Source organism: Procambarus clarkii, chromosome 11 (genome assembly GCF_040958095.1).
Source record: "Procambarus clarkii isolate CNS0578487 chromosome 11, FALCON_Pclarkii_2.0, whole genome shotgun sequence".
In the NCBI taxonomy this organism is placed as follows: domain Eukaryota; kingdom Metazoa; phylum Arthropoda; class Malacostraca; order Decapoda; family Cambaridae; genus Procambarus; species Procambarus clarkii.
This window is the reverse complement of record NC_091160.1, coordinates 32,977,798-33,049,886: the sequence shown is the minus strand read 5'-3', so window position 1 is coordinate 33,049,886 and position 72,089 is coordinate 32,977,798. Positions and strand designations below refer to the sequence as shown.

The following is a 72,089-nucleotide window of genomic DNA, read 5'->3' as shown; positions in this document are numbered from 1 at the left end:
CATACACCCCCATACTTTGACCGCTTGTCATACACCCCCATACTTTGACCGCACCTGTGATGAGGTCAAAAGGTGTCTGCTGGAGCTAGATGTGACAAAGGCTGTTGGGCCTGACAGAATCTCACCATGGATACTAAAGAAAGGTGTAGAAGCACTAAGCGTGCCACTCTCTATGGTGTATAACAGGTCACTGGAAACAGGAGATTTACCAGAAAGTTGGAAGACAGCTAACGTGGTCCCAATATACAAGATGGGTGACAGGCAAGAGGCACTGAACTACAGGCCAGTTTCCCTAACTTGTATACCATGCAAGGTGATGAAGATCGTGAGGAAAAGGCTCATAGAGCATCTGGAGGGAAATAACTTTGTAACGCGCCACCAACATGGGTTCAGAGATGGTAAATCGTGCCTCACAGGCCTAGTTGAGAGTTCTATGACCAAGCAATAAAAATTAGGCAAGAAAGAGAAGGGTGGGCAGACTGCATTTTCTTGGACTGTCAGAAAGCCTTTGAAACAGTACCCCATAAAAGGCTGTTACAAAAGTTGGAGCAACAGGCAGGAGTAAAAGGGAAGGTGCTCCAGTGGATAAGGGAGTATCTAAGCAACAGGAAACAGCGAGTAACTGTGAGGAGAGACTCTGACACTGAAAAAAAAAAAATTCTAATCGCTCTGTGGCTCATTTGGGTACTCAGTTTCCACCTGTGTCCCCTTGTTCGTGTCCCACCCGTGCTGAAGAGTTTGTCTTTGTTCACCCTGTCAATTCCCCTGAGAATTTTGTAGGTGGTTATCATGTCTCCCCTTACTCTTCTGTCTTCCAGGGACGTGAGGTTCAGGGGACGTGACGTGTACTCACCTAGTTGTGTTTGCGGGGGGTGAGCTCTGGCTCTTTGGTCCCGCCTCTCAACCGTCAATCAACAGGATTGACGTGTGTGCGTGTGTGTGAGAGTGTGTGTGTACTCACGTAATTGTGCTTGCGGGGGTTGAGCTCTGGCTCTTTGGTGTGTGTGTGTGTGTGTACATATGCGAGGATGCACACGCGCGTGTGAATGGTGAAGACTCCCCCCCCTTCCCCCTCAACTCGAGTCGAGGGTTAGAGAATACAAGAAGGCCCTTGAAGGTGGTCCTCCAGCCCTCGGTGTTAAGGACACAACACACTCACTATCTCATCCCCTCAGACCACCACAACAACGTAGTTCTCTCTCTCTCCACCTCACGCACCCTCTATGTCTCTCTCTCTCTCTCTCTCTCTCTCTCTCTCTCTCTCTCTCTCTCTCTCTCTCTCTCTCTCTCTCTCTTTATTTATATAAACTAAGTCAACGGTCCATTAGGACTGGTGGTGATGCGCAAGCTGCAAGCTACGAGATCTAAACCTACATTAACTCATCTGAATCCCTTTCCTAGAAACATTTCATGAACTTATTATTGCTTCATAGGAATAAATTTAACCGATATTGTTGCTATCAATTTAGCTACTGGATGAACTTGGACGCAACTCAGTGCTAGAGTTGTCGTATGGTCGATGTGTCTGTCTCATGTCTGTCTCTGTGTCTGTCTCTGTCTCTGCCTGTCACTCTCTCTCTCTCTCTCTCTCTCTCTCTCCCCTCCTCACGCCAGACTTATCAAAACAATACCGTCTCTGTGATCTGTCTGGCTTCTGTGAATTTCCATATTTCACCCCCACACCAAGTAGTGGTCACCCCACTTAAAATATCTTCCTTGAATTTCACAATTAATATAGTTCTTGTATTATACAGCATATTGTATTATACAGCATATTGTATTGTATAGCATAGTGCATTCTAGGGCACATTTATTTTAAACCATGTTGCATTGTACAGATAACTGTATTATACAGCATATTGTAGTTTACGACATTTTGTATTATACTATACAGCTGTTGTATTTTACAAGTTGTGGTTTATTGTATTTTTTTTAATGTACGACATGTTTATTGTGCAGCATATTATGTTTGCATCATAATACATTGTGCAGCATGCTCTATTATGAAGAATGGTGTATTATACAGCATGTTTTATTATACAGCAAGAAATAAAAATCTGTATTGTGGTGAATGTAGAATTGTACAGTAATTTTACTGTACAGCATTCTGTATTATGATGTACAGCATGCTGTACTGTAGAGAATGGTGTATTGTATAATATGCTGTATTGTAGAATATACTGTATTGTAGAATATGATATTGTAGACTGCTGAAATAGAGGGAATACAGAGAACATATACGGCAAGCATAGACGCGATGAAGCACCTAAATTATTGGGATCGTCTCAAAGCCCTCCAAATGTACTCACTAGAAAGGAGACGAGAGAGATATCAAATAATATACACGTGGCTAATACTTGAGGGCCAGGCCCCAAATCTACACAGTAAAATAACAACATACTGGAGTGAACGATATAATTTGCAGTGAGAGTGATGGACACCGCCTTGACCACTACCTGAGAGAATATGAACATGTAAGAGTCATTAGAAATATGTGTAGAATAATAAACCCCACATTATTTAAGTTCGGTAAATACTATTCTCAAATATAGAAACTGTGCTTAAAAGATTCCTCCATTTTGCACCCGCAAGATAACGTAAGATTTAAAGGGTTGACAAATCTTCTTGTTTGATAAGCTGTTCACTTGAGACAGTTAAGCAAAGTCCCAGCTGTGTCTGGGTCAAGTGACAGGATGAACAACCCAGCGGGTTTTCTTCCTATTGGGGAGTGTTGTACATGCTGCTATGGCGGTGTGTCCACTCACAGAATGAGTGACGCATGCCCAATAAACTCACCCATCGGGGACAAAATTACAAAAAAAAAAAAATAAGTGCCGGACCGGGCTGTGGTGAATATGTGGGCCTGCGGACCTCTCCAAGCGACAGCCGATAGAAGGTCAGGTTACGATCAGTTGGTTCATATCTTCTTGAGGGGAGAAGCTGGTATGACATGGGAGGGAATGGATGGGCGTGCCAAGGGAATGAGAACGAGGGTGAATCAACTGAGAAAGGGGAGATAGACCCGGGCAATGCTGGGTAGCCCTCCTACTATATATTCAAATGTCAGCTTGTCTGTCTGTATATCTGGACGAGGTTGAAGGCCTCGGGGCCTGCCTCACCCATTTGCTGACGTTGCTTACCTGCCCAATATGGGCGAGTCGAGGGTGACATAAATTAAGCGAGTTCCACTTGACAGGGTGCTAAAGAGACCCCCACGATGGCTCGTGATATATCAAATTAACACGACTCTGATTTATTTCTGGTTTCCTTATTAAATTGTAAAACGTTTTGCACTGACAGACACAGAAAGAGACAAACAGACGAATACAGGGAGACAGAAATGGATCAAGACAAAGAGAGACAGACATTCCTAATAAACCATTAGCGCCTAAGTTAAAAAAATAAGTCTAACAGAGAGAGAGAGAGAGAGAGAGATTCTTTCTCTATCCACCCTCCCCACTTCTCTTTTTTCTATCTTTCTCCCCTCCCTCCCTCTCCCTTTCCCCCTCTCTTCCCTCCCCCTCCTCTCTCTCTCTCTCTCTCTCTCTCTCTCTCTCTCCCCCTCTCTATCTCCCCTCCCCGCCCTCTCTCTCTCACTATATTCATTCACTCTCTCTGTCAATCACTGTTCGCAATCATTACTATCTCAGTGCGGACTCTGGGGGTCAAGGCAGGTCAAGGAGCTCTTGTGACTGCCCTTCTTCTAGTAGCTTTTCCAGCCGTGTTCCTTAAGTAGCAGTTACACATCCATGAGAGACTGGTATCAGCAATAACTCCGTGTTTTAAGTAGCAGATCAAGTGGAGGGGGAAGTGAGGAGGGGGAGTGTGTGTTAAGTGGTACTTGAGAGCGAAATTCGGAAAAAATGTAACACTTACAAATATCCGTTAAGTAATGATAGTACCAGATACAAGAACATAGTGACGATTTGTTGTAAGTAGCTTTAAGTAACACTCGACACTTTACATTTAGAACAGCACCCTAAAGTGGATTAATTGACTTGTATAACAATAATGATTAAATGCTATGATAATTATGATAGTTAAATTAAGATAATTATAAAGGAATATATATATATATATATATATATATATATATATATATATATATATATATATATATATATATATATATATATATATATTAATGACTTACAAATTTATGATATCAATTCCAACAAAAATAACATGATTATATATGACACAGATTTGTCACTGGATAAACTTAACAAAAAAAAAACCGAGGCTAACGACTCAACAAGGCAATTGTATGATCCAATCTCCCTTGAAACATGGACATTAACTCCTCTTAAACGACCCGAAACCACATGAAAAACTTTAAAGGTTTAGTTATGTACATATTTTTCCCACTGTTTGTTTTCGTCTTCTCGTTGACTAACTGTATCTGTCTGTCTGTCTGTCTCTCTCAGTATTCCCAGTCAATGTTTTCACAAGCCTCTCGCGCCAGCATCAATGATGGTATTGCAAACACAATCGTGCTTTATTAACCACCTGTTTTGGTAGTTAACGCAACGTTAATAGGTCCAGGAATAAAGAGGGGAAGTCAAGAGGAGGATTGAGGGGGTGTGGGGCTGGGGGTTGATTGTGGGGGACTGGGCTCAAATATGTGGCCAGGGGGGGGGGGATATTTCATCGTCACCCCTATTTCGCTAATTCAGTCACACCTTGAGCCCAGTTCACTTTAATTTGTCTTTGTAATCTTGAGATGATTTCGGGGCTTTAGTGTCCCTGCGGCCCGGTCCACGACCAGGCCTCCACCCCCAGGAAGCAGCCCGTGACAGCTGACTAACACCCAGGTACCTATTTTACTGCTAGGTAACAGGGGGCATAGGGTGAAAGAAACTGTGCCCATTGTTTCTCGCCTGCGCCTAGGGATCGAACCCAGGACCACAGCATCACAAATACAGCGTGCTGTCTGCTCGGCCGACCGGCTTCCTTGGTGACCGGCTTGTGGTGAGTCTGGTCATTTTAAAAGTACCTGGGATCGTGTCCATTTTAAAGGATATGCGTTTGCAATAACAAATTCAAATATTATTGTTTACTAGTTGATGAGTTACATACACAATTTACCTGAGGTTATGTAAGGCTCAACTGTGCGCTTCACACCTTGGTTATGATAAGTATGTTAGAACTGCCAAGTGTCAAAGTGCAACGTTACTGAAAACTAAGATCAATATGAGGTTTTATTGATAATATTAATCTTTAATAAGTGCTCCAGTCTTGCTCCCCTGGAGAGAGCAGGTTGTCCTGGTCAGCAGCACGTGCAATCTTATGAAATTTGGCCGGGAACATATTTATCGCGTTTGATACTTGTGGTCTGGCTCCACCCTAACGCGACTGGTGTGGCCAGGCACCCACCCACCTACACAACCACTTCCACTAACCACTTTCATACAACAACTTATTTATACAAAGCGTTTCTTACTAATGGCATTTCCTCTTCAATTTCCGTTCTGCTGTTGCTACTCTCTTCTGGTTAATTTTATACTCATATTTTTTGGTTTTACTAAAAATGTATATTGTATTATTGTGTCTTTATAATTTTAATTTTATACTAAAAATATAAATTAATTGTTATTTTTTCGCTTTTTATATCAGTTTCCAGCCAAGTGTTTATTATGTTAATTAACATAAAAGCTTGTGACGTAAACTTTTGCATTTGCTTCAGAGTATAAGTAATGGAAGCAGGCGTGAATAAAGGCTACGGGTTCACCATAGCCCGTGCTGCTTGGAACTTTATGTTCTAGGTAGCGAATTTTTAACAAAACTTAAAAAGAGCAGTATGTTGTAAAGCTATTTTGTAGCTTCGTAGATGTGCTTTACAAGTTGTTAAAGGTGTTAATTGTTATTATATGTAAAGATGTTGTAGTTGTAATAATTATGGCTGAGTAACTAAGTAATTTTGATACTAGCATGTGTGGTATTCGAAGGACTACTAATATCAACAACATTGGAACGAAGCAGGTGTTTATTTGCATATTGTTTCTGATGTTATCTGATTACTTACGTTTTTACCCCAGTTATCACCTGAACCCTTTTGTCTACTTCTACTAATCTACCGTCTTGTAGTTAACACACCAGACAAATTAATAAACCTATGAACGAACTCGCCTTAACAGGATTCCTAAAATTTCTCTTCTTATCCTAAAAATATCCCAAGTGAACCTCACCTGAGCCTTCTCATATACATGTATGTATATATGTATTTATATATATATATAGGCGTGTGTATACGCATGTATGATGGGTTCGGGAAGGTCCCGCAGCTCCTCTCTGCCCTCAGCTCACCTCATAATTACAGGGCGGAATGGGTCTAATCCTTAAGGGTGAAGGGGCTGTGTTTGGGGGGCAGTGTGTGGTCCCTCGCCTCGCGGGACTCCAACCCTTGACCTCCGTATAGCTGTGTCGAGACCCCCTACAGGCTCAGCCACCCTTACTCTGGATATTAAAAAAAGTGTTTTCAAATTTAAGATGCCATTTCGTCTCTCTCTCTCTCTCTCTCTCTCTCTCTCTCTCTCTCTCTCTCTCTCTCTCTCTCTCTCTCTCTCTCTCTCTCTCTCTCTCTCTCTCTCTCTCTCTCTCTCACCATTCTCTCCTTCCTCAGTTTATCACTGATTGTATTCCTCTCTGCTTCTCCGCGCGCTCATCACGACCATATAAGGAACATGCGCAGAGACAACAGGAACGCCTCCCAAGGCCAGGCGTTCGCACAAAAATATTGATGAAGTCGCATGCCACAAACATTACAGGGGGGCGTTCGTGAGCAGACTCGGAGTTATCAACGACTCCTTTGTCTCTCCTCTTATTCTCCTCGTCACGAACGCTCCCGTTGCTCCGTTTATTGTTTCGACCAAACAGGAATTATCATTGCCACACTCAAGGATGCCTGACAATATTCTTAGCCCGTGATTTACGGCAGGAATAATACAGGAGAATGTGCAACTGTTGGGTATGAAGAGCTTCTTTGATTCGTCCCTAAGGAGCAGTGATGGTCTCTGATTGGCTGGCGATGCGTGACGTCAACCACACAAAGGGGTCCCTTATTGGTCGAGGATTGTGAATCACTGGGTCTTATACGGGGTTTGATTTGAACGCATCTTTTGGAGTCTACGGTCAAAATAAGACTGTTTAAATGCGATATTATGGACATGTCTAAACCAAAATAGCATCAGACTTAGCATAAATATAATATATTTGAATCTGAAGTCTGCGTAAAGGTGAAAAATATTATAAAAAAGGGCTTGTGAAGAGCACAAAAGTCTGATATATTTTCAATGTATAATTTCAGACCTATACTGCCTGATTTAGCCTTTACCGGCCTTTTAATTTGTGGCTAAACAGTTTTATCTCTTCAACGGCACACCTCTGTCTGCCCTCAAGTGGTACCTCAGCCTGCCCTCAAGGGCCACCTCTGCCTGCCCTCAAGGGCCACCTCTGCCTGCCCTCAAGTGCCACCTCTGCCTCCCCTCAAATGCCACCTCAGCCTGCCCTCAAGTGCCACCTCAGCCTGCCCTCAAGGGCCACCTCAGCCTGCCCTCAAGTGCTACCTCAGCCTGCCCTCAAGGGCCACCTCTGCCTGCCCTCAAGGGCCACCTTTGCCTGCCCTCAAGGGCCACCTCTGCCTGCCCTCAAGTGCCACCTCTGCCTGCCCTCAAGGGCCACCTCTGCCAGCCCTCAAGGTCCACCTCTGCCTGCCCTCAAGGGCCACCTCTATTTGTTTATGTCCGTAATATTAGGTATAATCCCCGATATTATGAATATTTATGTATGTTTGTGTATATTTGTCTTAGCTTAAGATGGCACTCAACACGCTTCTTATAATATTATGATTAATCTGTCACTTATCCCGTGGAGGGGGGGGGGGAGGGAGGGATAGGAGCAAGTGGTCGGGACGGAGTACTGGAAGTACTGTGTCTAATACAGGGCTGGTACTGGCAGAAATGAGAGACCCAAGACCCACTCCCACAGCTGGTGGTGGACCCCAAGACCCACTCCCACAGCTGGTGGTGGACCCCAAGACCCACTCCCACAGCTGGTGGTGGACCCCAAGACCCACTCCCACAGCTGGTGGTGGACCCCAAGACCCACTCCCACAGCTGGTGGTGGCTCCCAAGACCCACTCCCACAGCTGGTGGTGGTCCAAGACCCACTCCCACAGCTGGTGGTGGTCCCCAAGACCCACTCCCACAGCTGGTGGTGGTCCAAGACCCACTCCCACAGCTGGTGGTGGTCCCCAAGACCCACTCCCACAGCTGGTGGTGGTCCAAGACCCACTCCCACAGCTGGTGGTGGACCCCAAGACCCACTCCCACAGCTGGTGGTGGACCCCAAGACCCACTCCCACAGCTGGTGGTGGCCCAAGACCCACTCCCACAGATGGTGGTGGCCCAAGACCCACTCCCACAGCTGGTGGTGGCCCAAGACCCACTCCCACAGCTGGTGGTGGACCCCAAGACCCACTCCCACAGCTGGTGGTGGCCCAAGACCCACTCCCACAGCTGGTGGTGGCCCAAGACCCACTCCCACAGCTGGTGGTGGCCCAAGACCCACTCCCACAGCTGGTGGTGGACCCCAAGACCCACTCCCACAGCTGGTGGTGGACCCCAAGACCCACTCCCACAGCTGGTGGTGGCCCAAGACCCACTCCCACAGCTGGTGGTGGTCCAAGACCCACTCTCACAGCTGGTGGTGGATCCCAAGACCCACTCCCACAGCTGGTGGTGGCCACCAAGACCCACTCCCACAGCTGGTGGGAGTGGCACTAGAGATTCCTATCCCTTGACCTGCACCTCTTTTCAGTCTTCTCCCTTCGCTAGACCAATCAGGACCCTACAAAAGTTGTTTTTCCTAATTAACTAATTGGACTTTTCCCTCGTCCTCCCTCCCTCTTAAAGTCCAACAAAGACACCGCCAGATGGGGAAACAAGAAAAACGTAACTACGCGAGACAAACAAGCACAAACAAATACAATACAGGCAGCCGTTATCACTCCCGTGAACAATAACGAGCCAATTCAGACGTAACGAATTATAACTACCTATACCATACGGGCTTCGAGAACCTTTCATGCGGGTCACTCACTCATTTAAGACTTTCTTAAAAAAGGCCAATTAATTATATCTGCTCATCGTTGGCCTTAAAGCCCGGCTTCCCCCCCCCTCCCCCTTCCCCCTGGTAACGATGGTTCGTATTGCAATTATTGGACTTGGATAGAAATTATCTTACTGTTGGACTTGGATAGCAACTATCGGACTGTTGGACTTGTATAGCAACCATCGGACTGCTGGACTTGTATTGCAACTATCGGACTGTTGGACTTGTATAGCAACTATCGGACTGTTGGACTTGTATAGCAATTATCGGACTGTTGGACTTGTATAGAAAATATCGGACTGTTGGCCTTGTATAGCATTTATCGGACTGTTGGACTTGGATAGTAACTATCGGACTGTTGGACTTGTATAGCAACTATCGGACTGTTGGACTTAAATAAATGTTCACCTTTTGTATTAATGAATTACCCCAAATACCATACTAGATGATGTGTGGCTACAGAACCTAACTTAACCTTTCCAAGCAATCCTAGATCTAATATACACTCTATTAGGCCTAATATAGTACATATACGTGCTGGACTAGGCCCAGGAATGCTTAAATTGTTCATTCCTATACAAAACAAACCGTGTCGTAGCTCAGTCGTCGTACTAACCATGTCGTACTAACCTTCTTAGTATGTTAAGGTAAGCATCTTATTGCTTCGTAATTACAATTATTACTTAACCTATACCTATAATAGGTTAAGTAATAATTGTAATTACGAAGCAATAAGATGCTTATCTTAACATACTAAGAAGGTTAGGTAAGGTCAGGTGTTTTCTATGAAGCTTTTCAAGGTAAACTAAAATATTCACAATAAATTAGTATGTCACATATGCACTTATTTAATAAGTCAATATTGACTTAAAGAACAAATATTTATGACTACGAAAGTCTAGTGTGTTTACGCTTGCCATTGTCCTCTCGTCTGCCTGTGCTTCAAGGTTGAACTATAAAGGTTCAACTACAGCTCCTGGGCACTGCCTCTTGGTCGACGGTCGCCTGTGGACAATGACTTCCGATGTACTCACCTAGTTGTACTCACCTATTTGTGCTAGCGGGGGTTGAGGTCTCGCTCTATGGTCCCGCCTTCTCAACTGTCAATCAACTGGTGTACAGGTTCCTGAGCCTATTGGGCTCTATCATATCTACACTTGAAACTGTGTATGGAGTCAGCCTCCACCACATTACTTCCTAATGCATTCCACCTGTTAACTACTCTGACACTGAAAAAGTTCTTTCTAATGTCTCTGTGGCTCATGTAGGTACTCAGTTTCCACCTGTGTCCCCTTGTTCGCGTACCACCCGTTTTAGCAAGTTTATCATTATCTACCCTGTCAGTTTCTCTGAGAATTTTGTAGGTAGTGATCATGCCTTCCCTTACTCTTCTGTCTTCCAGTGTCGTAAGGTGCATTTCCCACAGCCTTTCCTCGTAACTCATGCCTCTTAGTTCTGGGACTAGTCTAGTAGCATACCTCTGAACTTTTTCCAGCTTCGTCGTGTGCTTGACAAGGTACGGGCGCTGGGGCCGCATACTCCAGGATTGGTCTTACATACGTGGTATACAAGATTCTGAATGATTCCTTACACAGGTTCCTGAAGGCTGTTCTGATGTTAGCCAGCCTCGCGTATGCCGCCGATGTTATTCTTTTTATGTTGGCTTCAGGAGACAGGTTTGGTGTGATATCAACTCCTAGATCTTTCTCTCTGTCCGTTTCATGAAGTATTTTATTTCCCATTCGGTATCCTGTGTCTGGCCTCCTGTTTCCACTGCGTAGTTTCATTACTTTTCATGTACTCGGGTTGAACTTTAGTAGCCATTTGTTGGACCATTCATTGGTGGAGGTAGACTCCAGACACAGCTTCACATGTAATGAGAGAGCCCAAAAGCTCAGGAACCTGTACATCAGTTTATGCAAAATAAAGAGTTATCTTAGACATAATTATTAAGTTCCCACCAAGAGGTTATCTTGATAGAAAAATCACATTGAAGCAATACCGCCAAAAATGTCTGAAAACTATATTATCCTTGAGGCCTGAAATGTGTCACTTACACATCCAGTGATGAATAAAGGATTTAAGAATTAGTTGGAGTAAATAACAGGTAATAATGAGTAACTCTAGACAATAATGAGTGGAAAGAATAATACTTGAGAGAGTGAGTGATGGGGTTTGTTTGTCAACAAAGCCACGTGGTGTGAGTGATGGGGGTTTGTTTGTCAACAAAGCCACGTGGTGTAAGTGATGCAGTTGTTTGTCAACAAAGCCACGTGGTGTGAGTGATGGAGTTGTTTGTCAACAAAGCCACGTGGTGTGATGCAATTGTTTGTCAACAAAGCCACGTGACTTGGCTCTGTTGACATATCAGTGTGGGTGCTGGAGACACCAGGGGGCAGCAAACTTAAGAAAGTTGTTCATCTTGCCTTAATCAAGATGGCGTTGTTTACAGTGATCAAGCAATTACGAGCTCCTAAGCACAACGAAGCTGTTTGTAACAATAATAACCTTGACTTGTGAAGTTTGCAACCTTATAAACTGTTAAATGCAAAGAAAGCCGTCTTGATTATGGAAAGATGTACATGTTTTGTAAATGGTTATGTATATGCTCTACGAGTCCTGGCCCTGACCATCCTGTCTACCTCACACTTAACCTAATCTACTCACCCTTAACCTTGTCTACTTTAATTTGACCTCCCTCCCCCCTGTATATCTCACACTGCCTTTCTCTAGACCTCAGAATGACCTCATATGTATCGAAATCATTTCGACCTACATAACTGTAGAGATAACATATATATATATATATATATATATATATATATATATATATATATATATATATATATATATATATATATATATATATATATATATATACATATGTATATATATATATATACATTAGCAGCTTGAAACATTGACAAATATCAACACGAAATAGGTTAATTTAAATTACTCGAGTGCTAAGTATTGTGGACATATAAATCAACATTTGTTGACCTTTCAACGTTGGGTTTATTTTGATGAGCGAAGGTAATGTTTATGTCTGTGAGAGGGACACTTACACACACTTAAACTGGAATTTATAAGGCACTTAAATCTCTCTCATTCCTCACCCCTTACATTCTTTTCTGATTATATATATATATATATATATATATATATATATATATATATATATATATATATATATATATATATATATATATATATATATATTATCAGTAGAGCTAACCTACAGATTCCTCTGAATGTAGAGTTAGTTCACGTGTTTCCCTGCTAGTTGAGCTGCTAAGTGCGTACAGAAACGTAATATCAGTTAACGTGTCCTACTTTCTACAGACACTAGATGAAGAGAAGCCTTGTTGAGCGGGAGAATGGTGCAAGGAACAGAGAGAGAGAGACAGACAGACAGTGAGAGAAAATCACTCTAATAACTGTGGTTTAATCTGTCGACACAACGTTCATGCTATTTAGATATAATCGTTATTTTATACACACACACACACATACACACACACACACACACACACTAACATGTGTGTGTGTTTCAAGTGTAGATATGATAGAGCTCAGTAGGCTCAGGAACCTGTACACCTGTTGATTGACGGTTGAGAGGCGGGACCAAAGAGCCAGAGCTCAACCCCCGCAAACACAACTAGGTGAGTACACACACACACATACACACACACACACACACACACACACACACACACACACACACACACACACACACACACACGAGAACAGAGACCAGTACAGCAGTATAAGATGAAGTCAGACCAATTCTTCAGTCAGTAAAGGAGAAAAAGAGCTGGGGATCACCCTAGACGTGATGCCAGGAGCCCCACATTACCGGAACACCAGCAGCTGCACATGGCAGGCTGGCCAATACCCGCGCTGCCTTCACAAACTTAGACAATGGAGCTTTTCTGGCAGTATATTCAACGAAGGTCAGACCCACTCTTGCATATGCATCCCCAGCATGGAACCCTCACTTTCAAAAAGGACAAAAAAAAGTTAGAAAAAAGTCCGAAAATATCCAACGAGCCTCGTACTAGAGCTGAATGGACTGAGCTATGAGGAAAGACTGAAAGAACTGGACTTTACCTCGCTGGAGAAGAGGAGAGATAGGCGCGGGGACATGATAATAATATCTAAGATTCTAAGGGAACTTGGTAAATAACTCAATGCTGTATTCTTCAAAGCTAAGAACAACTCAAGGAGTCATAGATGGACACTAGAGACACGCATGTGTCAAAGAGATATCAGAAATGTTACAACCTAAGAGCTGTCAATATCTGGTTATCTTGAGGTTATCTTGAGATAATTTCGGGGCTTTAGTGTCCCCGCGGCCCGGTCCTCGACCAGGCCTCCACCCCCAGGAAGCAGCCCGTGACAGCTGACTAACACCCAGGTACCTATTTTACTTCTAGGTAACAGGCGGCATAGGGTGAAAGAAACTCTGCCCATTGTTTCTCGCCGGCGCCTGGGATCGAACCCGGGACCACAGGATCACAAGTCCAGTGTGCTGTCCACTCGGCCGACCGTCCACCGTGGACTACGGCGGACGTAGAAGTCTTCGAGGATAACTAAATTCAAAATTCTAAATGTAGATATCTAAAAGCGGAAGAATGAGTCACTACATTAATCTACGAACGCTCGAAGGCGGGGCCCAGGAGCCTAGCTCGATCTTGCAAGTATATCTCGGGTGAGTACACGCACTATCTATCTCCCCTTAATTAAAAACGATTATCTACTCTAGTTTGCTATTCTAAGGAGCCTAGAAATATCTGCTTATCTCCCCCAAACACACTCCCACCACCCCCAACATTCCTCCCCACCACCACCCCCTCTCCCTTCCCTTCACCACCACCACCATCACCCCTCCCTCCCCTAAACCCCCACCACCCCCCCTTTTTTTTAATCGGGTGGAGTAAAGAGGATGGAGAGAACAAATCCACAAGGGCCGTGACGAGGATTCGAACCTGCAGGTTCGAATCCTCGTCACGGCCCTTGTGGATTTGTTCATTTGATGCATCACGTTATTGTAATCTCTGTGTGTGAGGAAGGAGAGACATTGGTGAAGGGAAGTATAGAAGACGGAAATACAGTTATTTTTATCATTAACATCTTTATTGACAAAATTAATTACAATTTTGCCTAATCTGAGGATTTCAATTAAGTCTTATATAAAGTGAGGATAATGCTGGTATTCTACTGTCACGCAGGACAGAGGGTCATACACAAGACAATAGGTCTAAACTGTAGGCTGAAGCACATATATATCATGGTTACAATCAATGTTTTAATGTATGGATATGTGAGAACAACTTTCTATTGTGCACTGCTACACAAGGGCAGGGATGGGTTCATAAGTACAGTGAGAGGTATGAAAGCAGGCGGGCTGTCCGCCTTGCTGACACAATGTGTAGGGTGTTGGCAGCTAAGCTAAGCTGGCTCCCTCTTGTCAGGAAGCTGTGAGTGTGTGAGAGGTTCTTCACATGTGTTTCACCGTATATGGATGTCTATAGATGAATACTGTGTGGCATTTATATATACACACTCTGGTGCTTCCACAGCATGCTTAGTAGACAAGGATGAACTATTCAACACGGGTGGGACACGAACAAGGGGACACAGGTGGAGACTGAGTACCCACATGAGCCACAGGGACGTTAGAAAGAACTTTTTCAGTGTCAGAGTGGTTGACAGATGGAATGCATTAGGAAGTGATGTGGTGGAGGCTGACTCCATACACAGTTTCAAGTGTAGATATGATAGAGCCCAGTAGGCTCAGGAACCTGTACACCAGTTGATTGACGGTTGAGAGGCCGGGACCAAAGAGCCAAAGCTCAACCCCCGCAAGCATCAAATTAGGTGCTGCTTGCAGTTTAGTTCATTTATTATGCACCCCATACCCATCTTGTGGGAGGTAGTGGAGAGGTTTACAGAGACACATAATGGGCTCAGGGACTGAATCCAACAATTCATTTACCTAAGCAAGTTACAATCTTGATGAGCTAGTTACAAAATTCATTGTAAGTCGTCACATCACCAACCAGCATCAGTAGTACGGGATTTTTAAATTTTTAAATTTTGCCCCGAGGGGCGAGTTTATTGGGCAGCGTCACTCATCCTGTGAGTGGACACACCGCCATAGTGACAGTATTGGGCAGCGTCACTCATCTTGTGAGTGGACACACCGCCATAGTGACAGTATTGGGCAGCGCCACTCATCCTGTGAGTGGACACACCGCCATAGTGACAGTATTGGGCAGCGTCACTCATCTTGTGAGTGGACACACCGCCATAGTGACAGTATTGGGCAGCGCCACTCATCCTGTGAGTGGACACACCGCCATAGTGACAGTATTGGGCAGCGCCACTCATCTTGTGAGTGGACACACCACCATAGCAGCATATACAACACTCCCCAATAGGAAGAAAACCCGCTGGGTTGTTCATCCTGTCACTTGTACCCAGACACAGGTGCCGGATGTTGCTTAACCTTTTAGTTCAGACTTCCATTTGATATCTGACCTCTTCCCACTTCCCGTTCTCCTCCTTCTTATCCATTCTTCTCCATTCTTTCAAGCGTTTTGGGATTTAACTAATCTTAAGTGTTCCGTAAAGGTCATGACCCGACTATTCCTTCTTATATCTTCTTATCATATTCTTACTTTATCATATGCTTTCTTTACCTTATATCTCTACTTCCTCCCTCCGTTTCTTTCCATTCCTCCCTCTCTCCCATCTTCCTCAACCTTCACATTAAACTTCAATGTTGAAAACACCACAAACACAGCTACGGGATCACCATAGCCCGTGCTGCTTGGAACGTTTTGTTCCAAGAAGCGAATCTTAAACAACAACAAACATTTCTTATCTGGGAATAGTTATCTAAAGTTACCAGTATATTATACACAAAATACTCATGTTAACATGAGCTCCGGTTCACTGTTAATTAAGCGTCTGGAGATGTTAACTGTTAATGACATCAAATACGTCAACATCTTCACGCGAAGTGAAGATGTTTATCTCTCAGAATGTTTGGTAATATGTTTATTGTTTGTGATGTGTGTCTATGTATTAACACGATGTACTGAACGGGGTGAAAATAGCTTGAGCTACCTCATCCCTTTGTGTGTATTTTACCTCAATAAACTTATTTCAATTTCAATCACGTGAAGTGGCTGCAAAAATCTTTCTTCAGAGAGCAGCGTCAAACAGCAGTTCCTCGGAGCGGTGATATTTTGAGAGCGAGATGATGTGGGGACTCCAGGCTGCCTGGCACCCGGACAGCTGTCTTTAAACATCTGTCCTCAAACATCTGTCCTCAAACATCTGTCCTCAAACAGCTGTCCTCAAACATCTGTCCTCAAACAGCTGTCCTCAAACATCTGTCCTCAAACACCTGTCCTCAAACATCTGTCCTCAAACACCTGTCCTCAAACACCTGTCCTCAAACAGCTGTCCTCAAACATCTGTCCTCAAACACCTGTCCTCAAACACCTATCCTCAAACACCTGTCCTCAAACACCTGTCCTCAAACATCTGTCCTCAAACAGCCGTCCTCAAACAGCTGTCCTCAAACAAGCCGTTCTATAAACAATGGCGGACCACTCTTGAAGCTTGGCCACCCCCCTCCCCTCCCCTCCTTCCACCATCTTCTTGTTCATCTTCAGGTGTTCACGAAAGATGTGTTCTCGTGCACATGAGGGTCTCTGAGACCCTGCCAGCACCAGTAGAACACTAGAACACACCAACTATAAGGAGTTGAGGAGAGCTTATTGGTCCATATGAGGCAGCTCCTATTGGTCCATATGAGGCAGCTCCAATTAGTCCATACGAGGCAGCTCCTATTGGTCCATACGAGGCAGCTCCTATTGGACCATACGAGGCAGCTCCTATTGGTCCATACGAGGCAGCTCCTATTGGTCCATATGAGGCAGCTCCTATTGGTCCATATGAGGCAGCTCCTATTTATATCCACCCAAACTCATTAATATAATTGTTGCCGCATGAGGCAGCTAGTTTATTGTGCACTTCTCATACTCATCCTGTGAGCGGCAGTTTATTGTGCCAAATCAAAAGAAGTCAACATCGGGATCGCCCAGGACAGTGCTGCCTTTGGAAGATTCCGTGAGAACGTCTGGGAGTAGGCTGGGGACCTCAAGCCTTGCCACCGAAACAGAAGTTCTACACTTGGAGGTTGATCTCCACCCTCCTCCACGCCAGAAAGACCTGGACTCTCTACATCAGCCACGACAAGCACTTGCTTTGTCCCCATAGACTCCGCCACACTAGGAGGCAGGACAAAATTTCCTGTTCATATATAATATTTATCACACACACACAGATCATACTAACGTGATGCATCAAATGAATAAAGCCACAGGGGCCGTGACGAGGATTCGAACCTGCGTCCGGGAGCATCCCAGACACTGCCTTAATCGACTGAGCTACGACAGGGGTTAAAAGGCAGCTCTTTTAACCCTGTCGTAGCTCAGTCGATTAAGGCAGTGTCTGGGATGCTCCCGGACGCAGGTTCGAATCCTCGTCACGGACCCTTGTGGATTTGTTTTTAATATTTATATTATATATTCATCAAACGGACCAGAACGAAAAATTCTGTTAACCCACTTAGATTTAAAGACTGTTAATCCACTTAGATTTAAAGACTGTATGTTGTTTAAGATTCGCTACTTGGAGCAAAAAATTCCAAGTAGCACGGGCTATGGCGATCCCCGTAGACGGTGTAAAGACTGTAACTAGCTACGCCCAACTCTAAATGAACTAAACAGACATGAATACAATATTTTGTATTTGTAATATAATAATCGCGGTAGTTAGAAGCACCAGACATCAAAGATTGGACGTGGACAAAACATGCCTTGGACAAAATACCTACCCCCCTCCCCCCTCCCCCCCTCCTCCCCTCAGTACAAGGTCCAGCTACAACGTCGCATTTCGCACGTAGGCGTTACGTAAGGTCAGTAACTGTCGTACTAAGAACGTGGAAGCGACTGGCGAAAGTGACGTACTGTCCCGGTTTTCTGTTTTGGGTTCTCTGATGAAGGTTAGGTTAGGTTAGGTTAGGTTAGGTTAGGAGAGAGAGGACACTTTATTTGGCCCGTTTTCTTGACGTCGTGAACCCTTTGGAGGACGGACTGGTGTATTACAATGTGCTTGCGTGATATATGTGTACATGTGTGGTACAGGTGTTTCCCTGTATCTACATGTGTTTTCCTGTATCTACATGTGAGGTACATGTGTTTTCCTGTATCTACATGTGTGGTACATGTGTTTCCCTGTATCTTTATGTGTGGTACATATGTTTTCCTGTATCTACATGTGTGGTACATGTGTTTCCCTGTATCTTTATGTGTGGTACATATGTTTTCCTGTATCTACATGTGTGGTACATATGTTTCCCTGTATCTACATGTCCTCTCACGCATACCTACATGTGCCCTGAAGTGCTTTCGTGTAATACAGCGTAATTTCACGTCATCTTACGTGTTTCCAAACATTTCCACGTACCACAAGGACCCCAGGAGGACCCCAGGAGGACCCCAAGCACGTCATCGCCTCACGTGCAGGTCGGAGCTGGACAGACGCACGAGCGCCGCAGCTGAGGCACGTTTGTTTACACTGTTGCGTACGAGAGCGGAAGAGATCGTCTTACCGGAACACTGTTATCGTGCCGGCTTGTTTGTCTTTCGACAATATTGACGCCATCTTCGCGCGGCGCTGCTGTCTTATGGCGCGGAGAGAGAGAGAGAGAGAGAGAGAGACAGAGAGAGAGAGAGAGACAGAGAGAGAGAGAGAGAGACAGAGAGAGAGAGAGACAGAGAGAGAGATAGAGAGAGGGAGAGAAAGAGAGAGAGAGATAAGGACGGTGTAGGCAGCAGGTTTAACCACTGATCATGTTCCTCACTGCTCCCCTACTCATCCTGAGCAACACTCCCCCCTTGTGCCTTATACTCTACCTTATACTTTAGCCTTATACTCTTCACTATGCTGTGTAAACCCAGGAATGACTCAACTATGTCGTTTATAAGGCGAAAAGGAAGGTTGAATGAGCAGGTATCGACCAGAAGCCGGTCTGAGGGTGACAGTGCTTCCTGGAAGCGGTAGAAGGGGTTTGATATGCACCCAAGTGGTCACTCTGTGATGCGCTTCTTGTAACCCCTTACTTTACCCCCCCCCCCTTAGATCCCCCTTAAGACACCCTTGGAACGTCTTTAACTAGGCGTCCAAAGGTCGCTCGTTTGGTGGTACGAGTTCAAGTGGCTAATGTGGTTGTGTGATGTGCTTCCCTTCGTCTACTACCCTTATCCCCTTAGGATAAGGGGATAAGGGGAACCCTTAGGGGTTCCCTTAGATCCTCCCCCTTCGGGGTTCCCTTAGAGCTCCTTGGGTAGCCTGGGGGGCCGCCAAAGGTCGCTCAGGGTAATGAATTGTACCCACTTGAAGGGATGAATAGCGGCCCTCAGGGCAGCTATCGCTTCCTGCTTGCCTACACAACACGGCAAGACTCCCACCACTAACACAGCTGCTCGCAGCTGTGAGAAGGGCAGCTAAGGGTCCGAGAGGAGGGGGAAGGGAAGCTAAGGTTAGGGGAGGGTAGTGGAGGATAGGTAAGACATTTATGGGGAAAGGCAGAAGTATCGTAGGTCATTTGAAGGACAGCGGAGTGTTGCCGGGTGATGGGTAAATGTTGCTAAGGTTAGTGGTGGGCAGTTATAGATAGCGGAAGTTGGAATGGGGAGCAGGTTAGGGTAGGTAAGGGCAGTGGAGGGCAGCGGGAGGTAGGTCTCCTGCCTGCCTCAGTAGCTCCTAGGAATCTCTCGGCTCATTCTCAGTACTCTCTTTACCTCTCACTTGCTCTGTGATGTCTTTCAATGTCTCTCGTCTCTCTCATATTCCCGCTCTCACCTCTCACTTTCTTGCTTATTTCTCACTTTGATCACTGTATCTTGAGTCTCTCTCTCTCTCTCTCTCTCTCTCTCTCTCTCTCTCTCTCTCTCTCTCTCTCTCTCTCTCTCTCTCTCTCTCTCTCTCTCTCTCTCTCTCTCTCTTCTTTTCTCTACTCTCTGCTCATCTTCCCACGGCTCACCCACTCACGGTTCGGGTTAAAGTATCACATTTCCCTAACTTTTCCTTCGTGTGAGGGCCAGTGATGACCATCCCTGGCTCGGGTATTCACTTAACTACCGGCCCATGAGTTACTGACCCGCCCCTGGATGTGGGGCCCCCAAGGGCCTCTCTTCTTCCCTCGGTGCCTAGTTACTGCTATATCAACAAATACGTGTATGAGGTGAAAGGAAACCCTGTCAATTTGACTCTGTTCCAGCCGGGATTCGAACCTGAAGCCTTCGCCTGCGAGCCAAAGTCGTTCTCTGACTGTCTCAAGGGTAGATGTTTTGTCTGTCTGTCTGTCTGTCTGTACAGAAGACGCCACCTAAGATAAACACAGTATTGAGTTAAGGGTCATTTAGGGTTCACCTTTTAGGCAGTAAACACAGGGAGAGGAAGTGGTTAGTTGTGGGGGGGCGGCGGGGTCAGGTCATAGGCTCGTAGATTTAATTATTCATTATATTTATTGGTTATTAATACAGCATTTATATACATGTATATTTACTTGTATATATATTTACTTGTGTATATACAAGAGTTATTATTGGGCGGCGTAAATACAGATTAGTTTCAAACACATTTTTGGCGATAATTAATGGCGTTACAGGTTTGTGGGGGTGTGGGGGTGTGGGGAGGGGGGGAGGGGGGATAGGGAGGGTAATGGAGAATGGGTAGTGGGGTGAGTGATGGGGGGGGGGCAGGTGGGGGGAGTGTGTTAGTGGGTAGTTAGGGGTGGACGAGGTGCTTAACTCTGACCCTTTATACCTGACAACTGCTACAGATTGTTGCTATTGTGAAGATTGTGATGTAATGTTAGTGACGTGATGATTGTGTTGGAGTGTTTGTCATTGTTCATAAGACCCAAATGACAGAGCACACGCACACAGTTGATTGACAGAGGCGGGACCAAAGAGCCAGAGCTCAACCCCCGCAAGCACAATTAGGTGAGTACAATTAGGTGAATACACACCTCACTACCCTTAACCACAACACCCCAAAACAACACTGACCTCCAGTTACACCCCTCTACACCCCCCACACCCCCTTATTCCCCCCCCCCCATTCCCCCCCACACACACCCCTTCCCACATGGACTTTCCTACACCTCTGGAGTCTACACCCCCACACACCCCACCCACACCCACATGTACCTTACTCCACAACATTCAGTATTCGAACAGAAGAACAAAGATTCTGTCCGCTGGTACACCGTGGCTACCACTCCCAGTCATCGGGGACGGCTGGCGGGAAGGTTGTCGTCGGAGACGCTCAGTAATCGCCAGAAGTCGTCTTGGAGACAAATGCTATCCTGGAGATTAGGGAGGTTACACGCGTCACAGTGGGAGGACCCAGGTGGTGGTGGTCGTCCTGCGTCACAGTGGGGGGACCCAGCTGGTGGTGGTCGTTCTGCGTCACAGTGGGGGGACCCAGCTGGTGGTGGTCGTCCTGCGTCACAGTGGGGACCCAGCTGGTGGTGGTCGTCCTGCGTCACAGTGGGGACCCAGCTGGTGGTGGTCGTCCTGCGTCACAGTGGAGGGACCCAGCTGGTGGTGGTCGTCCTGCGTCACAGTGGGGACCCAGCTGGTGGTGGTCGTCCTGCGTCACAGTGGAGGACCCAGGTGGTGGTGGTCGTCCTGCGTCACAGTGGAGGACCCAGCTGGTGGTGGTCGTCCTGCGTCACAGTGGAGGACCCAGCTGGTGGTGGTCGTCCTGCGTCACAGTGGGGACACAGCTGGTGGTGGTCGTCCTGCGTCACAGTGGGGGGACCCAGCTGGTGGTGGTCGTCCTGCGTCACAGTGGGGACACAGCTGGTGGTGGTCGTCCTGCGTCACAGTATGAGAGACAATAATGGATAAAGCCCTTTTGTCGTGGCTGTTTGCTTACGTCTCTCAACACAGTGCTAACACCCAACAAACACCTGCATGTGTGTGTGTCGACGAACACACATGTGTGTGTCGACGAACACACATGTGTGTGTGTCGACGAACACACATGTGTGTGTGTCGACGAACACACATGTGTGTGTGTGTCGACGAACACACATGTGTGTGTGTGTCGACGAACACACATGTGTGTATGTGTCGACGAACACACATGTGTGTGTGTGAGCTAACACATAAATCCTCACTTATTTATGCCTACGGGTGTCGCGCTTTAGCTCTTGGACTCCACCTCCCCTTGCCTTCCCAGACCAATTGAACACACAACCACATCAGAATGTGAGAGTAAGGAAGGGAAAGGGAGCCAGCGATGGGGCGAGTGAGGGAGCAGCACCAGTAGGGAGGATGGGGGCATTAGGGGGAAGGGGTTAGGGTAAAGGGAGTGAGAAATGGGTTGAGGGGCTAAGGGGGTTGAAGGTAGGTTCCTCTTATCTCGGTCCTCTCGTCTCGGGCCACTTATTAGTCAAAATATATGGTGAAGGGAGCGAGTGTGTGTGACTTAGTGTGGAGCCTTCCTTGTTGTGTGGGTAGCAGCAGTGGGTACCTTGTTGTGTGGGTAGCCAGCGTGGGTACCTTGTTGTGTGGGTACCAGCGTGGGTACCTTGTTGTGTGGGTAGCAACATGGGCACCTTGTTCTCCCACATCTCACTCCCTCTCTCCCTCACTCACTCACTCACTTACTCACTCACTCACTCACTCACTCACTCACTCACTCACTCACTCACTCACTCACTCACTCACTCACTCACTCACTCACTCACTCACTCACTCACTGACACAAAGTCACACCTCTCTACCTTCCCTTGACAGAGTAACACAGCAACATGGCGGCCATCTTGTTGACAGTGTTGACAGCGACTAAAGGTTTATAAATAGCAGGAAACACAGACAGATACACGAGCAATGGGTTGTTTGCTCTCTACTTGTTTGCTGCTAGCTGTTGCCTTGTTTGGTCCAACTGCTGGTATATCAGCGAGTAAATTATGTAAACCTACCTTCTGACGTGTGACTTCCCTTCCCCCCCCCCTGGCCCTGGTTCTATGTGGCTCTCCCTGGCTCTATGTGGCACGCTCCCTGGCTCTATGTGGCTCTCCCTGGCTCTATGTGGCACTCTCCCTGGCTCTATGTGGCTCTCCCTGGCTCTATGTGGCTCCCTGGCTCTATGTGGCTCTCCCTGGCTCTATGTGGCTCTCCCTGGCTCTATGTGGCTCTCCTTGGTTCTATGTGGCTCTCCTTGGTTCTATGTGGCTCCCTGGCTCTATGTGGCTCTCCCTGGCTCTATGTGGCTCTATGTGGCTCTCCCTGGCTCTGTGTGGCTCTCCCTGGCTCTATGTGGCTCCCTGGCTCTATGTGGGTTCTAGCTCTATGCAGTCGCCACTGTTATTTGCACTGTCAAGACGTGGCACTATTTACAGTGCTAGCACGTGGCACTGTTTACACCGTTAGTACGTGGCACTATTTACAGCGTTAGCACGTGGCACTATTTACAGCGTTAGCACGTGGCACTATTTACAGCGTTAGCACGTGGCACTATTTACAGTGTCAGCACGTGGCACTATTTACATCGCCTTAAGACAAGACAAGTCATGGCACCAAAGATGCCAGACAACAAGCCGCTGTCTTCCTGTCCGGCCCGCCACCGACACCCTCTCCTTGTTGACATAACAAACACGTGCTACTGTTTACTTTGGCAACACGTGGCTTTGTTTACATCGACTTTCATAACACGCCTGTCACTTACGAAGTCCGTGATCTCTGTGATTTGTATCGAGAATTGTGCGTGGCAAGGATGTCTTATGCAGTCACTTTAGGATGTCTTGTGCTGTGTCGTATATGTGCTGTGTCGTATGTGTGCTGTGTCGTATGTGCTGTGTCGTATGTGCTGTGTCGTATGTGCTGTGTCGTATGTGCTGTGTCGTATATGTGCTGTGTCGTATATGTGCTGTGTCGTATGTGCTGTGTCGTATATGTGCTGTGTCGTATGTGCTGTGTCTTATATGTGCTGTGTCGTATGTGTTGTGTCGTATATGTGCTGTGTCGTATATGTGCTGTGTCGTATGTGCTGTGTCGTATATGTGCTGTGTCGTATATGTGCTGTGTCACATGTGCTGTGTCGTATATGTGCTGTGTCGTATGTGCTGTGTCGTATATGTGCTGTGTCGTATATGTGCTGTGTCGCATGTGCTGTGTCGTATATGTGCGTGAGGTTCCTCTCAGTCACCTCTTCTTGAAGGTGAGTTCCCTAACTTCTCGAAGCTGAGTTCCCTAACTTCTCGAAGCTGAGTTCCCTAACTTCTCGAAGCTGAGTTGGTGGAACAAGTGTCCACGTGTACAATCTCGTCCCATTTCTAGACAGTCCAAACAGTGCGTGTCAAACCTGTGTGTGTGTGTATCCCTGAGTATTTTGTATGTTGTGATCATGTTTCCTCTGGGGGCCCCCTTCTCTTCTATAGCATTGTGAGACGCTGTTGTGTTAGCTTCGATTCGTATCACACCTTTTAGTCTTAAGAGCGGAAAAGGAAAGAATGTGTAACTATATCAATATAGTACTCTGTCCGTGTGTATGTTGAAGGGACCAGTGCAAGCCCGCCAGCAATACAGGTTCAAAATATTCCCCTCACAACTGTCCAGCAGAGAGAGAGCCCCCTCACAACTGTCCAGCAGAGAGAGAGCCCCCCTCACAACTGTCCAGCAGAGAGAGAGCCCCCTCACAACTGTCCAGCAGAGAGAGAGCCCCTTCACATCAACATATACTTGGAACATTAATGTCCTACCTTTTTCATTATATCTATAAGTCTGCAATATTTTAATATGTAATCTTGAGGTTATTTGAGATGATTTCGGGGCTTTAGTGTCCCTGCGGCCCGGTCCTCGACCAGTCCTGCCACCCCCAGGAAGCAGCCCGTGACAGCTAACAGCCAGGTACCTATCTTACTGCTAGATAACAGGGGGCATAGGGTGAAAGAAACTCTACCCATTGTCTCTCGCCGGCGCCTGGGATCGAACCCTGGACCACAGCATCACAAGTCCAGCGTGCTGTCCGCTCGGCCGACCGGCTCCCCAGTAGTATAATGTCATATTATTCACGATAATATTTATTCTGTAATTAGGAAGGCAAATTATTGCCACCATACACCTTGGTCCTGACCTGCTCTGATGCGGGGTCAGAGGTCAGGCGTTGTGTTGGTTGGTTTGTTTGTTCTGAGAGGCTGAGAGGGTGTCTTGGGCTGACTGATGGCTGGAAGATGAAGAGGAGACCACCCCTGAGATCATTCACTAGTTCTTGATATATGGGGCCCTTGTCTCAGTGGTCTTGTCTCAGTGGTCTTGTCTCAGTGGTCTTGTCTCAGTGGTCTTGTCTCAGTGGTCTTGTCTCAGTGGTCTTGTCTCAGTGGTCTTGTCTCAGTGGTCTTGTCTCAGTGGTCTTGTCTCAGTGGTCTTGTCTCAGTGGTCTTGTCTCAGTGGTCTTGTCTCAGTGGTCTTGTCTCAGTGGTCTTGTCTCAGTGGTCTTGTCTCAGTGGTCTTGTCTCAGTGGTCTTGTCTCAGTGCCTTGACATAGAGGCTTGTCACAGAGCATTTCCTCACTAGTGGGGAATGCTAGTTCCCCACTAAGCTATCAAAGCTATCAAAGTAGAGAGAGAGAAAACGAGTGGAGTGCCACAAGCAGTGTACGGACCTGGGTTCGATTCCAAAGATTTCACGATTTTTGGACGCATATATGAAAAGCTGCACCCCCCCTCCCCTGGGAAAGGACACCCCCCCCCTTTGCGTAAGGCCCCTCCTAATGCATCAGGAGGGGGACCACTTGCGTCACAACCGCCATAACACCCCCAACACTCTCCAACTTACACAATAACCAAGGAAACTCCTGCATTAAATCCCAATGTCATGCCTCTGGAGAAAGGGTGACATTTGCATAAAAAAATGTAAATGACGTCGTATGTCAAGAGAAGACAAATGATCACCAGTTGCAGGATGTTTCTTCATGGACCAAACACAGGCGGGACCAAAGAGCCAGAGCGCAACCCCCCGCAAACACAACTAGGTGAGTACAACTAGGTGAGTACAGCCATTCTATGCCAAAATGTGCTGCCCTGAGAAGTGTGTACATTAGGAAGGACAACCCGTTCTCGCACTTGCCTATAGTCAATATTGGCTTATTTAATAAGTACATATGTGACATACTAATTAATTGTGAATATTTTTGTTTGCCTTGAAAAGCTTCATAGAAAACACCGACCTCACCTAACCTTCTTAGTATGTTAAGATAAGCATCTTATTGCTTCTTATTTACAATTATTACTTAACCTATCAATGGTATAGGTTAAGTGAAGTAATAACTGTAAATAAGAAGCAATAAGATGCTTATCTTAACATACTAAGAAGGTTAGGTGAGGTCGGTGTTTTCTATGAAGCTTTTCAAGGCAAACAAAAATATTCACAATTAATTAGTATGTCACATATGTACTTATTAAATAAGCCAATATTGACTATAAGGCAAGTGCGAGAACGGGTTGACTTAGCAGCTTTAAAAGCCATAATGGTACTAAATGAGTGACATGAAGTGAGTGTTTACACTCAGGTGATGTAGCTGTTTATACTGGCCAGTCTGAGTGCCGGACTGGCACTCAGACTGGCCAAGGTCGGCCGAGTGGACAGCACGCTGGACTTATGATCCTGTGGTCCCGGGTTCAATCCCAGGCGAGAAACAATGGGGCAGAGTTTCTTTCACCCTATGTACCCCCTGTTACCTAGCAGTAAAATAGGTACCTGGGTGTTAATCAGCTGTCACGGGCTGCTTCCTGGGGGTGGAGGCCTGGTCGAGGACCGGGCCGCGGGGACACTAAAAAGCCCCGAAATCATCTCAAGATAACCTCAAGATAGGAGTGTAGTAGCGACGTCACCAACATGGTCGTTACTTCATAACGCTGTAACGACCCCCTCCCCCCCTCATCCCCCTCCCTCTCCCCCCTCTCCCCCCTCCCTCTCCCCCTCCCTGGTGGCGCAAGTGTAGCCCACACGCCCCCCGCCTCACCACCGATTCGGTCCTGGGTTCGAGGACCCTATTCCCCTCCCCCAACAGTACTTGCCTAGGGCCAGATTCACGAAGCAGTTGCGCAAGCACTTATACGAATCTGGGGCCAGATTCACGAAGCAGTTGCGCAAGCACTTATACGAACCTGGGGCCAGATTCACGAAGCAGTTGCGCAAGCACTTACGAACCTGGGGCCAGATTCACGAAGCAGTTACGCAAGTACTTACGAACCTGGGGCCAGATTCACGAAGCAGTTACGCAAGTACTTGCGAACCTGGGGCCAGATTCACGAAGCAGTTACGCAAGCACTTACGAACCTGGGGCCAGATTCACGAAGCAGTTACGCAAGCACTTACGAACCTGGGGCCAGATTCATGAAGTAGTTACTCAAGTACTTGCGAACCTGTACATCTTCCCTCAATCTCTGACGGCTTTGGTTACATTTATTAAACAGTTTACAAGCATGAGAACTTGCCAATCAACTGTTGTTATTGTTATAAACAGCCGCCTGGTGCTTCGGATCTCATTAACTGTTTAATAATTGTAAACAAAGCCGCCAGAGATTGAGAAAAGATGTACAGGTTCGTAAGTGCTTGCGTAACAGGCTTCGTGAATCTGGCCCCAAGGTTCGTAAGTGCCTGCGTAACTACTTCGTGAATCTAGCCCCCAGGTTCGTATAAGTGCTTGCGCAACTGCTTCGCGAATCTGGCCCCAGGTTCGTATAAGTGCTTGCGTAACTGCTTCGCGAATCTGGCCCCCAGGTTCGTATAAGTGCTTGCGTAACTGCTTCGTGAATCTAGCCCCTAGGTTCGTATAAGTACTTGCGCAACTGCTTCGCGAATCTGGCCCCCAGGTTCGTGAGTGCTTGCGCAACTGCTTCGCGAATCTGGCCCCCAGGAGTCAGCAGACGTCTGCTCCTATACACTGCTGTATACACAACACAAACAAAAGACTGTGCTGTTCCTGTTGTGTTGCACAGATATCATTTATTGCTGATTGAAAAAGTTTGCAACCTAGAACTGTAAGGTTGCAAGGTCCTAGTCTGTGATTGACGAGGTCCGGTAAAGTGCGTGGACAGCTTTATCCGGTCACGCGAACCTTGAGTGCTTTACCAAGAATTCTGTTGCAGAGATAAATGAGGAGACAGGTCGCCCCTTCCTCCAAACTCTCTCTCTCCTCTTTTTTATGAGTTTATGAGTGAGAGAGTGTGAGTTACCTGTTCACGCTAGCCTCATGTCGCTTCGGGCTTCGGCCATCCCATGGACCAACCCATGGATCAACCCATGGATAAATCCATGTATTAACCCATGGATAAACTCATATAACATCGCCAGGGTCATATATATACGTGGCCAGGCTGATACATATACATTATCAGGGGTGGAATATATATGCTCCTGCGTAGAATATACACTGCCATGGGAGTATGTTCATAGTCAGGGGTGTATACTGGGCCAGGGGAGTATATTGGGTCAGGGGAGTATACTGGGCCAGGGGAGGGCCACTGGTGGGCTCTGAGGACCACACAAGGTCCACCATTCATGAGTGTTTCAAGTCTTATGGATACATACCAGTGGCTTCCTGGTGATCCCTAAGGTACTTCTCTCCCTCATCTCTCTCCCTCATCTCTCTCTCTCTCTCTCTCTCTCTCTCTCTCTCTCTCTCTCTCTCTCTCTCTCTCTCTCTCTCTCTCTCTCTCTCTCTCTCTCTCTCTCTCTCTCTTCTCTCTCTTCTCTCTCTCTCTCTCTCTCTCTCTCTCTCTCTCTCTCTCTCTCTCTCTCTCTCTCTCTCTCTCTCTCCCTTCCTCTCTCTCTCTCTCCCTTCCTCTCTCTCTCTCTCCCTTCCTCTCTCTCTCTCTCCCTTGCGTTTGTGTGTTCATTACTGATGCTGCTGAAGGTGTCAGACTTCTAACAAACTACAGGCTCCTTAGCACGTGTTCACCCCCCCTTTCACACTCCCCAGACACCCCCGCACTCCCCCCACACCCCCACCCCACATCCCCACCCCCACTACCACACCACTGCCACTTCCCTGCCAGATCTCTCCAATGGGGACTATTGAGTATACAGGATACCACACATATACACATGTACTCCCCGTACCACACATATACACATGTACTCCCCGTACCACACATATACACATGTACTCCCCGTACCACACATATACACATGTACTCCCCGTACCACACATATACACATTTACGGGTGGGACGCGAACAAGGGGACACAGGTGGAGACTGAGTACCCACATGAGCCACAGAGACGTTAGAAGGAACTTTTTCAGTGTCAGAGTAGTTAACGGATGGAATGCATTAGACAGTGATGTGGTGGAGGCTGACTCCATACACAGCTTCAAATGTAGATATATAGATATAGATATGTAGATGTAGATATGTAGATATGTAGATGTAGATATAGATATGTAGATATAGATATGTAGATATATGTAGATATGTAGATATATAGATGACTAATGTAGTCCCAATATACAAGAAAAAGGATAGACAGGAGGCACTGAACTACACGCCATTGTCCCTAACCTGCATACCATGCAAGCTGATGGAGAAAATTGTTCGAAGAAAGCTAGTGGAACATCTGGAGCGAAAGAACTTTGTCACACAGCATCAACATGGGCTTAGGGATGGCAGGTCCTGCCTCACAGGATTAATTGAATTCTACGACCAGGCAACAAAAATCAGGCAAGAAAGAGAAGGGTGGGCAGACTGCATATTTTTGGATTACCAGAAAGCCTTTGATACAGTACCACACAAGAGGCTAGTGAAAAAGCTGCAGATGCAGGCTGGAGTGAAAGAGACGGTACTCCACTGGATAAGGGAGTACCTAAGCAACAGAAGACAACGAGTCATTTTGAGGGGTGAGGTTTCGGAGTGGCGAGGAGTCACAAGTGGAGTCCCGCAGGGGATCAGTCCTTGGACCTATACTGTTTCTGATATATGTAAATGATCTCCCAGAGGGTATAGACTCGTTCCTCTCAATGTCTGCTGATGATGCAAAAATTATGAGGAGGATTAAGACGAAGATACTATCAGGCTACAAGATGACCCTGACAAGCTGAAGGAATGGTCCAACAAATGGCTACTAAAAATAAAGTTCAACACTTTAGTGTTGAAGTAAATGTACATTTACAAGTAAATGTAAGGTAATAAAACTAGGAGAGGAAACAGGAGGCCAGACACAGGATACAGAATAGGAGATGAAGTACTTAATGAAACAGACAGAGAGAAAGATCTAGGAGTTGATATCACACCAAACCTGTCTCCTGAAGCCCACATAAAGAGAATAACATCAGCGGCATATGCGAGGCTGGCCAACATCAGAACTGCTTTCAGAAACCTGTGTATAGAATCATTCAGAATCTTGTACACCACATATGTAAGACCAATCCTGGAGTATGCGGCCCCAGCATGGAGCCCGTACCTTGTCAAGCACAAAACGAAGCTTGAAAAAGTTCGGAGATAAGCCATTAGGCTAGTCCCAGAACTATGAGGCATGAGTTACGAGGAAAGGCTGCGGGAAATGCACCTCACGTCCCTTGAAAACAGAAAAGCTCGGGGAGACATGATCACTACATGCAAAATTATCAGGAGAATTTACCGGGGTAGACAAGGATGAATTATTCAACACTGGTGGTACGCGAACAAGGGGACACAGGTGGAAGCTGAGTACCCAATTGAGCCACAGAGACGTTAGAAGGAACTTTTTCAGTGTCAGAGTAGTTAACGGATGGAATGCATTAGGCAGTGATGTGGTGGAGGCTGACTCCATACACAGTTTCAAGTGTAGATATGATAGAGCCCAATAGGCTCAGGAACCTGTACACCAGTTGATTGACAGTTGAGAGGCGGGACCAAAGAGCCAGAGCTCAACCCCCGCAACTCAACTAGGCCGCAAGCAGAACTAGGTGAGTACACAACAGGGGGTTCAGCAATGACCTGAAAACAAGCGTGGATGCTTGCGGCTCCAGCTCTTGGCCCCCACCTCAACACTTACACATTCCTTAACCACCGCCTGTCACAATCCTCATCTCACATGAGAGATAAAAGCAAGAAAAGCCTCATCTTTGTAAATGGTAGAGATATACCTCCAAAGCATCTCTCCCCTCTCCTCCCTCTCTCTCTCTCTCTCTCTCTCTCTCTCTCTCTCTCTCTCTCTCTCTCTCTCTCTCTCTCTCTCTCTCTCTCTCTCTCTCTCTCTCTCTCTTCTCTCTCTCCCCTCCTCCCCTCTCCCACGCCTCTCCCACCTTCCCCCATTATGTTGCCAGTGGAAGAGTCTGGTGTGTGTTTACACTCATATTTGCGTGCGCTCCATTCATGAGTGTGTGGGACAGGCGGAGAGGCCAGCGTTCGTGTTACATCGCTTGCAGTCGTGCGTGTGTGTGTGTGTGTGTGTGTGTGTGTGTGTGTGTGTGTGTGTGTGTGTGTGTGTGTGTGTGTGTGTGTGTGTGTGTGTGTGTGTGTGTGTGTGTGTGTGTGTGTGTGTGCGTGAAGTTGTAGGAACCTGTCTACTAGATACGCTCCAGCTCAATCCAAACTATCTGTCCCCATATGTTTCTATCGCATTCCCTCTGTTTATTCCCGTAGCAAAATCTCCTTAATTCCCGTTCTAGCTATTTTTTGAGCTTGTGAAGTGAGGGGTTCCACGCCAGTGCCGCCTACTCTGCAGCACGTGTCAGACACATGGTGTAGACAGCGTTTTCAAAGCCGTCTTGTCTATGCTCCCGAAGACTGAACAGACACATGTCTGTCAGGTGACAGGAGGAGGAGGAGGAGGGTGACAGCGTGAAGGAAGGTGACAGCAAGAATGAAATCAGCGACAAGAAGAAAGATGAGAAAATAAGGGAAGAAGTTAGAGTCCATTAAACAGGTTTTCGGGTAATTTATCTTGTCAACGGGTCTGTGACTCACCTCCTCCTCCCTTGTTGAAGAGGTCGGGTCTTCCCCCACGACTCACCGGACGAGGGGGACATACTCACGACTCACCGGACGAGGGGGACATACTCACGACTCACCGGACGAGGGGGACATACTCACGACTCACCGGACGAGGGGGGGACATACTCACGACTCACCGGACGAGGGGGACATACTCACGACTCACCGGACGAGGGGGGGACATACTCACGACTCACCGGACGAGGGGGACATACTCACGACTCACCGGACGAGGGGGGGGACATACTCACGACTCACCGGACGAGGAGACAAACCACACTCACTGAACTCATCAACTCTGCTATAGGAACCTCTGGAGGCACCGAAGCTTCAGACTCCCAGTTCGAAGTCACTTCCAAGTCACTTCGAAATCACTTCGAGATCACTTCGAAGCCACTTCGAGATCACTTCGAAGTCACTTCGAAGTCACTTCGAAGACACTTCGAGGGACGAACTCCTAGAAAACCAGATTTTTTCCATTGCGGAAGGTCATCCCTGGCGCTGGTGGCGTGGGCTGAGATGGAACAGAGGGAGAGGAAGAGGTGTGAGATGGTCAGGTTGAGAAGAGGAAAAGGGAGGGGGGGGGGAGGGCGTCCCTTAAGGGAATGTGGTTGAGGCCCTTTCTGTTTTGTCCCGGATGCAGGAAAGGCCTCTTGAGTGAGGCCCTCTTCTGCTGGTGGTGGTTGTGGTGTGTGTGTCTGTCTGTGTTGAGGGCTCACGCTCCCTCTGGTGGGCTAGCTGCTCTTACTCATTTTCGCAGCCAACCTTAACAACAACACTCCTTCTCTGTCTCCTTTTTCTGCCCATATTGCTCTCTGTGTGTGGTATATATATATATATATATATATATATATATATATATATATATATATATATATATATATATATATATATATATATATATATATATATATATATATATATATATATATATATATATATATATATATATGTGACGGTGTCAGACCACGAAGGAAGAATTGAAACAGGAATTTCCTGATTTGATGCATGCCTTCTGAAGATGTATTAATAAATACGAAAGTACTTAAGGAAATTCCTGCAGGATCGAGCTGTTAGCTCTTGGACCCGGCTTTTCTAACCGTCAGTTGTCTAATGAAATGTATTGACTTCCAACATATTTTCCTCTGTCATATCTCCTACATATTTCTGTCTCTCACACACACACATTCCCAGAATGCAGGCCTGAAGCAACTGTCTTACTTCCAGGTAGCTATTTACTGATAGGTGAACAGAGGCATCAGGTGAAAGAAACCCCTGTCCTTTTGTTTCTGCCTCAGCCGGAAATCGAAACCCTGGCTGTTTGAACTGTGACTTCCGAACACCGGTCATGCTATGTTGCTCACCTAGTTGTGTTTGTGGGGGTTGAGCTCTGGCTCTTTGGTCCCGCCTCTCAACCGTCAATCAACAGGTGTACAGGTTCCTGAGCCTATTGGGCTCTATCATATCTACATTTGAAACTGTGTATGGAGTCAGCCTCCACCACATTACTGCCCAATGCATTCCACTTGTTAACTACTCTGACACTAATTTTTGCTTGTGTGTCTGAGTATAAAACCAAAGATGTCCTTGCATGATGCTGCGCCTGCCTTTCAACCATCGGTACTGTATTGCAATCAACCACATTTGTCTAGTCAAGAAAAATCTACAGATTAATAGTCACACTGCGGAATGGGTTGGGCGCTACCAGTGATGACCAACACATACGGTCTTGCAAGCATGAGACCCTCTGAGCTCTGAGACTCCCCGCCACAGAATGATCTTTGGGGCCCAATTACACACACGATGCACAGAGCACATGTACGCCCAGTCATTGACTATGTCGCACCCGTGTCGTGTACGTACTGTGTCGTGTACGTACCGTGTCGTGTACGTACCTCTCGTGCCATAAGATAAAGCTTAAAGCTGGCAAAAACCAGCTATGGCAATAATTTTGAAATCCTAAAAAAAATTGCACGAACATCGAACCTGCGACAAGACGCAAGTTTTGGCGGGAGTTATGTCTGCTGTCGAGTCTGTTGGACCCCACTGTTGTGAGTCTGTTGGACCCCACTGAGACAGAACTGAGACATATTCCTTGAGGCACAGGAGACAGGGGGGGGGGGGAGGAAGAGATGTAAGGGAACTGTGGTGGTGGAGGAATGCAGCCGCCGTCCCTCACAGCCTGGCCAATCAGCGGGCAGATACGTGGAGGTAGTTTATCAGTAAACTGTGAATAAGGTTCACAGTTAACAGTTAATAGCTCTGGTCAATAGACCATATATATATTATATATATATATATATATATATATATATATATATATATATATATATATATATATATATATATATAACTGAAAACTCACACCCCAGAAGTGACTCGAACCCATACTCCCAGAAGCAACGCATCTGGTATGTACAAGACGCCTTAATCCACTTGACCATCACGACCGGACATAATGAGGTGATAGCCGAGGCTATTTGAACCACCCCACCGCCGGCACTCGGATAGTTATCTTGGGCATAGCATTTTACCAAATCACCTCATTCTTTGGGGCAACACGTGAGGAACACAAACTGTTCCTCACGTGTTGTTGTTTGTTTGTGTTCCTCACGTGTTGCCCCAAAGAATGAGGTGATTTGGTAAAATGCTATGCCCAAGATAACTATCCGAGTGCCGGCGGTGGGGTGGTTCAAATAGCCTCGGCTATCACCTCATTATGTCCGGTCGTGATGGTCAAGTGGATTAAGGCGTCTTGTACATACCAGATGCGTTGCTTCTGGGAGTATGGGTTCGAGTCACTTCTGGGGTGTGAGTTTTCAGTTGCATATGTCCTGGGGACCATTCAGGCTTGTTCGCATATATATATATATATATATATATATATATATATATATATATATATATATATATATATATATATATATACATATATATATATATATATATATATATATATATATATATATATATATATATATATATATATATATATATATATATATATATATATATATATATATATATATATATATATATTTTACTCAACAATTTACTAATAAATACGTTTTAATTCCATCAGGTTAATTATATTTCATTTTCTCATCAATTTCATCTATATATAATTAGCATTAAGTTAAGAGTCTCGTCGCCTTCTTCAGCTCCAAGACGCAAAAAAAAAGAGTCATCAATTTTCCTCAAACGCGGTCGACCTCTTTTTAGGGGTGGTGGTGGGGGGGGGGGGGGGTGAGGGGGAGGGGTGGAGGGGGGGGGGGGAGAGGGGGAGGAATTATAGGTAAGTCTTCAGAGAAGGGAAAAGTTGTAGGAATGAGGAATATTGTGAAAGTTATGCTAGCAGGCGGGCTGTCCGCCTTGCTGACACCAGGCGGGCTGTCCACCTTGCTGACACCAGGCGGGCTGTCCGCCTTGCAGACACGCTGTGTGGCTGTTGGCAGCGAAGCTAAGCTTGCTCTCTCTCATGTGAGGGAGCTCTGAGTGTGTATGTGAGGTTCCCCACATATAGATGACTCTAGATGAATGAGGTGACGCAGTCATATGTGTATAGTTAGATGTACACGTGTTTGCGGAGTCATATATTACAGCATATTGTATTTTGTTGCACGGGGATTGTATTTTACAAGGGGGGATTTGTAATTGACGTATCTTGCAATTGCAACATCCCCCCACTTTCATATTTTTGTAAAATCAAGAAAAATGTTCTCTCCTGTTGTAGAGGCTGGTGAGGAGTTCCCTCGATCTCTCACCTCTCTCTCTCTCACTTCTCTCTCACCTTTCTCTCACCCTTCTCTCACCTCTCTCTCTACCTCTAATCTTCATAAAGGGGTCAGCTGTGGTGGCGCCAGTGAATTTAATCAGTCAAATCTGTTAATCAGATTTTAGATTTCACATTTTCTCCCTCCCCCCCATTACCCCTCCGCACCCCCCCCCATCACACCCCCTCACCCCTCCTCCCCATCACCCCTCCACACCCCCCCCCATCACCCCTCCACAGCACCCCATCACAGCACCAGTAAGGCGATTTAATCTAAAAAGGAAGAAGGGGAAAAGTTGTGGTGTTGGTCTTGGCCTCGCGGGTAAATATGTTTCGTGGCGAGTGTAAATGTTCTGTTGACAGCTGTCGCAGCTCCTGTTTTTGTCCCCCCCCCCCTTCTGTTGTCTGTCTGGACCGAGACGCACTCAAGTCAGGCACAACACACTCCTCCAAGACGCACTCAAGTCAGGCACAACACAATCCTCCAAGAAGCACTCAAGTCAGGCACAACACACTCCTCCAAGATGCACTCAAGTCAGGCACAACACACTCCTCCAAGACGCACTCAAGTCAGGCACAACACAATCCTCCAAGAAGCACTCAAGTCAGGCACAACACACTCCTCCAAGATGCACTCAAGTCAGGCACAACACACTCCTCCAAGACGCACTCAAAACAGGACCAAAGAGGTCACAGGTAAGACCTTTGACCTCCTCAGGCATAAGGTCAAAGGTCAGAGCCATCTACAAACCCCATTTAGAGTCCTGCACCTCGCAGAAGGTCACCAGATGACCTCGTTAAGGTTCAGAAGATCTCTGGACAAGAACAAGCAGAGTAGAACAGTGTAGAACAATATGGAACAAGCATACTAGAACAAGTAGTGTAGAAGCAAACAGCCTAGTTCCTGGCCTACACCAGGAGGCCTACCCCTATAGGCCTATGACACGTCCGTCACGTGACACAGACCATCATGACGATGCGTGCCCTCGGTGGCACAGCCTGGTGGGCCAGAGTGTGCCAAGCCACCCAACATGACACAGACAGGTGTAGCTACCACACGCCAGACTCAACAGTGAAACTGATCAACTCACCCCGCCACCACAACACTCGGCGCCGCCACCGTCAGTGGTCACAGCTCACTTACTAATTACCATATTACCTAATCACCCAGGCGGAGGAGAGAGGAACAAGATGGCGACGTCTCAAGGCGCCCTGGAGGAGGTGTGTGAGGGCACGCGAGAGCCGCCGCGAGCGCCCTCTTCATCAATTACCAATTAGCTTCACCGCGACGAGTCATTAACTACTCTGAGGAAAAGGACGCCTTTAACGCCGTATTAATCGTCGTCGTGTTATCGGTTTATTGTTCCTCTTCTCCTCTTCTCCTCTTCTCCTCTTCCCTCTCTTCTCTTCTCTATGCTCTTCTCTATTCTCTTATCCTTCTACTTCCTCTCATTGTTGTTGTTTAAGATTCGCTACTCAGAACGATAAGTTCCAGTAGCACGGGCTATGGCGAGCCCGAGTTCCTCTCATTATTTTCGCCTTTATTTATTTTTTTCCATGGTGGAGGGGTGAGGGAGTGCCGCGTGGTGCCACCTGCCGGCACTTGGCCCCCAGCTGCTGCCTGGCCGAGGCAGTGCCACCCCAGGGGGGGAGTTGACGGGAAGGGATTACGGTTGGAGAGGGAGGGGGGGGGAGGAGGGGGAGATAAAGATACAAAATTCAGGTAATACTGTATTCCTTACAGCCACGCTTCTGTGTCAGGTTAAGTCCACTAGGGGATCACCATAGCCCGTGCTACTTGCCCCGCTCGACCCGGTCCTCGACCAGGCCTCCACCCCCAGGAAGCAGCCCGTGACAGCTGACTAACACCCAGGTACCTATTTTACTGCTAGGTAACAGGGGCATCAGAGTGAAAGAAACTCTGCCCCATTATTTCTCGCCGGCGCCTGGGATCGAACCCAGGACTACAGGATCACAAGTCCAGCGTGCTGTCCGCTCGGCCGACCCGGGGATGAAGTGGGTGTTTATCTACACATTAGTGTCAGAATGTCATCCACACTTTGCTAATAGGAGTTTTGGTGGCCAGGTTTATATGTCTGTTGTGGGTTGCTTTAGGCAGCCGGCGGCTCAGCGGACACAACACTGGACGCGTGATCCTGTGGTCCCGGGTTCGATCCCGGGCGCCGGCGAGAAACAATGGAGCAGAGTTTCTGTCACTCTGATGCCCCTGTTACCTAGCAGTAAAATAGGTACCTGGGAGTTAGTCAGTTGTCACGGGCTGCTTCCTGGGGGTGGAGGCCTGGTCGAGGACCGGGCCGCGGGGACACTAAAGCCCCGAAATCATCTCAAGATAACCTAAAGAAGGCCTCTCTGGCATTCATTTAGTTTATACCAGTTGATCAAATACTTTGTACCAGCCGATACGAGAACTCTATAACTGCCGAACCGTTTGTGCAAGTGGTTCGTCAGCCTACCTCATACCTGGAGCATACCTGGAGTGGGTTCTGGGGGTTCTTCTACTGAACAAATCCACAAGGGCCGTGACGAGGATTCGAACCTGCGTCCGGTAGCATCCCAGACACTGCCTTAAGTAGCCTCTCAGACACTTGCCTCGGAGAGGCTATGGGAAGTTCAGTAGAACTTCGGTTTCAACCCTTTTAACCCTGTCGTAGCTCAGTCGATTAAGGCAGTGTCTGGGATGCTCCCGGATGCAGGTTCGAATCCTCGTCACGGCCCTTGTGGCTTTGTTCTTATATTACTTTGTATATAAAAAAATCTTAAAATTAGTGCAGCGACAAGACCCGGCCAGACCTTGTGCGGGGCGACCATGACAAAAGGTCAGGAATATTAACGTCAGAAGACGTATCGTTGACAGTATTAAACGACCGTAAAAACAGTCAGGAAAAAACAGCTGAGACTCGTGTTATAGGCTCGTCCAAGCGGCGGCCGACCCTCAGAGTCGCATTCATTAATTTTCATTCTAAATAGGATATTTCTCAAATCTATATTAATATTATTGTCAGTGGGAGCGATCACTGGGGCTCCTAGTAAGACGGGTCTTACTGCATCTATGATTGGTTGGCTAGATGAGATGATCGTGATGGTAGATTTAGGGTGAGTCCTAACCCCCTCTCCCTTAGGTTTGAGTAGTAGTGGATGATGTGGTAAAGACTCCTGTGTCCCTGCCAGGGTGCCACCAGCCAGGAATAAGATGTTGAGCTCGCTGGTCAAGCTGCTTGTGACCTCTTTAGCCGCCATGCAGAACAGTTAAGAAGCAAGTGGGTCTCCCCCTGCTGGACACTTGAGCAAACTACTTCATGCTTCTCAAACAAGTGTTGATTCCTTACTGCTTACTTATGGCAAATGTCATATTACATAAAACTTTCCATACTAAATTATAAATATTACAAAAATGATTAATTTATTAATATTTTGTTTATAATTTAAAAGAAAACAGGAGCAAGATGTTCCCCCTACGAGCTCTGAGGGCGCACTGATCATAGCGGTACTTCAGTGAGTCGCCGACAGGTGGCAGCACTCTCCAGTGTTTACAGCGGTTGTCGTCTGGTAATGGTCGTGGGGCGGCGCTTCCTGCTCTTCTCTATGGGCCTCCAGCTTTTTTGGGGAGGGTTTCCCTTTTCTTTATCTCCTTTTTTTCTGTTCCACCCTGTTTTAACGGCGTTAGAAGATAATAGCCTGTCTCCTTTTTTTCCTGTTCTGCCATATTGTTCCTCGAGGTGCTGGGTCGCTCAACGCTCAAGGTTGGTTTTTTTCGTCCATTTATTTTAATATTTCTTCTATTTCCATTTCTCCCACGGTTTTTTCTTCCACTTCCTCTCTCTCTTTATCTCTCACTCTCTCTTTCTCTCTCTCTCTCTCTCTCTCTCTCTCTCTCTCTCTCTCTCTCTCTCTCTCTCTCTCTCTCTCTCTCTCTCTCTCTCTCTCTCTCTCTCTCTCTCTCTCTCTCTCTCTCTCTCTCTCTCTCTCTCTCTCTCTCTCTCTCTCTCTCTCTCTCCCTCTCTCACTATCAATTAACATGGTGGTTGGGTGGTAACTGCGTGCCTTATTCAGTGATTAGGGCAGTCGATTCACAGCGGGTTGAACCCGAGATCGATTCCCACTGCAGGACGGACTGGCTCGTCTGGCTTGGATACAAATATCCAAGCTCGTTAATCCAGCCCCCAAACCCCCAGCCCGTCCTTCGAACAAAGACCTAAAAGGGATTCCATCACTTTTATCCATCACAAAGTGTTGTTTATGAATGAAAAGCGGCTTACACATGACTCACAACTGATGACGTCCGAACACTTCCGGAACAAGTGCTTCGCTCACGTCCTCTGTTCGAACCACAACGCTATAAATGCTTCACCCACTTACTACAAATACAAATAATCGCCAACAGAACCTAAACACCTAACCTAACCAGTGTCTAAATATGCACAATATGCTAATATATAACATTATTAATTTATATTTGAGAAAACTCCTATTTTGACTGAACAGCATGTTAAAATTGATGAATGCGTCTGTGGGGTCGACCACCGGATGGAATGGACTTGGTCAAGAGGAAGAGTTGGGACGAGACGTGTGAGCACGTCTTCGTTCACCTGATGCCTCTTTTAACCTAGCAGTAAACACGTAAGGTCCATACATACCATACACCAAATGTTCCTACAGGAATATAGATCCCATCTCCCTGCCTGGTTATCTTGAGGTTATCTTGAGACGATTTCGGGGCTTTAGTGTCCCCGCGGCTCGGTCCTCGACCAGGCCTCCACCCCCAGGAAGCAGCCCGTGACAGCTGACTAACACCCAGGTACCTATTTACCGCTAGGCTTGTCTGGCATCTCTGTGATGATCGCGTCAGAACTCAGGCGACTACATCATCGTGGTCTCCAGGAAGCTGCCTCCAAAGAATTGAACAGGAGAACACATTCAAACCTTAACTAATACATCATTATACATCTGCTGTGGTTTACTTCCGTTCATTGTATAATAAACTATTAACATTTCTCAATTTGTATAGTATACAGTAGTTTACTTTTTTGACATATAGAGGGAGTGTGTGCGTGATGGGTACTGTGAGCTGAGGCCTACTCATTGTAGCACTGTGAGCGGAGGCCTACTCACTGTACCACTGTGAGTGAAGGCCTACTCACTGTACCACTGTGATTGGAGGCCTACTCACTGTACCACTGTGAGTGGAGACCTACTCACTGTACCACTGTGAGTGGAGACCTACTCACTATACCACTGTGATTGGAGGCCTACTCACTGTACCACAGTGAGTGGAGACCTACTCACTGTACCACAGTGAAGTACCTTCACCTCCAGGTCAAGGCTCTCGCTCTAAGAGGCAGGAACCTTAGACATCCATTCTTAACTGTCCGCCTGTGTACACCCAGCAGTAATTGGGTACCTGGTTGTTAACCGATTGGCGGGTTGTGTTCCAGGGGGAACTAGAGGGTATAAGACTTACCTTATGCTATAGACAGGGAAAGCTCTCAGCCTGCTAAACAGGAGTCCAAAGCCGTCTGTTCCTGTACTCACCTGTTTATAAAAAAGGTTTCCTGTCTCCTGTTGAGGGCTGCCTGTTGCTCCTCCTACAGGCATGGATGGACAGGAGCCTCTATGACCCTCTAACACTCCCGTCCTCACATACTCACTATGAACGCTCCCTCACTCCAGAATTCGGCCCCGGACCATCTTTCCGCCCATCAGCGGGGGGACAACGGGGTACTTCTCTCTGCACCTTGTTAGAGGCAGCTCGTACTGCTCGTGCTGTTGTTTTGTTGTTAGATGGTTGGACTTGTGATGTGGACGGTCAGACGCTATGGTGTAGTGGTAAGACACTCGCCTGGCGTTCCGCGAGCGCTATGTCATGGGTTCGTATCCTGGCCGGGGAGGATTTACTGGGCGCAATTCCTTAACTGTATAACCTCTGTTTAACGCAACAGTAAAATGTGTACTTGGTTGTAACAACGACTCTTCGCGGCGGGGATCGTATTCCAGGGACCTGCCCGAAACGCTACGCGTACTAGTGGCTCTACAAGAATGTAACTTTGCTCAGCGATGTGTAAACTCTTAGTAACATCAATAAACTTATTTCAATTTCAACTCTTAGTAATGTCTGGCCACGAACACAGGGAACACACACTATGCTCAACAGTATGTGTGTTTGATATAAAGTTATTGATATGAGGTATATGTTTGATATAAAGTTATATTATATAAAGTGGAGGTTATAAGTAGACTGTATGATGAGGCAGGCTGGCTGGGGGCTGGTCTCTGAGGCAGGCTGGAGGCTGGTCTCTGAGGCAGGCTGGTGGCTGGTCTCTGAGGCAGGCTGGAGGCTGGTCTGTGATGCATATAGGGAATCGAACACAGGACCTTCCGGCTGTGATCCGACTGCGCTACCTACTACGCCACAGAGGCTATGTAATACGACACGTGGAGCATGTGAAGGGAGACGCCACATGAAGCTCCTCTCTTATACATTAGTCTACGTGAAAGACCTCATCAAAGAAAACAAATCTTGTTGATATTGTAGTGGAATAGAAGAAAACGTTTATAGTAAACTCCTATATTTCTACTACAGTATTGATATAAATTCGATTGAAACAAATTCCTTCTGTGTATATAACGTTTGAATGCCAGAAAATTGCTTTCATAACTCAACGACTGAATCAGAAGCTGTCTGTTTTGGTCTGCAATAAACTGATAAACCATAACTGTTATTCCTTTAAAGTAAACATTGTGTTTACAATGGAGTTGTTAGTTTTTAGGATGTAAACAGCTATACACTTCAACTACCCTCATGGACCTACCCTCACACACACTCATCACCATCCTCACACACTCATCACCACCCTCACACACTCATCACCACCCTCACACACTCATCACCACCCTCACACAATATAAAGTTAGGTCAGGTTAGGTTAGGGTGCACAATAGACAAGATTCTAAAATTGCTCCCCCCAAAATTTTTATATCCCCCAGACGCTGCGAGCAAAATACGTCCTTTACAAAAAAAGTAATTCGACAATTATAATTACAATACAATTCCTTTCTAAATCAATCTGGGTTAAATAAACACAATAAAATGCACACTCTTTATTAGGCACACTTGTGTAGAGTCATTAGTGGTTATGTTAACCTGGTGTGTGGAAGGTAGTTAGCCAAACAATAGAGAAAGTAGTTCGTTAAACTAGGGGGGGTAACAATGATGTATTAATGTGTTTATATGAAATGACGTTATGTTATGTATTGTTACAAGAGAAATGCAGGAAGCAGCAGGTAATATCGAGGCTACGGAGAGACTTGGGGCCACTCATCCTATTGGTCTTAGTTTGATTTCTAGCAACTATATTAAGAGTAATATATATATATATATATATATATATATATATATATATATATATATATATATATATATATATATATATATATATATATATATATATATATATATATATATATCCCTCAAGTTCTCAGCGGTCCTACTGCAAGCAATTCATTGATTGATGAAGATTAAGCCACCCAAAAGGTGGCACGGGCATGAATAGCCCGTAATGCAAGCAATTATATATTCCTTTAATATCCTCATAACTTCTCCCTAAGAATTCCACATTCCAAGACGTTCTGTGATGAACAATCGTAATTAGTGCACATATGTACTGGCTCTATCTATAAATCTATCAATTTTTGTATCACCTCTTCTATGTATGTACCTTACCTGAATAAACATTTGAATTTGAATACAATTAATTCTAGTTGTCCCTCGAGGCGCGCCTCAGACATCACGGCATTATATATCTAACATCCGACTGCTGCCATCAAGGCAGCAGTCGGATGTGTATATGTTTTTATGTTATATGTTTTTATGTTTATTAAATAAACATAAAAACTACAACACTCTTGTCACCTAAAATTATATACGGTTTTTCCTCTCTGCTGTTCTTTTCCTCATTCTTCCTTTATTCTATTTTCCCCTCTATTTGTTGTTGTTTCAGATTTAGCTACTCAGAACGAAGTGTCCATGTAGCACGGGCTATGGCGAGCCCGTAATCCCCTCTATTCTACTTTGCCTCTGATGTAATCCTGGTCTCCCAAGCGCCGGGCGGCGTCTCCAGGCGCCATCATCGACACCTTCACAGCCACGAAGCCTTTCTTGTAGAGAGTCGGTCCGGGTCGCCCGCCCTGCTCTAGTGACGTCACGGTGCTCCTTAGCCACTCAGCAGCAAATATCTGTGGGAAGGGGGAGGGACTTAGTGACGTCACGGTGCTCCTTAGCCACTCAGCAGCAAATATCTGTGGGAAGGGGGAGGGACTTAGTGACGTCACGGTGCTCCTTAACCATTCAGCAGCAAATATCTGTGGGAAGGGGGAGGGACTTAGTGACGTCACGGTGCTCCTTAGCCATTCAGCAGCAAATATCTGTGGGAAGGGGGAGGGACTTAGTGACGTCACGGTGCTCCTTAGCCATTCAGCAGCAAATATCTGTGGGAAGGGGGGAGGGACTTAGTGACGTCACGGTGCTCCTTAGCCACTATATTTCTACATAAGGAACATGCAGATAAAACTGCAGAGAGAATAGCAGTGTAAATCTGAAAGGATCTATTTACCTATTTACAATTAACCTATTGTAAATCTAGGTAAATGAAGTGTAAGTGTAAATGAGCACTATGTTTACATCTATATATAAGAAGAGTGAACATAGGAAGGGGGAAGCTAATGGAAATAATATTCAGAATTTAATGGGACTTAAACATAAAGTTAATGGAATGTGGATAACTGAGCAGGAAATCATGAATGGTGAAAATCAACTAGAATAGTGAGGTGAACAGCGCACCCCCCCCCCCTGTACCACGCCACGGTACAGGGGGCACTACGGGCTCACCATAGACCGTGCTGCTTGGAACGTTTTGTTCCAAGTAGCGAATCTTAAACAACAACAACAGGTACAAGGCCCAACCTGGGAATACCCAGATCGCTCGTTCGAGTCGCCTCCGTCTTCACAGTGATCGTATCATTGATATATTACATGTGTGTGATATCTTTGTGTTTGATGAACTGTAATATTGAGAAAGATAACGGTAGAGATTACATAACTGCGGTAATTATCATGTAAATCAAACACAATTCATGTGGAAAATCTATTAGGTAATTTGGAGGGATGGGGAATATTAGGGGGAAAGCGCCAAGCCATTACGACTATATATATATATAGCACTTGGAAGGGGGTCAGGAATTGGAGTGAAGTGTCATGTTGTTGTTGTTATAGATTCAGCTACTCGGAACAAGTTCCAAGTAGCACGGGCTATGGTGAGCCCGTAACTTACCTGGCACAGGAGCGGGGCAAGTAGCACGGGCTATGGTGAGCCCGTAGTGGACTTACCTGGCACAGGAGCGGGGCAAGTAGCACGGGCTATGGTGAGCCCGTTGTGGACTTACCTGGCACAGGAGCGGTGTGAACTGTCAGCGAGGCACTCACCCTTGTAGTCTGTGATATCCTGAGGGCGATGCTCGGAGTCACCTGCAGAAGCACGATAACCACCTTGGTCCATAGCCTCGCTTCCTCCGCCACGTAATTGACGTAGTCGAGGATAACCGCCCCGGCCTCCGTGGCTCTCTCGGCGCTCAAGGATCTCCTGAAGGTGTCTACACTCGTCTCTATTACCCTGACGAAGCCACCTGCGGCTGCGGCTCGGATAGACTGCAGCAGCTGCGGCAGGCGGCTGGCCGGCTCCGTTGCGATTTCTCTTAGAATCTTGAGTGCTTCCTGGGCTAAGGTCGTGAAGCGAGAGATGAGGGCAGCGTAGATGCTTCTCGCTCTGATGAATGATGCTTGGATGGCTGGTGGGATGCTGGTTAAGGCATCGGACGAGGCGCTGACCAGTCTCTGGATGGGTGCCCGAGCTTCAGGTGGTAGACGACCAAGAGCATCCAAGTATACAATCGTCAGTCTCTCAACTGCTCCCTGTACGACGGGGGAGAGACGGTCCATGGAGTCATTAGAGACAGTTCTCAGCCATTCCGCTGATGCCTGAGTCCAGGGTGTTAGACGGGCCAGGAGGTCCGTATATGCACTTCTCAAACTGTCTATGGATGTCTGGATGACAGGTGACAGACGGGTGAGAAGATCCGTATATGCATTTCTCAAACTGTCTACGGATGTTTGAATGACGGGTGACAGACGGGTGAGAAGATCCGTATATGCATTTCTCAAACTGTCTACGGATGTCTGAATGACGGGTGACAGACGGGTGAGAAGATCCGAATATGCACTTCTCAAACTGTCTACGACTGTCTGGATGACGGGGGTAAGACGGGTGAGAAGATCCGAATATGCACTTCTCAAACTGTCCACGGCTGTCTGAATGACGGGGGTAAGACGGGTGAGAAGATCTGTGTACAAATTCCTCAATCTTGCAACAAGGATCTTCGTATCTGGAGGGAAGTTTGCAGCGACAGTCTCCGTCACCTTCCGGAAGGAGAGGTCTCTCAACATGGCGTTGACCTGAGTGAAGACGTCGATGGTGACCCTGATTGACCTTCGGGCGAGGGTCATGGCCACGCCCACCTCTTCCCCTGGCCTAGCCTCGCGCCTTAGCTCCTTGTATAAGCCAACCAACTTGGCCTGTCCAAATTCCACCTGTGGGGACAGACAGGTGTTTAGTCTCTGTCGATGGGAGTACGACCCTGTCCTTCAGGATGATGAGGCAAAGAAGAATAATGATGAATTACCAAAAAACTAAAGATATTATAGCTTATGCTAGGAGCCGGTCGGCCGAGTGGACAGCACGCTGGACTTGTGATCCTGTGGTCCCGGGTTCGATCCCAGGCGCCGGCGAGAAACCATGGGCAGAGTTTTTTTCACCCTATGCCCCTGTTACCTAGCAGTAAAATAGGTACTGTACCTGGGTGTTAGTCAGCTGTCACGGGCTGCTTCCTGGGGGTGGAGGCCTAGTCAAGGACCGGGCCGCGGGGACACTAAAAAGCCCCGAAATCATCTCAAGATAACCTCAAGATATATGCAATTAAGATATACAAACTATAACTGACAAATATTTTATTTACTTAAAAGAATGACGTTTAGAAACATGTTTCACACAATAAAAATCGAGGAATAATGCTATTTTGTACAGATAATTTATCAAAGCAATAAAGTACTCTTATGGATAACATATCAATCAGCAATAAGCGGTTTTCTTAACGAATAGTATTGATGCTAATAAATATTAGGTAGACCATTATTGACACTAATTGGGGACCTCTGCTCTAATTGGACGAGACTCGCGTCTTGAGACCAATTGGAGGAGCACCTTGTTGAGACAGCCTGTTAATCCTCGAGGAAGCATTATCCAAACAACGAATGACTCTAGTCAAGGTTATACTTGACGGAGAATAACAAGGAGCCCACGAGGAACACCTGAGAACTACGCAACACTTCAAACACACGGCAATACTTGACGGAGAATAACAAGGAGCCCACGAGGAACACCTGAGAACTATGCAACACTTCAAAGACACGGAAATAACACAGCAATCCAAGACCAGGACGAGTCCAACATTTTCATCCTACCTCAACCCGCCAAACACACACCGAAACTACGACGTTGGTACAACGTTCGAACACGTTTTAACACTCCTAACCAGTTATAACAACCTATATAGCACGTTGTAACAACGTTCTAATACGTCATAAACACGTTAAGCCAAGATGTAACAAATTTATTACAAGTTTTAATAAGCGGAAAATAGAGACAGTTTCGGTTTGTGTTTCCAGAGACGGCACCAAAGATGCTATTATGGGTGAGAAGGGAAAGGAACTATCAGGGATAAAGTGCCAAGCCATGACGACTATGTAGCACTGGGAAGGGATCAGGATAAGGATTTGCAATGGGACAGGGGAAAGGAATGGTGCCCAACCACTTGGACATTATGCGTGAGAGTCATCCCAGAGATGAGACACACGGAGAGAGACGTACCAGCATCTGTGGCGTGATGAGGGCGTCGGGGTCAGAGGTCAGGTCAGGTCGCACGGTCCTCACTGTAGCTCGGTACATCCGGTGTCCGGTCTTGCGCACCAGTAGTAGTGACCGTCCTGTCACGCCCACACCGGCCTCGTCTGTGGGCGGGGTGGAGGGTCAGGGTGTGGGTGTTGGAGGGGCAGGTGTTGGAGGGGCAGGTGTTGGAGGGGGCAAGTGATGGAGGGGCAGGTGTTGGAGGGGGCAAGTGATGGAGGGGCAGGTGATGGAGGGGCAGGTGTTGGAGGGGCAGGTGTTGGAGGGGCAGATGTTGGAGGGGCAGGTGATGGAGGGGCAGGTGATGGAGGGGCAGGTGTTGGAGGGGCAGGTGTTGGAGGGGGAGGTGTTGGAGCTCACCACCTGTTTACCTCTTTACAAGTCTACCAGTTTACTAGCCTACCAGTTACTAGTCTACCAGTTTACTAGCCTACCAGTTACTAATCTACCAGTTTACTAGCCTACCAGTTACTAGTCTACTAGTTTACTAGCCTACCAGTTACTAGTCTACCAGTTTACTACCCTACCAGTTACTAGTCTACTAGTTTACTAGCCTACCAGTTACTAGTCTACTAGTTTACAATTCTATCCACCTACCTCTCTAATTCTTTAATTATATACTTATATCACACACATGTTATACATATATATTTCTTTTCTTATTATCTGACCTTCCATCAACTGACCAATCAGATCATCTGTTGCTCCAGCTGGGCATATCCACCTGTCAGACACTATCCAATCATTAATCAGATTATGATCCCCCCCCCCTTCCCCCCTCCCCCAACCACTTGGGCTGGACGGTAGAGCGACGGTCTCGCTTCATGCAGGTCGGCGTTCAATCCCCCGACCGTCCAAGTGGTTGGGCACCATTCCTTTCCCCCCCCCGTCCCATCCCAAATCCTTATCCTGACCCCTTCCCAGTGCTATATAGTCGTGATGGCTTGGCGCTTTACCCGTGATAGTTCCCTGATAGTTCCCTTCCCCTCCCCCTCCCCCCCATCCCAGGAGCCATCTGTGGCAGGTGGGTCGTGTACCTGGGTACAGGTGGTCGTGTACCTGGGTACAGGTGGTCGTGTACCTGGGTACAGGTGGGTCGTGTACCTGGGTACAGGTGGTCGAGTACCTGGGTACAGGTGGTCGTGTACCTGGGTACAGGTGGTCGAGTACCTGGGTACAGGTGGTCGTGTACCTGGGTACAGGTGGTCGTGTACCTGGGTACAGGTGGGTCGTGTACCTGGGTACAGGTGGTCGAGTACCTGGGTACAGGTGGTCGTGTACCTGGGTACAGGTGGTCGAGTACCTGGGTACAGGTGGTCGTGTACCTGGGTACAGGTGGTCGTGTACCTGGGTACAGGTGGTCGTGTACCTGGGTACAGGTGGTCGAGTACCTGGGTACAGGTGGTCGAGTACCTGGGTACAGGTGGTCGAGTACCTGGGTACAGGTGGTCGTGTACCTGGGTACAGGTGGTCGAGTACCTGGGTACAGGTGGTCGAGTACCTGGGTACAGGTGGTCGTGTACCTGGGTACAGGTGGTCGTGTACCTGGGTACAGGTGGTCGAGTACCTGGGTACAGGTGGTCGTGTACCTGGGTACAGGTGGTCGCCGCCATGGCCCGGAGGAAGGTAGGTGTCCAGGAGGCCGTGGGTGGTGTCCAACGCCCTCTCCACCGCTTCCGTAGCCGCCCGCACGCCCACACTCTCCGTCACCGCCTCCACCTGAATCAAACCATGCGCAGAGAAAGGGTTAAAACCTGCGCAAACAACAGTCAATCACGTCCTTAAACTACGCATAGAGAGCGCTTCACGCCCTCAAACGAGTTATTATATATCAGGATTAGAGAGAGGAATTACCTGCTACGGGGGGTACAAGAGAAGACTCAAGTGGGTGAGCATCCACCTACATCACCCACCTACAACATGCACCCGTACATGACCCACCACTCTGTTGGCTCTAGCAATGATGGCTTCAGCGAGGGTGTCCGGTACGATAACTTGGTCCCCAGCCACGGCACCAAGCACCCGCTGCCGGGTCGTGTTGACGATCTACAATAACAATACAACGATATAATAGACTAATAACAACAATAACTGCTTAACAATAGACTAATAACAACAATAACTGCTAAACAATAGACTAATAACAACAATAACTGCTAAACAATAGACTAATAACAACAATAACTGCTAAACAATAGACTAATAACAACAATAACTGCTAAACAATAGACTAATAACAACAATAACTGCTTAACAATAGACTAATAACAACAATAACTGCTAAACAATGCACTAATAACACCAATTAACATTATACTGATATATATTATATATCATTTACTTGTATAATGACTGACTCGAACGAGCGATCAGTATTTTTTTCACCAGCGCACCACTGCATTTCCCTTCAATCTCACTCCCTCGATTGATGAAGATTAAGCCACCGAAGAGGTGGCACGGGCATGAATAGCCCGTAAGTTGTACAACTTAAGATCTATATATATATATTACCTACCTCCTTGGTCGGCTTCTTAATGATAGGGGCGGCCTCCTCCACCCTGTCTAGGCCTCGGCACGCCCACTCGTCCACCCGCTGCCACCCGCCCACCCTCTCCAGGAGTGGCGCCGCCAGGGGCAGGGCGCCCGTCGCCGCCACCGCCATGCTGGCCTCCGCCGCCCGTAACGCCGCCCCCATCACCTCGTTCCTCTGTGGGCGTGGGGCACATACACTCCTAAGTCACCCTAGAGAGCATTCTGTGGGATGCTCCCGGACGCGGGTTCGAATCCTCGTCACGGCCCGTGTGGATTTGTTCATTCTGTTAGTCACCCTGGGGAGCTAAGTCACCCTTACACAATGGGGAGCATCCCTTTAGTCACCCTAGGGGGACGCGCCCCTTAACTTACTCTGGTAGGTTAAGGGGTTAAGTTAATACCCTTATTAGATTGACCTTATTAATGGGACAGTGACTAGGGTGAGAGAGTAATCCTAAAGAACAAATCCACAAGGGCCGTGACGAGGATTCGAACCTGCGTCGAATCATTTTGGACCATTTTGTTCATTTGATGCATCACGTTATTGTGATGTCTGTGTGTAGTTATCCTAAAACTTGAGCAAACTTTTCTAAAACAACTTAATTTCTTAAGCTGATCTATTGCCCGAAATATGTCTATTTACAAATATCTATTTGCCGGAAACGCTATGCGTAATAGTGGCTTTAGGTATTGTATAAACTAGCTCTATGTATAAATCCAACATTATGTTTGTAACGCTTCATCTATGTATGTACTTTTACCTGAATAAAATTTTGAATTTAAATTTTGAATTTGAATTTTTAATTTGAATTTTGAATTTGAATTTTGAATTTGAATTTTGAATTTTGAATTTGAATTTGAATTTGAATTTAAATTTGAATTTTGAATTTGAATTTGAATTTTGAATTTGAATTTTGATTTTGGATTTGAATTTTGAATTTTGAATTTTGAATTTTGAATTTTGATTTTTGAATTTGAATTTTGAATTTTGAATTTTGAATTTGAATTTTGAATTTTGAATTTGAATTTTGAATTTTGAATTTGAATTTTGAATTTTGAATTTTGAATTTTGAATTTGAATTTTGAATTTGAATTTGAAATTTGAATTTTGAATTTTGAATTTTAATTTTGAATTTGAATTTTGAATTTGAATTTTGAATTTGAATTTTGAATTTTGAATTTGAAATTTGAATTTGAATTTGAAATTTGAATTTTGAATTTTAATTTTACGGTTGACTTTGCCAAGGGAACATTGCAAGGAGTGACTAACCTTGGTGGTGTCATAGACCTGTGTGGCAAGGACGAGAGCGTCGTTGAAGGCAGGGAGTGCCATCACCCTGGCCAGGAAGGCAGGGGTGCCATAGACGCCCACACTGGCAGACTTGGGTGCCATCTGTCACACACACACAACAATATTAGTAGAGCAGTGAGTGCTCGCTGGTGACTACTGGAGCCAGCGACTGCAGCTAATACACTAAATAGCTTTTCTTTAACATAATTTCCATCTCTGTTCCCTTCTAACTTCGAATAATACTTATTTGTCAGTGACCCTAAGAATCTTGTATGTTGCGACCATGTCCCTTCTTGTAGTGGTGAGGTCCAGGACGCTCAGTCTTTCCTCGTAGCTCAGCAACGAAGTTTGTTGCAATATTTTGGGGAATTTCAGAGTTTTGTGTCGAGCTCTTTCAAGCGAATGTTTCATGCCGGAGCTGCATACTCAAGAGCGTGTCTCACGTGCCTTGTATGTACGACCATAAAGGCCACACAGACATTCGCCTGTATTACATATGTCGTTGACGTTATTTTGCTACTGTGTGCTGCCTATAGTTAATCTGGGACTTTGTCCACTTCCATTACGTGTTCCTGTCTTGATCACTTAATTATATAATGATGTACAGGTTTCGCTCCTATTTCTATCTCATAAATTTCCATTTGGTTATGTTAAATTCTTGCAGCCATTTTTTCAGACCATCTCCGGTGTCAGAATAACCTTCATGGTATTGTTGTCTCTTCTGATCTAATTCTTCTCCTTTAGTCGCTTCACCTGTCAGGTCGCTAACCCATGAACAAATCCACAAGGACGAAAAAACCCTCGTCAAATCCGTGACGAGGGTTCGAACCTACGTCCGAAAGGATCCCAGACGCGCCTTAATCAAAATCTAGATAGAACTCTGACTCTCTCCTTTACAGTAATATTTAACCGCCGTGACTAATGTGCTTATATATATATATATATATATATATATATATATATATATATATATATATATATATATATAATATATACATATATATATATATATATATATATATATATATATATATATATATATATATATATATATATATATACATAAAACAATTTTTCATTTTATACGTATAAAATGAAAAATGAAAGCTGTTTAAATCATAGCATAGTAAGAACTCTGTTTAGTGTTTGCAGGTAATAGTTGTGTGTGTGTAAACTAAAAGTCTTTGAAAATGTAATAAGTTATTACGAAACGTGTTCAAGTGTAGCGTCAGACTAGAAATAAAAATGAATTTTGGAGAATTGATTTTTCAATTACCATCAACAGTGAAAAGAAATATAAGAAACATTGAGAAAATTCGTGTTAGAATTATTAATCTTACTTTTTCGGTCATATTTAATAATATATGTCTACAGGAAAGACTGCTACCAAAATATACTATGTATATATATATATATATATATATATATATATATATATATATATATATATATATATATATATATATATATATATATATATATATATATATATATATATATATGTGTGTATATCACGAAAATAAACACGTGATTAAGAATGTGACAATGTCAGACCACGGAGGAAAAATGAAACAGGAAATTTCCTTAAGTACTTTCGTATATTAAATACATCTTCAGAAGGTCATTTTACAGATCGAGTGATGGGTATAAATAGGCAGGAGAGAGTGGTGAAGTAAGGTGAGGTACAATACTTGGACAACGCAGAAGGCCCATTGGCCCATCAGATGCACCCAATTGGCCCATCCGATGTAGCCCAATGGCCCATCTGATACAGCAGACATACAAGCATAATGCATAGGTAATTATAACATAAAGAGGTAAATATATACAATAAATTAGTGAGACAAATGTTTTTCAATGATTCTACTTAAATCGCCCTTTAGCTGATCTATTAGAAATGGATCTAAGTTATATAGACCACTGCTAATATTCAAATTACTTTCTTTGGTGATCTGTATCAAAGCGGATTCAATTATGTTTCTGTTATAGGTGCTTTTACAATTTGTTATTGAAGACGCACTCTCCCAATCAATTTGGTGAGCTTTTTCTGACAAATGCACAAACAAAGCATTAGATAATTGGCCATGTCTTACAGAGTATTTATGTTGCGATATTCTACATTTTAAATCTTTAGATGTTTGTCATCTAAAGATTTAAACATCTAAAGATTTAAAATGTAGAATATCGCAACATAAATACTCTGTAAGACATGGCCAATTATCTAATGCTTTGTTTGTGCATTTGTCAGAAAAAGCTCACCAAATTGATTGGGAGAGTGCGTCTTCAATAACAAATTGTAAAAGCACCTATAACAGAAACATAATTGAATCCGCTTTGATACAGATCACCAAAGAAAGTAATTTGAATATTAGCAGTGGTCTATATAACTTAGATCCATTTCTAATAGATCAGCTAAAGGGCGATTTAAGTAGAATCATTGAAAAACATTTGTCTCACTAATTTATTGTATATATTTACCTCTTTATGTTATAATTACCTATGCATTATGCTTGTATGTCTGCTGTATCAGATGGGCCATTGGGCTACATCGGATGGGCCAATTGGGTGCATCTGATGGGCCAATGGGCCTTCTGCGTTGTCCAAGTATTGTACCTCACCTTACTTCACCACTCTCTCCTGCCTATTTATACCCATCACTCGATCTGTAAAATGACCTTCTGAAGATGTATTTAATATACGAAAGTACTTAAGGAAATTTCCTGTTTCATTTTTCCTCCGTGGTCTGACATTGTCATATATATATATATATATGCGGAAAATCCACAGAGAAATATGAAAGGAAGTGAACGTTTCGGCCTGTTAAAGCCTTTGTCAACACCAGACAGGAAACTAATTTTACTAATAATATTAATATCTAGCAGGTGGATGCCAGAAGTTTCCTAGAAGCACACAGGCCGGCGATTGCCTCAACGAACACGTGACGCGGTCATTTACTGAATGTTGTAACTACCTCATCAAGCAAGCGCATCAAATGATCAGTATTTGTGATCGTCAATTGCATATATTCAATTGTATATATATATATATATATATATATATATATATATATATATATATATATATATATATATGCAATTGACGATCACAAAACACTGATCATTTTATGCGGAAAATCCACAGAGAAATATGAAATGAGGTGAACGTTTCGGCTTTGTTAAAGCCTTTGTCAACACCAGACTGACTAGGTAACAGCTCGCACGGGGTGCTCTTCATCGAGTGTCCCGAGTGGCCGGCACGTTTACTTTGAAAAAATTAGAGTGCTCAGAGCAGGCTACTTTAATGGCCTGAATGTCTATGCATATATATATATATATATATATATATATATATATATATATATATATATATATATATATATATATATATATATATATATATATATATATATATATACGGGAAAAGGAATAGTCACACCATGAATTCTGTCCACATATTATACGTCTCAATTACTTAATCAATCTGTGTACAGCATCACAGACAGTAAGAAAACTGTTCCTTGTGACTGAGCCCAACAAAATTATACATAAATTACTGCCTTCATCTCTTCCTTCACGAACGAGCTAAAGTCACGCTCGTAGGGCAGCGTGACGAGTGAGAGGGAGTTGTTGTTCTTGTTGTTTTAGATTTAGCTACTCAGAACGAAGTGTCCATGTAGCACGGGCTATGGTGAGCCCCGCATGAGAGGGAGGAAGGTCCGCCATTAAGGAGAGGATAGCGTGGCTCTCGTGAGGTGCTCCTGGCAGCTGCTCTCTGTGTCTGTGTCGACTAGATTATCTCCACTAAATTAATTGAGTATTATTAATTTATAATTTACGGGTTACGACATGGTAACAGTCAGCAGAAGATGAACTAACCATACAGTCCACTCATTTAAATCATTTTCAATTAATAAGTTGTCTGCTGGGAAATTCCCCACATCCAGTACCTACACTTAGGTTACTCACCTGATATCTCTCTCTCCACTCTGATATCTCCGCTCTCACTGTAACTCTTTGTTTCCTTCCTGAGAGGTACTCTCTACCTACCTTAGACCTCTTTCCTGTACGCCAGCCTACTGCTCTAGCATGAGTTGGAGTCTGTTGTGGAACAGTATCAAATGCGTTCTGACAGTCGGGGAACATGCAGTCTGACCGCCACTCTCTCTCTCTCTCTCTCTCTCTCTCTCTCTCTCTCTCTCTCTCTCTCTCTCTCTCTCTCTCTCTCTCTCTCTCTCTCTCTCTCTCTCTCTCTCTCTCTCTCTCTCTCCCTTGTTTGATTAGTGTTATTGTAGAACTCCAATATGTTTTTCAAGCAAGATTTTCTTGCTGGTTATCTTGAGGTTATCTTGAGATGATTTCGGGGCTTAGTGTCCCCGCGGCCCGGTCCTCGACCAGGCCTCCACCCCCAGGAAGCAACCCGTGTCAGCTGACTAACTCCCAGGTACCTATTTACTGCTAGATAAAAGGAGCATCAGGGTAAAAGAAACTCTGCCCATTGTTTCTTGCCGGCGCCCGGGATCGAACCCGGGACCACAGGATCACGCGTCCAGTGTTCTGTCCGCTCAGCCACCGGCTCCCTATCAGTGTGGCAGCAGAGCACAAAATGTAACTGTTGTAAATGTTGTAGCAGTGTGCTTCAGGTCAGCCCGCTAGTACCTTGCGGGTCAAACTACTACGGGATCACCTTATCCTGTGCTACTTGGAACTTTATGTTCCAGGTAACGAATCTTATACAACAACCTTGCAGGTGATGCTTGTTAGTGCTGTCGTGAGGCAGTTCTTGTCTTCCGTCTTCCTCGTAGATTAACACAACATAAGACCTTTCTAACAATGTGGCAGGTCTCTCTTTTCCGGAGACAAGTTTAATACTGTGGCAAGAGGACAACACCACACGGAAAGAAGGTGTGGAAGCCACCTCCTTCCGTAACTTTAAGGTCAAATTCGATGAGGAATTCGGAACCCCCAGTAAATTTAAATTATTACGCAACAGGTAGATGACTGATGAAGATTAAGCCACCCTAAAGGTGGCACGGGCATGAATAATAGCCCGTAAGTGGTGGCCCTTTTGAGCCATTACCAGTATCAAGAGCTGATACTGGAGATCTGTGGAGGTGCGACTGCACCCTGCGTGACGGGAGATGTCTCCCGTGCGCAACAGGTAAAATATAGGCGGGATATATAGGGCTAGACTCACATCCCTCCCCCCCCCCTTCCAGTAGACCACCACCTATCATTTTCTACCAAAACCATCCTCACCACTACCCCCACCACCACTACATTCACCATCACCACCACAACCACCACCATCACCACCACAACCACCACCACAACCACCACCATCACCACTCTATTAATTAATCACATTAGCCCTTACTCCGCCCGTCACTTCACCAATCACTAACTAATCACACCGACAGACGCGCCACACGTGCATCCAAAGTTAATTCACGGATTAAATTAGTTTTCTTATATTCAAGAACCCCAAGAAAATGCTGCCTGAGCCTGGCGGGAGAGGTCGCCATGGTTACTGGGATGCTTCATCACGGGGTTAACATAATCTCTTGATTACATAAGAAGCCAAGAGCTGAGCTCCGTAAGCTTGCGATTGGCTGATATGACCAGTCATGAACTTGTTTACATACTTTTTTTGTAGAAGTTTATTTCTTAATACATATATTAATTCAGTCACTTAACTAAGAAGTACAGTAATAGGTGAACCCAACTTTTCAATATATATGCACACACATTTTTAAATTGTTGCCGCCGGAGGCGGCTAGTTTAATGTGCACCCCATACCCATCCTCAGCGTTAACGCAAAAAGCATTACAGAGGGCACAAAAGGTCTTTATCAGACCTCATCTTAGATTATTTCATAAACAGTTTCATCTATCCTTCACACCTTATAACTACAATGTCAGCTAGTTACAGAGAATGTTCTATTTCACGAGCTATATATTTACAGGAAGTCATTATACATTAATGGTAAGTCTTATCGCTAATACATAATTGTTTGAGCAATTGAGATATTACAGTCATTGGAGAGCTGCTGTTTATTATTAGACTTCACAATACGCTACTTGTTTCTTAATCTCATTTATCGTTTATCTACTGGAAGCGAAATATGTATCCATACACAGTTTACTTTAGTCCTGAACTATGAACAAGTCTAACGTTTACTTGCTGGCTGGTCAGTAAAGTGTGGTGGGATTAATAACCCTCTAGAGGTCGATAGACCTTAAGCCCAACACCAAACCGGCTCTGCTTAGTCTGTCTTCCTCTAGTAAAAAGTTTGGTGTAGTCTGAGACGGAGCCCTGATGCTTTCCTTCTACCACAGGGATAGAACCCGCGACGCAGCCCACTGTGACACGAAGCAGGGCTTTCATTATATTATATTTAATTATTCGCTTCTCTTCGTGTAAGCCAGAAGTCTTGTCGGTACCCACATGACAGCAGCAATTTAGTACGCGCGTTGTGTGACGTATAAATTACCGCCAAAAACTGTTGTGTTTAAAGTTACAGCGGCTTGTAAAATTGTCGTGATGACCCTTTTCCGATTTGTGGGTCTTTGGTTAGGTTATGTTATATGTTATATGGGGAGCCGGTCGGCCGAGCGGACAGCACGCTGGACTTGTGATCCTGTGGTCCTGGGTTCGATCCCAGGCGCCGGCGAGAAACAATAGGCAGAGTTTCTTTCACCCTATGCCCCTGTTACCTAGCAGTAAAATAGGTACCTGGGTGTTAGTCAGCTGTCACGGGCTGCTTCCTGGGGGTGGAGGCCTGGTCGAGGACCGGGCCGCGGGGACACTAAAGCCCCGAAATCATCTCAAGATAACCTCAAGATATGTTCAGGCAATTTAGTACATAATTTTAGTGACGTTGTGAGCGAGGTGTGGACAGCGTCTGGATGGGATACGAATCACATTGTACACAAGAAGGTTTACTAACGAATTTTTAAAACGTATCTAATCTTACCCATCCTAACCTAGCCCAACCATGCCTAGTCTAATACTTCTTACCCCTAACGATATATAAACGGGTTAAACCAACAGAAAACGAGCTTCGTCGAGCCACACTCATTGGAAACCTCTCCTAAGCATTATATTTACTTCCCGTGAAGCCTCGGGTAATGATACATCGACAAAAGTAGAGTATAATCATATAGGTAAACAAACCATAAAAGCAAAATGATCACACACCTTTATAATGCTGAGACAGATCGACGACACTCTCCTCCTCGATGCTGACGGAGCACTGACTCCTTAGCTGGTGTCCAGGTGTTTATATACCGCTAATAACCGCTTATTTTTATATCCTAGCTGATGGCATGATAAGTCATACTGGTCATATAAGCTCCTGGATCGTCAGGAGAGACACAGCTGGTGTTGAGGCGAGTCAGCTGAGTCACCCGTCCCTAGCTGAGTCACCCCTGCCAGCTAAGTCACCCGTCATTGGCTTTTGACTTAACTATGTCTTCAGATTTTTAATATTCATCGTCTGATCACGAGATCTCCAGTTCATCTTATTACTAACCTGTCCTGTGACACTCTGGCCTGCTGTGGAGTGCATCCTGGTGAAGGCTAGATGTTGGTCTAGAGTGAGCTTAAAAAAAAACTATGAGGCTTCCTAACACCGACACTGGCACACCAAACCATAGACAACACTTTTGTGTAGAAAACAGTGGCTACAAGGCTTCTTTTTTTGACCAGTATTGTAACTATTGTATTTAATATTTTTAATGAGGAAAAAAAAAAATTCCATTACAGAGTAATATATAGGTATATTAAATTAACATACTGTGCTTTAATTTAAATATTGAATTCGTATTTTTTAATATAAATAAATCATTTTGAGGTGCTGTATTATATACTGTGAAGACAAAATATTTCTCCATGTACTGTACAGTATCCACACCTGTTCCCGTACACCTATATCACCACCTACACATTTCAGGGATACAGGTAGTTTAATAACGAAACAGATCAAATTAGCATTAATTACAACCATCTGGAATGCTTAAATAAACATATAATAAATCCGGGTCCTATCAGATACCAGATATTCTTCAGCCAATCAGATACTCTTTTTTAGTTCAGTTCATTTATTATGCACCCCATACCCATCTTGAGGGCGGTAGTGGAAACGGTTACAGAGGCACATAATGGGCTCAGGGACTGAACCCCACAATTCATTTAGCTAAGCAAGTTACAATCTTGATGAGCTAGTTACAAAATTCAGTATAAGTCGTCACATCAACAATGGGTTCGAGATCGACCACAAGTACAGGTTCTAAATTAAGCAACTGACATATGTGGAGAGCTAGTGTCACAATTGATATGTTTGTCCTACACACCGCCCCCCATCCAGTATTGTGCCAGCAACAGCTAATTAGACACTCCTTGCAACAATCAGAAACCAATCAGACACTCTTCAGGCCAATCAGGAACCAATCGGACACTCTTCAGGTCAATCAGGAACCAATCAGACACTCCTTGGGGTAATCAATAACTTCTCGACGATGAAAACAACGGTAGAGAGGACGTGGCCAGCGAGAGCCACCAGGAAGGCCCCCTGGAGGTGGTCCAGGGTGATAGGGGTCACCGCCCCCTCGTCTCTGCCCGGCGGCCCCCCCTCCACTTCTCTGTACTTCTGCACGAAGAAAAACAGATAATAGTGATATCATTATATTATCATATTTTGTATTATGAACATTTTTAAGGCCATAATTATTATCAGAATTATTATTATTATTATCGAAACACTAGGCTTCGAGCACCAGGCTTCACAGGCTTCCAGTATCCTCACCTTAGAGGCTGCGGCGAGCCTCATGGAGTCCAGGAAGAACCGTCTGACGAGTCCAGCCTGCTGGACCCAGCCTATGACCACATCCAGCTTGGGCTTGAGCGGCGAGTGCGCCTGGAGGCCCATGGCGATATTGTAGGGAGCGAAGCAGTTCTGCAGCACCAGGAAATACCTCTTTCCAGGACCCATAGACCTAAATTTAAAATGTTTTCCATCCGTTTCTCTATTGGAGGATGTATTTTGATTTTAATATTTACAATAATTGTAAATGTTGATGTTGAAGATTAAGAAGAAGAACTGTTTAAGAACATCCACGTGAAATAGCATTTTAAAGAAGTTTAAGGGGAAACAAAAAAATGTTTTAACAAATATAATGACTAAGTAGAAACATCAATTAATATATAAATGACATTCTGTTTAGGGGAATTTAAGAAAGACTAATTAATAAAATTTATGAAAAAATTACATTTCAAGAAAATAAAAATTCTAAAATTAATGCAGTGGCAACATTCTTCCCCCCCCCCCCAAGTCTTTTCCGTCCTCTTTCCCTATATATTTTCACCTCACCCCCCATTTGCTGTTGTCTCCCCCACTCATTTACTACCCTCCCCATCCAACTTACTGCCCTCCTCCCCACTTTCTGCCCCTCCTTGCCACTTTCTGCCCTCCTCCCCACTTTCTGCCCCTCCTTGCCACTTTCTGCCCCTCCTTGCCACTTTCTGCCCTCCTCCCCACTTTCTGCCCCTCCTTGCCACTTTCTGCCCTCCTTGCTACTTTCTGCCCTCCTTGCCACTTTCTGCCCTCCTTGCCACTTTCTGCCCTCCTTGCCACTTTCTGCCCCTCCTTGCCACTTTCTGCCCTCCTCCCCACTTTCTGCCCTCCTTGCCACTTACTGCCCTCCTTGCCACTTACTGCCCTCCTTGCCACTTTCTGCCCTCCTTGCCACTTTCTGCCCTCCTTGCCACTTACTGCCCCCTTCTCCACGCTTCCATCCGCATTTACTGCCTTCTCTCTACTTCCTGCCCTCCCAACCACTTACTGCTTTGCCCTCCCCCCATTTTCTGTCCTCACTCGCCCACTTAATAACCCCAACCCACTTTCTTCACCCCCCCTCCCCGTCCCCCCCCCACGCAATCACCCAGCGCAGAAACCTTCAAGATTCGAACGCGGGACGCCCCTCTGGTGGCGAAGCGAGTGGTAGCCGAAAACTCCAAGAAGCCATGGTTCTCCAGTAGGACGCCCTCACCGCCCAGCACCTTGGGAAAGATCTGCTCCGGAGCGCTGTGGCTCTCATACGTCTTGGAGAGTTCCTGGAAGGGTGTATATACAACGTCTAACGTTATATATAATGTCTAGCGTTATATATATATATAGATTTATAATCAGTATTACTTTATAAACAGCTTCAATGTGACTATAATTGGTTGAACATCGACCTTCAAGTACGGGTCACTGGCAGCTGCCAGCTCATACTGGAAGAGGTCCCCCAGACCAAAGACTCGAAGTCCCGAGGCTTGCAGGTCCTTGAAGGTGTCGATGGTGAAGGGCTTCCTGCTGACGAGGAGGTAGGCCGTGAGGTTGGTGGAGTAGACGATGGTGAGAATCATCCCGTAGAGCCACAGGGAGAAGGTCACTATCCTGGAGGAGGTGGGTCTCGGGTCTCGTGCCGCAGACTTGCCCAAGAGTGTCGCCAAGGAGAAGGTGAAACACGAGGCCAGGGTTCGAAGGTTTGGGATCTCGTCTCCGCTGTTGTTGGGGGGGGGGGTGGATTGAACCCTCGTGAAAGGGGGTTCGAACCAGAATCAGGATAAGAAACTGTGCAAATCTTATTATAATGGCTGGAGTACATAGGTGTACATCAAACACTTTTGGCATAAAGTGAAGCAATATTTAGCTTACAATTTGAATGGTGATAAATATTGGTAAGACAAAGTGTAGTTTACCAAGAGTGCGGTAAGATAGATTGGCATACTTTGCATAACACAATAATTAGGATGATAAGAGGACAATTTCAAGAGTTAATATAACCTAGTTATACCATGACGATAAATTTATTCACAGCGTTTTAACCGCAACAGATTCTAGGTCTATTCCTGATCTCAGTCACTCCGAACACATTTCGTACAACATAGATCTGACCTGAACAGGACTCAAAATACCTGTCATTTAAGCCATCTCTTTGTGACAGGAGTTCCTTCATAGTTCCAAACATCCAGCTGGGAGCTGGATGTTTGGAACTATGCTGGATGACAGCCTACAGAACAAGGCTGTCTGCTGCCCAGTTGTGTTACTCAGTCCTGCATGCATACCTCAGGATTCACCTGAACACTCGTGAAGGAGGATTGAACATTTGTTAAAGAGGATTGAGTGCTTGTGAAAGGATACTGAACGTTTATGAAGGGAACTCCAATGATTCTATTGGTTGAGCTCAGAGTTTAGTAAAGTATTGAGGACGGGCGCGGGGATAGGGGTAGTTGCATACTTGTCTCTCATGGGTTTTCTGAATAAATTAGTCACAGGATTACACTGCAACCAAGAGCAGAGTCTACCACCAACCACGTACAGAGTCTACCACTAATTACGTACAGAGTTTACCACCAACGAATACGTAGCTCACCTCCAACAGCCCCACTTTACATTTCTCATCAACCACTCATCAACCACAAGGTAGAAAAGTAGATGAACGTACCATGCAGCGGAGCCGCGAGCCAGAAGGTAGAGGACAGGTCCTGACAGGAGTAGACAGAAGAGGACAGCGAGCCAGGTAGACGGGTTGAAGGGGAAGGCCAGAGCTTGCCACAGAGGAAGTGGAGGTTCGGATCTTATCAAGAAGCAGTTGGACTAGAAATGAAAACAGAGAATGCAAGAAGGGAAAATAATACAGACGATAATACAGTATCATTTGACAGTATATCTATACAAGAGAATGTGTGAATACTCGTATGTGAGGCATAGACGTAGAGACAGTGCATGTAGACTGGGGGTGCTCGGTACCTCCGTGTCGTACGGAGCGGAAAACTCGGTACCGACGCGCTGGTTTAGCGTGAGGTAGAGGTTAGCGACGCCAATGTCCACCTCGTCTCTCGACAGCTTGCCTCTGAGGCCGGTCAGGGTGCCGTTGGTGGAGACCAGACCCCACATCTCCCCTGCAACGTGTTCAGTATGACTCGGGGCCACAGGACAGAATACTGCGTCGCAGGAAACTGTGCGCACCTGCCCGACACAGGTAGGTAATTGTACCCACATACATAAGCATATAAATGTGCCATTGCGGAGTTAGATCTAGGTATAGGTCCCCGTCTCCTAGTTATTTGGTACATATTACATTTATTTCACTTCGTGATTTAATGTTCAAGTTTGATCTTGAGGCTGTTTATGGAGGTGGCTTCCACCACCTCCGCTTCCAGTTCGTGGCGCTTGATCATCACCCTCACTAGATATTAGTTATATTTCTCGAACTCGATAATGCTCCACCTGTGCCACCTTGTTCAATTTCTGCTATGTGTAATAACTTCCCCTGGCCATCTTTTGATATCTTGTATATTATGATCATATCCCTTATGGTCATTCTCATATTATTATTAGGATGAGTTCCCTTAACTTGAATTTATAAGCTGTGTACAGGCTCCGGATGATTCCCTGTGTAGTTTTAAAGGATATTTGGGTTATTTACCAGTTGTGGGCATGTTGTTGATGTCTCTGTTTGTGTGCCCCGGGGTTAGGTATGTGTGTGGGGGTGGGAGGGGGGGGGGTTACCGTTGGGAGGCTCCTGGTACTGTATAGTGAAGTTCATGACCTGACCCAAGGCCTCGGTGATAAGGATATCTGTCCCGTAGCGGAAGAGGACAGCGCCGTCCTCGGCCCGCTGGTAGAACACACTCGGCTCCCACACGAACGTTACCACCTGGCAGGAGGACAGAGACAGGTGGTGGTATAAATGAACTAGTAACAGCACACATATACATATGTAGGGGCTCACCATAGCCCGTGCTACATGGACACTTCATTCTGAGTAGCTAAATCTAAAACAACAACAAAACACACATACACACACATACGAGACGCAGTTACAGCCCCGCTCCTGTGCCAGGTAAGTCCACTACGGGCTCACCATAGCCCGTGCTACTTGCCCCGCTCCTGTGTCAGGTAAGTCCACTACGGGCTTACCATAGCCCGTGCTACTTGCCCCGCTCCTGTACCAGGTAAGTCCACTACGGGCTTACCATAGCCCGTGCTACTTTCAACTTTTTGCTCCCAGTAGCTGAATCTATAACAACAACAACAGCACACATACAAATATTTGCAAATGTATTTCCCCTAAAATGCAGGTCTTACGAAATATGGTAAAGGTTCTTAGGCCTGACCTTGAGGAGGGCGCCACGCAAGTCGGAGACCTTGTCGGGGAAGAGGTCCACCTGTGTCGTGAAGCTGTGTCTGCGCCAGGTGGTGATGTGCCGCAGACCTGCTCCCCAGTACAGCTGGTTCATGAACACCTGCCACTCCCCCTCCACACCTGACTGTGAGAGGAGGGGGGGGGGTGTTATATGTGGTACAGTATAGTCGAGGATCTCCTGTGTGTAATAGACAGGTTATATTACCTGTCTATTACTCACACACACACACACACATTCATATATATATATATATATATATATATATATATATATATATATATATATATATATATATATATATATATATATATATATATCTAACCTACGCTTGAAACAATCCAGCAATCCCACGTCAATTATGTGACCTCGGTAATTAGTGCCATAAATTAACCACCGTGTTTCAAACCCAATATTTACCCAGGTGAAGAAGCGGTGCTTGGAAATTCCTCCTATAATGCAAGCACTATTAGGTGAGATCTATTATGTTAAACAGCCACACTCCGTAACAGTCGTACAAGTACCAGTCTCAGCCAGCTACCTTAACTGCCCCAGCCAAGTGCGGTGTCTTCTTGCCCTTCTTAGACCTACTGACAGCCTCCAGGTCGCCCACCTGGAGACCAACCACAAAATACCTGTGATGCAAAATGGATGAGAGAGTTCAAGCAGATTATAGAACATATATCTAAATGTGTCTGTCTGTCTATATGTCAGCCCGTCCTCCAAAAATGGGGTGGTAAATGTAGGAAGACAAATAAGTGCAATTATGCACTATTCATAGCAGTTAGGAATTGTACTTATTTTCACTTAGTATTAAATCGTACTGGCAAATATATTGTGAATATTTGAGTTTACCTGAAAAACTGAATAGAAAACCACAACCTCACCTAACCGTCTTAGTTTTTGAAGATAATAATTTTATTGCTTCTTAATTACAATTAGTACTTAACCTATAGCTATATTGATATTACAGTTTTATAAAACTAATAAAACAAAACTGAAATATATCAATAAATTGTAAAGTAACTCAGGATATTTTAAAATTTTGTATAAAATCTATATTGTTTAATAAACCTGAAAAAGAAATTTCTGATATTTAAAACTTGTGTTTATTTGAAATATATATTGACAACTTCATCCTAAAATTCTGTCTTAACTGAAATCGGGGGAGGGGGTTGGGTAAATGTAACAGCCCCGTAAGTGCAATTATGCACTGTTCATGACAGTAAGAAAGTGTACTTATTACACTTAGTATTAAATCGTACTGTCAGTTCGGAGGATGGGTTGCAGCATATACATATTTTTTTAGATAATGCGAACAAGCCTGAACGGTCTCCAGGCAAATATGCAACTGAAAACTCACACCCCCAGATTTTTTAGATAATATATAGAGGGTACTACTACCTCTCGCTGTGTTTATAGGGATCCTCAGCCTTGAAGAAGAAGATATGCAGCATCCGGGGGGGGGGCCTTGTTAGGCTTCCACCGGGTGCTCCCGTATAGTTTTCTCCTACCACCTCCTTATACATACATACATACATATGCGTGTGTGTGTGTGTGTGAGCTTGAAGGCGTGGCAGAGCACCCACCTTCCCTGGTAGTTCCAGCAATCGTCGTCAGTGTTGAGGAAGGAGATGAGAGTCTCCGGCCGGTGGAGGAGGAAGACGTAGGCGCCCCGCCCATCACACGACGAGGTCCACGCCGCCCCCGCCAGGTCCTCCACCCTGAGGGCCGCCACCACCTGGTGTGGGGCACGGGACACAGTCACACACCTGCACCTTCCCCGCCTTCTACGTGTCCCCCCACCATGGGAAGAGCAACCCCCACCCCAGGCAACCCCAACACAGGCAGTACAGTCATGGACAATCAACAACAAAGGCTCTACAATTATATACAAGCGGTAACAGGTTATAGAATGATATACAAGCAGTAACAGAGGTTGTAGAATAATATACTAACATTAACAGAGGTTGTAGAATGATATACAAGCAGTGACAGAGGTTGTAGAATAATATACTAACATTAACAGAGGTTGTAGAATGATATACAAGCAGTAACAGAGGTTGTAGAATAATATACTAACATTAACAGAGGTTGTAGAATGATATACAAGCAGTAACAGAGGTTGTAGAATAATATACTAACATTAACAGAGGTTGTAGAATGATATACAAGCAGTAACAGAGGTTGTAGAATAATATACAAGCAGTGACAGAGGTTATAGAATGATATACTAACATTAACAGAGGTTGTAGAATGATATACAAGCAGTAACAGAGGTTATAGAATAATATACTAACATTAACAGAGGTTGTAGAATGATATACAAGCAGTAACAGAGGTTGTAGAATAATATACTAACATTAACAGAGGTTGTAGAATGATATACAAGCAGTAACAGAGGTTGTAGAATAATATACAAGCAGTGACAGAGGTTATAGAATGATATACTAACATTAACAGAGGTTGTAGAATGATATACAAGCAGTAACAGAGGTTATAGAATGATATACTAACATTAACAGAGGTTCTATAATACTAGTAATATGCGAGCAGTAACAGTGGTTGTAAATGACTTACAAGCAGCAACAGAAGCAGTGCTACAAGAGACCAACAGCAACAGGCAGCAGCACCACAATGTACCGGCTACAACAGACTCAGTACTGGTCAGTCATGTAGCGTCAGTACCTCTAGTCGCCCCAGACCTCCTCACGACCACTCTTTTATATAATATTGTAAATTCACTCAGAAAACCCTATATATATACACAGTCCCCCCCCCCCCCATGCTGTGTATAACCCCATGGCTGTGTATAACCCCATGGCTATGTATAACCCCGTGCCTCCTATAATAACATCCCTACATCTAATCTCATCGCAGCCCTAAGGCAGTTAAATTAATCCAGAATCCAACCCAAGTCCCAAGTCCCGGGATACTTCCTAATTACCCCTAAGCAATAATAATTATCTTTAATTAGTGTTGTCCCATGTAAACCGGCGCTGCGTCCCTTAATAATGCGTATAACCCCATACACCCGCGGTACGGGAGTATACCAACAGTCGGTACACTAATATATACCAGCAACTACACACGCAGTTCGACAGTACAAAGGTGACAGCGGCAGCATTGCAAAGCACTAGTAACAAATACAGTATGGCAAGGTTCCAGTAGGATAGGCAGTGCGCTCGCAAGCGACTACTCACTTGTCGCAAGTTTGGCAGGTAAATGAGCAGATGATTTAGGAGTAATTGGTGAGTGTGGCTTCCGTCGTGAACGAGCATCAGATGGCATCCATTCATCTCCCTCTCTATCACAGCCTCCACCATCTCCCTTACCCACAATGCTTCCGTCTCCTCTCCCACACCCTCCGGTGCAATTCTAAGCCTCTGGAACCTCAGGGAATCTTTATGAAGCGTCGGAGCTCTTCGAAATGCCCCAACTAAGGCCCCTGGAGCGCCTGGAAGCCTTTGGAATTCCGATCTTTTACGGTGTTCATCGCGAGAGCTTCCACTGTTTCCGTCTATTAATATTTCTGAAGCCTCTGAGGTAAGGGGAACATCCTGAGGGCCGAGTCTGTCTTCACTGTGTCTCTTGCAGTGAGGGGTCCTCTTCGCCGCTCCCCTCGTGGGACCTCCATAACCGCTAGCCGAAAAGTCGTCCTGCCAAGACTCATGGTGGCTATCATGGTAAGTCGCACCGGCAGGGGTTCTAAGACCGTCGTGAGAATCCCATGACGGTCGTAGAAGTCTCCGGACCTCATACGGTTTGATCCGGTCGGAGTAGGACCTTCCGTCGGAGTTATGGTTATGAAGAGTTCGGAGATATTCCTGCCGGAGGTTACTGCGTCGCTCGGGGGACGTGGCCCTGGGAGGGGGCGCTTCTGGAGGCCCGGAGGTCTCAAGAGGGATGATCGTGACGGAGGAACAGAGACCCGCCATCACCAGCAAGAGCGCCGGTGTGGTCATCTCTCGTCGCCTCCAACACCAGCCTCCAACACCAGCCTCCAACACCAGCCTCCAACACCAGCCTCCAACACCAGCCTCCAACACCAGCCTCCAGGAACAACAGTGACGTGTTAGCTTTTACATTATTATTAATAATCGTAAATTATCATTATTATTAACCATAAGTTATCATCATTTATTATTGTAATCATGTTTAAACTGTTACTAAAAATCTGCTGAAAGTAATTCGGCTCCCGACACCTTGTTTGAACAGTAGCAGAGTAACTGAGCCGTGTACCAGGTGTACTACAAGAGTTACTCACTCTTACAGGAGAGTGACGGAGGGACGTCCACCGGTGCCAACCCTTGCCTGCTCCGTCTCTGATGGTAATGTGAGGTCGCTGGCTCAAGGACCAGTGTCCAGCCTCCGTCTCCCTCCCCGGATGAGTCGATCAAACACCACTACTTAATGTCACTCTAAAAAGTTTATTATTCCCAGATGTTTTAAATCACGTTGTCTAGTGTTTGACTCTGGCAAGATAGATGTAGGTTGAATTTGCTTTTGTTAAAAGTTGGTTGATTTCTCTTCCTCACCCTCGACGATAACCTCACAATATCACACACAGTGATCACACAAATGAACAAATCCACAAGGGCCGTGGCGAGGATTCGAACCTGCGTCCGGGAGCATCCCGGACGCAGGATGCTCAGTCGATTAAGGCAGTGTCTGGGATGCTCCCGGACGCGGGTTCGAATCCTCGTCACGGCCCTTGTGGATTTGTTCCTCACAATTTCGTTATGAACTGTGAGTGTAGGGTTAAAGGGCTTAGTCTTGGAGCAGCGTTTAATTGGCACCACATTAAGGGAGGACAACCCGCAGGTCAAAGTCGGGACCAGAGGTTAAGGCCACACGATTCGGGTCTGATCCAATGGTCAGAGTTTGGTTTAAATTTGGGGACGGCCCCAGCTTGGACGAGCAGAGCTTGAGGATGGGTTACTGGGGACGGCCCCAGCTTGGACGAGCAGAGCTTGAGGATGGGTTACTGGGGACGGCCCCAGCTTGGACGCATCAGTCAAACATTACAAGCTCAGGCACGTGCTCCGTCCGCTAAGCTGATGCGTGTAAAGCCTATTAAAATCGCTGACGCTTGATTTTATAAGTAAATATCCTGTAGTTTGATCATATATCTCAACAAACTTTGCATTCAATTTATGCTGAGTTTTATGCAAGTTATATTACTTGTTATTCTTATAATACATACGATTGGTATTCGTATATATTTATTATACTTGCGAAAAAAATAGATATATTTATATAATAATATAAATATTTTATATGCATATATAGTATACATGTGTGTGTGTATATAGTATACATGTGTGCACACGCCTGTTGCTAGCAATGATATCCAATAATCAAACAACGATAACGGCATGGTTTGCGCTTCGCGGACAGTAATCGTAATGAGTGATAACCGAATTACAGGGTAGGAGGTGTTGGCGTTAAGAAACAGGAGCCAGATTCACTAAGCACTTACGCAAGCACTTACGAACGTGTACATCTTTCCTCAATCTTTTGACGGCTTTGGTTACATTTATTAAACAGTTTACAAGCATGAAACTTCACAATCAACTGTTGTTATTGCTATAAACAGCCTCCTGGCGCTTCGGAGCTCATTAACTGTTTAATAATTGTAAACACAGCCGCCAAAGATTGAGAAAAGATGCACAGGTTCGTAAGTGCTTGCGTAACTGCTTCGTGAATCTGGCCCCCTGGTGAGTGAGAAAGTACACTTCCGCCCTGTGTAAGTGACCAGGAAGGACGCGGGAGGGTGTAGATGCCACCTCCACCCACGGTCTAATGACCAATTACGACACAACTAGAACAGAGAGAGAGATTAAAAGACACTTAGTAGCACCAATTGCTAGGAGACAAAGCGCGGGAGCAAGATATCGCTTGCCTGGTCGAGGACCGGGCCGCGGGGACACTAAAGCCATGAAATCATCTCAAGATCTCTCACAGAGAAGAGGCGTAAAGACAGACTCGCTGTCTGTCACTGTCACATTGTCAGTAATCACTGTTTCAATAGGCCCTGTCACTGTGTGTCTCTATTTCATTAAATTACTCAATCTATCACGTGACTATTGTATCTACCATTTAATTAGTCTATATACCTATCTCTATCACTCTACGAGGTTGTGTCTACCTCCCTGTCAATCTTTCGATTACGCAATCAATTCAACTCTCGTTCACTCTATTACTCTGGAGACGTATGTAAATGCATTTACATATTTACAAAGAACAGAAAACAATTCAGGAGACTTCAGCTGAGAGTTTAAAATTTAACAAGAAGATATTTAACAATGTATTCCTACCTTCAGGAGTTTATAAAGTGGTAAGAAAGTCCATGGCAGCATTAATGATGTTCCAGAGTTCCATGTTGTTGTTTAAGATTCGCTACCTGGAACAAAAATTTCCAAGCTATGGTGAGCCCGTAGAGGTCTATGACCTTTGGTGACCTAAATTATACGGACTTTTCCAGTAATAACTTCGGAATTAAACGAATTATGGAAACTTGCATAAATATATCTTAAAACGAAAGTGTAAATCACCTTTATGAGATGATTTCTATATTTAACATATTTATAAATAATAATTTTTCGTAAAATACTCATTATTTTACGCCGATGTTAATTACAATATTTTACAATCAAAATACGAAGCCACTCAAAATGCGCAGTATTTTACAGTAAAAAATACGGAGCCACTCTAAATGCGCAGTATTTTACAGTAAAAAATACGGAGCCACTCTAAATGCGCAGTATTTTACAGCGGTTATTACAGCGATTACTTAGAAAGTACAGGAATATTACATTTGCCGGCAGGAAACTGATGAATATCAGTATGTGGACCTTCGATGTTTACACCGTGTTTTCTAATTGTGCCGCCTATGATCTCCCCGATCCCTCAATGTATCTAATTTACATTTCAAACCATATTTCACACTCCAGAATGATGTAACTATTGTTCATACTTGAAACCTGACATTCTGAGATATATTTCATGTGTATGTTATGACATATTTCTCTTGGCTCCTGTCCACGGAGTTGTGGAGCTCTCAGGCAGCCCCAGTAGTGAGTGT

The 72,089-nt window shown here is 45.4% G+C and overlaps 2 protein-coding genes across 2 annotated transcripts; both read right to left on the bottom strand.

The window, feature by feature from the left end:
- Positions 1-43,063: 43,063 nt before the first annotated feature.
- On the bottom strand, positions 43,064-59,117 carry LOC123758252 (uncharacterized). The gene is made up of 8 exons (XM_069322527.1): positions 59,009-59,117; positions 51,792-51,914; positions 50,505-50,696; positions 49,931-50,035; positions 49,579-49,708; positions 47,954-48,093; positions 45,457-46,617; positions 43,064-44,210 (listed from the first exon to the last, which is right to left on the bottom strand). Exons 2-8 carry the CDS (start codon positions 51,912-51,914, stop codon positions 44,037-44,039), a joined length of 2,025 nt encoding a protein of 674 aa, XP_069178628.1. The 5' UTR covers positions 59,009-59,117; the 3' UTR covers positions 43,064-44,036.
- Positions 59,118-59,671: 554 nt separating this feature from the next.
- Positions 59,672-69,104, bottom strand: LOC123758534 (probable glutamate receptor). Its single transcript, XM_045742988.2, has 11 exons — positions 68,206-69,104; positions 66,592-66,743; positions 65,544-65,637; positions 64,976-65,128; positions 64,368-64,515; positions 63,606-63,757; positions 63,301-63,452; positions 62,048-62,357; positions 61,763-61,921; positions 60,615-60,764; positions 59,672-60,458 (listed from the first exon to the last, which is right to left on the bottom strand). The coding sequence occupies exons 1-11, from the start codon at positions 68,965-68,967 to the stop codon at positions 60,291-60,293; spliced, it is 2,400 nt and encodes a 799-aa protein (XP_045598944.2). The 5' UTR covers positions 68,968-69,104; the 3' UTR covers positions 59,672-60,290.
- Positions 69,105-72,089: the final 2,985 nt, after the last annotated feature.

What these genes read in the sequence shown, in the direction of transcription:
- LOC123758252 (XM_069322527.1), bottom strand. Translation starts at nt 51,914, where the DNA reads ATGGCACCCAAGTCTGCCAGTGTGGGCGTCTATGGCACCCCTGCCTTC. An exon ending in TTAAGAAGCCGACCAAGGAG is followed by an intron (nt 50,036 to 50,504) that starts GTAGGTAATATA and finishes TTGTTATTGTAG; the next exon opens with ATCGTCAACACGACCCGGCA. An exon ending in GGATATCACAGACTACAAGG is followed by an intron (nt 44,211 to 45,456) that starts GTGAGTGCCTCG and finishes CCCTTCCCACAG; the next exon opens with ATATTTGCTGCTGAGTGGCT.
- LOC123758534 (XM_045742988.2), bottom strand. Translation starts at nt 68,967, where the DNA reads ATGACCACACCGGCGCTCTTGCTGGTGATGGCGGGTCTCTGTTCCTCC. An exon ending in TGCTGGAACTACCAGGGAAG is followed by an intron (nt 65,638 to 66,591) that starts GTGGGTGCTCTG and finishes TTTGCATCACAG; the next exon opens with GTATTTTGTGGTTGGTCTCC. An exon ending in GTACCAGGAGCCTCCCAACG is followed by an intron (nt 63,758 to 64,367) that starts GTAACCCCCCCC and finishes AACACGTTGCAG; the next exon opens with GGGAGATGTGGGGTCTGGTC.